The sequence below is a fragment of the Cervus elaphus genome, chromosome X (genome assembly GCF_910594005.1).
Source record: "Cervus elaphus chromosome X, mCerEla1.1, whole genome shotgun sequence".
Lineage (NCBI taxonomy): Eukaryota > Metazoa > Chordata > Mammalia > Artiodactyla > Cervidae > Cervus > Cervus elaphus.
This window is the reverse complement of record NC_057848.1, coordinates 164,069,119-164,141,207: the sequence shown is the minus strand read 5'-3', so window position 1 is coordinate 164,141,207 and position 72,089 is coordinate 164,069,119. Positions and strand designations below refer to the sequence as shown.

Sequence of the window (72,089 nt, the reverse complement as noted above, 5' to 3'; positions counted from 1 at the left end):
AAAATTCTTCTCTGACATATTATTTTTCATGCCTGATAAGCAAACTCTAGGTAATTTTTAAAATTGACATACACAAAATTTTAAAGTACAGCACAGCTCAGTCACTTTTCACAAAAGGAACCAGTGACCACATAACAAAGTAGAGTATTCCTAGAACCTAGAATATCCTCTTTTGTCCCTCTTCCCAAGGGTAAACACTATCTCAGCTCTTAACCACTATATACTTTCCCCCCATTTTTGAACTGTAAATAAATGAAATTATCCACCAGTACTGTTTAGTATGTAGCTTCCTTCACTCAATAATAACCTCGAGAGAGAAAATACCTGCAAATGATGTGACTGCCAAGGCATTAATATCCAAACTATACAAACAGCTTATATAATTCAGTAACAAAAAAGCCAGACAACCCAATCAAAACATAAGCAGAGGACCTAAATAGACATTTCTCCAAAGAAGACATACATACAGATGGCCAACAGACACAAGAAAAGATGCCCAGCATCACTAATTATTAGAACAATGCAAATAAAAACTACGATGAGATATCACCTCATACCAGTCAGAATAGCTATCATCAAAAAGTCTACAAATAATAAATGCTGGACAGTGTGTGGAGAAAAGGGAACTCTCCTACACTGTTGGTGGGAATGTAAATTGATGCAGCCACTATGGAGAACAGCACAGAGTTTCCTTAAAAAACTAGAAATAGAGCTATCATATTATCCAACAACCTCACCCCCAATCCAGAAAAGATGACAACTCTAATTCAAAAAGATACATGCACCCCAATGTTCATAGTAGCACTATTTACCATAGCCAAGACAGGAGGACAACCCAATTACCCATCAACAGTTGACTGGTTTAAGATGTGGTGAGTATACACACAATGGAATGCTATTTGGCCATAAAAAAGAATGAACTATTGTTATGTGCAGTAACATGGATGGACCTGGAGAATATAATACTAACTCAAGTCAGACAAAGAAAAATATTATAAGATATCACTTACATCTGATATCTGAAGAATATTACAAATGAATCTATATATAAAACAAAGAGACTCACAAATATAGAAAATAAACTTACAGTTACTGAAGGGGAAAGGAGGAGGGAAAAATTAGAAGTATGGGATTAACAATATAAACTACCATACATGAAATACATAAGCAACAAGCATTTACTACATAGCACAGGGAATTCAATTTCTTGTAATAACCTACAATGGAAAATTATATACATATATATACACATAACTAAATCACTTTGCCAAACACCTAAAACTAACACAATATTATAAATTAATTATAATTCAATTTTTAAAAGTAGAAAAATGATCATATCCTTGAGAGATTCACCTTTGTTGTTTGTTCTCTGTGCTATACTATATTTTATTGTATCAATATATTACAATTTATGTATCCAGTCTACAATTGAATATTTGTATAGCTGATAGTCTAGGTGCTATTACAAGATTGAGGGTCAGAGGAGAAGGGGGCGACAGAGGATGAGATGGTTGGATGGCATCGTTGACTCAATGGACATGAGTTTGAGCAAACTCTCGGGAGATGGCGAAGGACAGGGAAGCCTGGTGTGCTGCAGTTCACAGGGCACAGAGTCGGACATGACTTAGTGACTGAACAACAACAACTATGAACCTTCTTGTCTTTTGGTAAACTTATGTATGCATTTCTGCCGGGCATAGAGTCAGGAATATAATAGCTGGGTCATAGGGTATTGCATGTTAAACTTTACTGAAGCCTTCCGAACAATTTGCAAAAGTAGTTGTTTCAATTTATAGCCCCTCCTGCAAGGTATGAGAGTCCCAGTTGCTCCATAGTCTTGCCAAAACTTGGCATTATCTGTCATTTCCATTTTTTTTATTTTAAAAATTAATCTATTTATTTTAATTGGAGGCTAATTACTTTACAATATTGTGGTGGTTGTTGCCATACATCGAGAAGAATCAGCCATGGGTCATTTCCATTTAAAGAACTTGCAGGCATATGATAAAATCTTGGTAATTTGCATGTACCTGCTGAAGTCAGTCACTTTGCAAATATCCTCTCCCACACTGACCACGTTTTTTTCAGTATTTTTATGCTGACCTTTGATGAACAAGAGTTCTTAATTTCAATGTAGTACGCTTTCTTTTTAATTAGTGCTTTTTGTGTTAAAAAGCATTTTGCTACCTCCAAAGTCGTGGAGAAATTTTCTTAAGATTTCTTCTATTTTATTGTTTTTACCTTTCACATGTGTGTCTACAATCCACCTGAGATTGGTTTTGCAGATGGCTGAGTTAGGGGATCAAGATACCTATTTCATGTGAACATGCAGTTGACTCAGCATCATTTATTAGAAAGACCATCCTTGCTCCACCACACTCAAACAACTGCTTTTACTTAATTCAAGTGACATGTGGGGGTCTCTCAGTGGACTCTCTATTCTATTTGTCTGCTTGTCTATTCTTACATAATTCCACAGTATCTTAAATACTGTAGGTTTATAATAAGTCATGATATCCAATATCTTCTAATTCCTCTAGGTTTTTTATTCTTCAAAATATTCTTGACTGTTTCTAGCCCTTTTCATTTCCATGTACATTTTAGAATCCACTTATCAACTTTTTAAAACACTGCTAGGAGGGCACTGTATTTATGAATCTATAGATCAATTTGGGGAGAACTAAATTACAATATTGAATCTCCCAATCTATAAACATGATATAGTCCTCCATTTATTTAGGTCTGTTTATCTCAATAATGGTGTTGAAGGAGGAAACAGAATAGGCTCTATCTTGAAAGCAGGACTCCATCTTGGGCCGGACTGTGGACTTTGAGCTATATGCCCAGTATCTATGGAAACCACATACCAACTGGAAAATCAGGCCCCTAGAAGGAAGAGCCCCAGGGCTCTCCATTGCTAAAAGAATACCCTAATTATCTGTGTAACCAAATAGAATCATACATTCTATTATGTTTAATGGGGTATGACCACAGGCCTATTGATAATTGTCCACTGTTAACTACCTAGGCTTAAGGCATATGAATCACGGGTTAACTTTGATTGTCAGGGAATTTGGGGAGGTGGGCTTGTGCAAGGTTAGGGTGTATAAGGTTTTCACAAAAACTGGTCGGGGTCCTTGGCCAAGAGGAGACTCTGCCTTGGGCTCACCAGTGTAATAAACTGCACTCCACTATCTTCATTGTCCTTCTGAGTGAGTTTGTTTCCCAGAACATGTGGCTACAATAGTGTGTTTTTTGCACCTTTTACTAGATTTTATTCTAGGTATTGGGCAGTTTTGATGCTACTGTAAATGGTATTTTAAATTTCATTTTTGCTTATTGCTGGCACATAGAAATAGAACTGATTTTGTATGCAGTAACCTTATTAAATGCATTTATTAAATAATTCTTATAGCTCAAATACAGATGGAGTGTTAGTTTTGTTCTTCTTTTTTACATAGATAAGTGTCATTCAAAAATAATAATAGCTTTATTTTTTCCTTTTCAAACATTTTCTTTCACTTCTTTACTTGCCTTATTGCTCCAGCTAGTACCTCACTACTGAATAGGAATGAGGTATAATGGGCATTCTTGTCTCATTCATGTTCGACTCTTTGTGACCCCATGGACTGTAGCCCACCAGGCTCCTCTGTCCATGGAATTTTCCAGACAAGAATATTGGAGTGGGTTGCCATTTCCTTCTCCAATCTCAGAGGAAGAGCTTTCCAAATTTACTGCTAAGTGCAGTGTTCTACGTTCCTTTTTTTTCTGCAATGATTTTTTAATTCTCACATCTGTAATATTCATTACCTGGGTAGCCTGCTTCATTTAAGACTCAATTCCTCTTTTTTTAAAAATGTAACTTTGAATTTTTTTCCCTGATGAACAGTTAATACTTGATAAATTTCTGGGATGTGATTTCCACTTTGAGTATCAATGTAACTTTTACCAAAATATGTCTATCTCTATTTTCTTGCTTAGGCCTTGCCTTTTTATTATACTTTGAGAAATAAAAGGAAAACAAAAATATATAGACTTGGGTTTCTATTAAAGCTATTAGTGTCATTTATCTACATTTTAAAATTTTTATTAAAGTATAGTTAATTTACATCTTTGTATTAGTTGGGTGTACAATATGTTAATTCAATACTTTTACAGATTATACTCTATTTAAAGTTATAAATATTGGCTATATTCCCTGTGCTGGACATCTTTGTATCTTGCCTATATTTTATAATCCCCTACCCTTACCTTGCCCCTCTCCCCACTGGTCACCACTAGTTTGCTGTCTATATCTACGAGCATATTTCTGTTTTGTTATATTCATTTGTTTATCTTTTAGATTCTACATATAAGTGATAACATATAGTACTCATCTTTCTCTGACTTAATTCACTAAGCATAATACCCTCCAGGTCCATCCATGCTTTTGCAGATGGCAAATTTTCATCCTTTCTTATGGCTGAGTAATATTCTATTACACAGTCTCAATTTAAATTAAATTGAGATCAAGATGACTTTTGAAGGCTAAAGATTCTTTTTTCTTTTATTCAACAAGCAATTCTGGAGCAGTTGAGATGTACCAAGAACAATTCTAGGTTCTGAGACCTTTGAAGGCTGAACATTCACTAATTAACTGACCGACTGATTAGTTCACTTGACAAGCATTTTTGGAGAAACGATGGTGTACCTGAAACTGTGCAAGGCCCTGAAGACACAGAGGAGTTCTCAAGGAGGTCACATTACACAGGAAGAGATGACTCAAATGAGGGTGGTAGCAGCTTGGAGGGAATAAAAGATATACATTGGATAGCTATTTAAGTGCTAGGACTTGGTGTATGATTACTGACAGGGCTGAGCAAGCAGGCAGTTTAGAGACAGGAGTCTGACACTTGGGAGTAAAGTGTCTGGAGTCATGATTTTGCAGGTCACAGCTGGCCCCATCAGTAGGGCTGAGGTGGCCATCTGGGGAAGTATCATCATGAAGAACTAGGGTTGCAGGTCTGACCATCTAATGCATTAATCAAAGTCCAATCTCTTTTTAGTCACATGTTTATATAGCCACAAAACAATTCATATCTTGTCTGTGCAACTTCACCAGGTGTAAGTTACAGCCCTTCTGAGAATCAGATTCACTAGTTTTCCTCCAATGGAAACCAAATATTGAATAAAGAAAAGCAGAATTAGTTTCACATTTCGTCCCTTTTGCATCTTTCTGTTCCTAGTTGAGAACTGGTCTTTCACCATCCTTTCTAGCCTCCTCCTGCGACATACCAACAATTACATAACAGTATGCGCAAGTCAGGAATGAGTGTTACCACACTCAGAAAAGCATTTGCAAACCCAAGATGAGATTAGAATACTTATTACAGCTAATACTTATTTTTCTTTTATTTTTTATTACAGCTAATACTTATTTTTCATTACTAAAACTTCAAGTGGATGCTAATAAAATGCAAAATAAAATTTGGTACAAGGTTTGTGGAATAAATCCTTCATATTAATTTCCAACTCTGTTAAAAAATGTCTTAAATAACTTGACTTACTTTTCCACCTTTGCTACATATAAAATAGTGGCCACATCAGCAAGTTCTTAGCATATTGACTGTTATATTCATTAGGACTCTTGGTTGCAAGTAACAGAAACCCATCTGAAAACCCAAGTTAAAGAAAAAAAGAATGTATTGCCTTAGATTGAGTGAGCTACCCAGCTATCATAGGAAAAAACTGCAGAAACTGAGAATTCAGGAAACATCATCATCAGGACACTTTACCTACTAAGATTTCAACTTGTTTCTGCTTCTCTTTATGAGTTAGCTTCGTACACTGTTATGAAGATCAACCTCTCCATCAGGTGGGGAAGATGTCACCCTAGTCCCAGTTTAGTTGCTTCCTTTCTGCTTAAGTTGCTTTCTCTCCGTGTCCAAGTGGCAAGAAAGAACAGGGAATGGTTCTATCTGGCTTTGACCAACAACTGAGATGAAGGTTTTCTGCCTAATACCTTGGTGGGGAGATGAGATACTACTACACTGGGTCAACCCTGAGTCATGTGTCCAGCCTGTGACCAAAAAGAGCGATCTTCTCCCAGAATAAGGAATATGGCAAATCCTGTGAGGCTAACAGATATAGTCACTGCCACATAATCTACATGACAATGATGCCAAGAATCCTATCTTTTGGATAGCATGGAAACAGATCTGACAATACCTCAGAATCATCATTGTGAATGATAATCCTCATTGGAGAGTATTGTGTACATAGAGTTTGGAGGCTGAATCCTATGTGTCACTGAACATCTCTAGAATTTTGAATGTTCTTTTAAATATCATATTTGTAGTAATTAATCTCTGAAAAATAAAATATGAAAATAATTTTCAGTTACTTTTGAGCCCAAAGTATCCATTTTTAGTATAATATAGGATAATCTAGGCCAATGATTTTTAATTTGATGATTATGCCACTTTTTTCATGCCACTTTTCATCATATACTCATATGGTCTTCTCTGCCTTAGAGTCTTAAAAACAATGTCAACATGACATCTTATAAACAATACTCATAGATTTGAGGAAAGGGGAAGTAAACCAACAGCCATGACTCCTGGGAGAACTTAAAGCTAATAATAAACATTTACTGTACCTCAATTCTCTTTACCATTCTCCCTTCAAACACCTAAAAAACAAATTAATTACAGGGACTAAAGGGTCATTTTTCAAACATGATAAAACCAAAGAACACTGCTTTTCTTCTAGATCCACTGATTGGAATGTGAACACTTAAATGATCAAGAAACTAATAAGTTTCAGAATATGGTTAACAGCAAAATTTATAGCTTATATGAATTCTGTTCCCCAGTCAAGGTTCACCAATTCACAATATATAATTGACAGAAGCAGATTTTATTATTTATAACACTGTCATTTTATTAAAATTAGTCAAGAATATAGTTATTTTACTCAGAAACATCACATGAGCCTTAAGTAAAACAAATTTGAGATAAATAAAACATTCAATGCTTCTGTTGAAATTCTTACGCAAACTTCAATTAGGTTTTAATATTTCAGAGGTCTTGGCATTTGGAGACTCTCATTATTAGGTCAAATTAAGAAAACCTGATTTGATATTTTGGCCCTTGTATAAAACTATTTTCTGTAAATTTCTCTGAAATTCTAACTGTAAGGAGACTCATAATCTGGCAATTGTAGCTGGTATGACTCAATATCCTGAAGACTGAAATGATTCTATGACTGTAAGCTCAGGGTCTTTTTTCATGCAAATGATATTCCCTATGCAAGCCCTAATTTGATATGTCACAGGTGCAGAGAGCAGAGATCACATGACGGCATAAAGACAAGAGACATTTAAAACTTCTTTAGACTTTTGCATGCCTTTTTCAAAGCTTGTAAAACTCAATGGGAAGTTAACAAGTAAACTGAGAAAATAGCAGGACATGGGAACTGCAATCAGAGTGGAAGACAGATTTCCTGGCATGCCACCTTGGCCAAGTCCCTAAAGGTCACTGAGTCTTGGTTTTATTGTTTATAAGTGGAGATAATAGTACCTACCTTAGGGTACATCTCTGGCAGTCCAGAGGTTATGACTCAGTACTTTCATTGCAGGGGGTACAGGTTCGATTCCTGGTCAGGGAACTAAATTCCGGCATGACATGTGGTGTGGCCAGAAAAAAAAATTGTACCTACCTTGGAGGACTGTTTATGGGGCTAAAGAAAATGACACATAAAGAACCTGGCACATAGCCACTTCATGCTGCTAAGTCACGTCAGTAGTGTCCGACTCTGTGCAACCCCATAGACAGCAGCCCACCAAGGTCTCCCGTCCCTGGGATTCTCCAGGCAAGAACACTGGAGTGAGTTGCCACTTCCTTCTCCAATGCATGAAAGTGAAAAGTGAAAGTGAAGTCACTCAGTTGTGTCCGCCTCTTAGCGACCCCATGGACTGCAGCCTACCAGGCTTCTCCATCCATGGGATTTTCCAGGCAAGAGTACTGGAGTGGGTCTCCAGTGCCTTCTCCGATAGCCACTTCATAAGTGGCTGCTATTATTATCTGGTTCTGTTGCAAGGAGTAAGCCTCAGCTTTGAACATTCACTCTTGACTAAGAAGATTGAGAAACAAAAAAAATTTTCTGGACTTATTACTGGGGACAAATCTAATGCCAACAGTGACTTTACTCAAACTTGCCGATTGATATAACCACGTGTGCCATCTTCAAAAGTACCAACCAGACCTAGATAAGGGTAAAGTCCATAGAGAATGTTAAACAGCCATGTTCCACAGCTCTGAAATCATCAGAACCCAACTGTAAGCTGGGTGTTGGCCATGAATGTTCTTGGTCACACCACAGGAAAGCCTGACAAATAGCTGCCTCGGTGAACCCCTCAAAACACTAGGCTTAAGCTGTTCAATAAGAGTTTGAATTCTTGGGTGCACAGATACTGGAAGCCCACCATCAGTGTTTTGTCACAGGGGGTCTCAACTGCAGGTTTAAAAAGCTCCTTGGGTGAGCAGAAATCCAAATTCTTTCTGCAATGCTTTTTGTTGTTACTATATCAGTAATAATTGTCCATGTCAATAAGTATCATTATACAGCATAATTTTAAAAGGTTTCCTAATGCAGACGTGCTGCTGTTATGTTTTTTCATACTTGTGATTTGTTTCAAATTCAAGCTAGACTCATAAATATTAATAGCCTTATTATTTATAAAGTGACCTTGACTTAAGTCTGATTGCCCAAGCACAGTCTTTTGGTTTTCTGGGAAGGAGTGGTTAAGAGCACTGTGGGCTCTGGCCTCTGGCTGAACTCACACCCCAACCTTGGACAGGTCAGTTACCTATGCAGGCCCCAGTTTCTACATCGATTCAATAAGTATAATCAGAATACCATCTCATAAGTTGGTGGGCATAATTCAGTCTGAAGTGTAAAGTACTTAGTACCCTGCCTACCACAGAAGAAACACTCAATAAATCTTGTGCTTGTGTGCTTAATCACTCAGTCATGACCAACTCTTTGTGGCCCCATGGATTGTAGCCCGCCAGGCTCCTCTGTCCACGGCATTTTCCAGACAAGAATACTGGAGTGGGTTGCAATTTTCTCCCCCAGGGGATTTTCCTGACCCACAGATTGAACCCATGTCTCCTGCATTGGCAGGTGGATTCTTTACCACTGAGCCACCTGGGAAGCCCCAATAAACCTTAGCCACTGAGGAAAAAAAAGAAGAAAAAAAACAGCCTTTGACACCCAGGAGCTGGTCAGGACTTCACAACTGGGCCTGGTTGTTCTCCTCCTGGCCTTAAACAATGTCACAGAATAGCAGAAAAGGCCACTTTAGGGACCTTGGTCACTAAGACATCCACTCTGTAATCATGCCTGAACAGACAAAACTCAAATACTGTCCAAACCCAAAATACAAAACAGTCCCTATTCAAGCAAAGAAGTGACAGCTGTGTCTTTGCCAGTTACAGCCTCAGCCCCAGTCGGATCCCCCTCCCAGTTAAGATGTATTCAAATACCCAGTCGTGTGATCCCCTCTTCCAGACGGCATCCAACCCTAGAACGAAGCTCCACTTCCTTAACCACTCCCCAGATCACTCAACATAAGCCCAAGTTCTCTAACAAGGCTCCCCACAGTGCACCTTCTCCCAGACTGAAGCAAAGCGATAAACTGGTTCCACTCAAGCTGAAAAAGTGTATTCCTGGTGGGTTTTGGCTGGCAGTCATTGACAGTGTCACTCTGGAACTCTTCATAATGAAACCACATGCAAAGAGCTGAATTTCACCTTGGAAGGACATCTCTATATCATTCGAAACACCAAGGGTGGGAGCCAAGAAGCAAAGGTCATTCCCTACTTGACCTGAGAAGCAGCAACTGAGGATTAAGAATTAAGACGCGTTGCCACTTTTGTAAGAGAGTCACTACAACTTTTTATCAGAATATTCCTTAACCACACAACACATTCTTAGAATGCAAGTCTGCATATCACTAGAAACAAAAATAATGAAAAAGTTGCAACATCAAAACTATTAAGGCCAAAGGCTGTTCCAGATATGCATTCAAATTTTTCTCCAAACATAAAAGAGCAAATTCCAATTGCAACTGTATCATAAATGGTTGTTAGGTTTACCCTTCATTCACAAAGCCTATTTAACCCTGAATACACTGAAGGACTACTTCGAATTCACCATCAGTTATGTCTTTATGCCCTTTTTTTTTTAAATGCATTCTGGGGGGGGGCACATTTCAGCAATAACATTAAAATGAGTACAAAGATCATGCTAGGTGCCAAAAACTTAACTGTCTGCAACTGCACAAGAGGCGTGATCAGGATAGTTTTGGTTGCACCAGTCTACAGCATAACAAGCCTGGAGTCAGGCAGTGGGGCTGGATACTTTCAGGGAGTCACACGCAAAAACGTATCAAGGACCCAGTTGACTGATATCTCCCTGAGGCTTTGCCTTCATTCTCAGAGCACGGAGGAAGACTGACTGCAGCATTTAACCGACACTCCCGCCCAGATAATAAAACCCAGTGAGTAAAAGGAGAATTTATATCACATTCATCTCTTTTGGAGGGCAGGGGGGAGGGAAGCTTCCCTTCTAGATGCACCCACCCCCGCACTTTCCCTCACCATGAAAACTTCTTATTGGTGGGACTGTAACCCTTGTACATGCCCAAAAGCAGTGGCTGCAAGAGGCGTGGTCCTCGCCCCCACCTGCACATTGGAATCACCTGGGGGCTTTGGAAACCACATTTTTACGCTAGGCAACCATAGGTTTTAAAAGTTCCCCAGCTGTTCCAAATGTATACCCAGAAGCCAGCCCTACGATCCATCTCTGGTGGGAGGATGGTTCTCTGAGGACGTGAAAAGGCAAAGACCTGCACAAAACTGGGGCTCTGCTAGCAGCCACGCACCTGGACCAGCCAAAGGCCACGTGTGAACAATGCATAAATTTGGCACCTGGACATACCTTGCTACAGCCAAGAGAAGGGATCTCTGCAGCTCAAATCTAGATGACCTATTACAAGAAATTTTAAAAAATTCTGTTATAAGAGTTTGATGGTTATCTTAATCTTCTAATGCCCTGCCAAAAACAAAACAAAAAAGAGCAAAACCCAAAACCTGGAAAAGGAGGAAGATACCTTATAAACTTATTGAATTAATTAAACAAGGAGGCCATTCAAAAGAGGTGACTCTAACCCCTTGGAGGCTGATATAAGCAAATCAAAAGAAGAATCTAAGCCTGTAAATGCCTCAAGGTTACCAAATTGAAACCTAAGGATAATTAATACCAAGCAGCCAACTAGACTTGAAACTACATCCCATCACTAATTTCCTTATTTTGGTTATGCCTTTTCTCTATAAAAAGCCCTCCCACCCACTCCCGCAAGAGGGAGGTGACAGAGCTATAATTATGGCTGAATTGCGCTGTTGTACGGCAGAAACCAACACAACATTACAAAGCAATTTCGCTCCAATTAAAGAATAAATTAAAATAAATAAATTTTTTAAAAGCCTCCCACACCCCCCGCACTTCCCATGAGCAGCACACCCCTAACCACTCCGGTTTGGTGCTGCCCAGTTCTAGCTGATTTTGCTTAGAAACTCTACGCATTTTTAATACACCTCAGTTCACCTTTTAACAGCTCTGGTGTCAGCACAGGGAACCAAAGAAGCCCCGGGAGCCCCCAGGAGCAGTGAGCAAACAGGCAGAGGTACCTGTGAAGTCGCTTGATGCGCGGCCCACTCAACACCTCCTGAGGTGACGGGTGAGTCCCTCTCAGAGCCTGGACCTTCAGACTTTGTGTGTTTCTTTTCTCAGATTGGGTCCAGAAACTGCTCAGAATCAGACTGGATCCCACTTAGAAACCGAACTGAGTCCAGGGACAAACTGTGTCCACCTTAAAAACTATGCCAGGACAGACCAGGTCCGACGTAGAAACTGAACGAGGTCAGATAGCGAACTGGGTCCGGCAAAGAACTGGGTCTGAATTAGAAACTGGACCGGGTCCAGGGACAAACTGGTTCCGACTTAGAAACCGAAATGGGTCTGGGGACAGACAGAGTCCAACTTACTAAAAGAAACCGGAAACCTGGTCCAGGACGGCCTGTTTTTGTTTTAATGTTTTCAATTGTGGTTAAAAGTCACATAATATAAAACATACCACTTTAACCGTATTTAACTGTACAGTTCAGTGGCACTATGTACATTCACATTGTCATGCAACTCGCCATCAGGACGGACTGGGTTTGACCTAGAAACTGGACTGGGTCTGGTATGAGGCCTCAGGTTAATAAAACGTTGTCTTGAAATCAACCTTACTGGACTTCCCTGCTGGCCCAGGGCTTAAGAGTCCCAGTTTCCAATGCAGGGGGGCCAGGGTTTTATCCCTTGCAGGGAAATGAAGATCCCGCATGCCTGGTGGCACAGCCAAAAAATGTAAAATTAATAAAAACAATTTTTTTAATGAAGTTAATTTTAGCAAAGATAATCTTGAGTTACAGTGGCCGCAGTGGAGAACTTTTTTTTTTTTTTTAGTTCTACCAGTTTGTTGCTACCAACCCATCTCCCTCCCCCCCTTGTGTACACAGGCTCAGTCATGTAACCCCATGGACTGCAGCCCGCCAGGCTCCTCTGTCCATGGACTTTTCCAGGCAAGAATACTGGAGTGGTTTGCCATTTCCTTCTCCACACAGTGGAGAACTTTTAACCATCCGAGATGACCTTATCCAGTTACGAGGTGCCCTAGAGAAAAGGGTCTCAGTCAGGAACTCACTATGAAGGGTCAAGAGAGTTACTTTTCCTCCTTTACGGTTTCTGGTGACCAGGATGAGACCCACTGGGACGCCCCACTTGCTCAGAATCCTGCAGACGGCATTATGAGCAAACTGGCACAAGCCTGGCAAAGGTAACAGTTCTTACCAAGGTCAGATCTCCCGGAACTGTGGAGCGTGGGTAAGAGAGGAAGGGGAAATTTGATGTTGTCCTTTCCTTTCCAAATTCACTTTGGCAGGAAAACACATTGGCTATGGATTTTTTCCCTCCCAGGGACAGCTGTGAGAGGTAAATGATGTTTTACCTGGTTTTCTCTAGGAACTCAGAGGCATCTCGTGAAATGCAAACTTCAGAGAAGTCATGCTTATCAGGAAAAAAGAAGAAAAAGCAGCAGCAACAGCAGGTATTTGGAAAGTGAGTGAATGAAGAATCTTAAAACTTTTCCCCACTAATATCAGTAAAAAAAATAAGCCATCTGAGCAAGTAACCTTAACTTATTCTGTCTCCCTGATACACAATTTAGATCCAACCATTCTTTTATAAACTAATGAGTTTTGCCTTATTGTATGTATCCCATGGCTAAAAATGTTAAACAAAACCTGTACGATCTCTGCATCTGTCTGTATGTTTATGTATATGATAGATGTGTGATATTTTCCTACCTTTGGATAGTATAGCCAAAATTAATTTGTAGAGAACTCTAATAGGCTGAAAAAACAAACATTTATATAGATCAAGTGTGTGCTAAGAAATATAGAAACCAACCCAAATGTTTTTCAAGTTCACGTGGTCTAGCATAATCTTTGGTAAATGAAAGCTAGTTTAAGTGTGTTGGTTTAATTAAAACAGGCATCTCTTTAGACTAATCAGTATTAAGTTGAACATTTTTATTCTACCAGAGTTAACTAATGTTAAATTATGTAAATGTAAAGTAAAGTTATGTAATCTCTGTTTTGTCAGCAAGAATGGTAACTTAAGATGATGGCTGGCTGTTCAATGTCTCATGAAATTTTCATGGGTAATCTAAACATAATTGTTGCAAACAGGTAAATTGAGATGTAAGTAAAAGTTTTAAAATGTACTTTTCAACAATAATCATACCTTACAATATGTTTACTTAAGATTAGTTTCCAAAGTCGTCTTGGTAACTTAAAACCTTAAAGTTGTATGAGATAAGTTAAATGAGTCATTAAACATCTAGATCATTTCCAAGTAAGATAGATATTTCAGTATTTTAGTAAGATATTTCAGTAAGATAAAATACTGAAATATTAATTATTGAACACAGGTTTATTCACTTTTGGCTTTCTTTGGTAGAGGAACTAAAGATACTCACTTCTAACCAGTAAACATGTTTTGTGCCACACTGAAAAATTACGAAGAGGTAGAATATACTTCTAGCAATTGTGAAAGGTATTTATAAACATGCCAATCTACAGAATGCTAGGATAATAGTCCACACTGCTTACTTCTTAGTTTTCACTAGGAATAAAGGATTCTAAGGGTCAAGAATTTAAATAAATATATGTAATTAAAACTACATAGAAATAATAAAGGTGAGAGGAAACAACTGTACCTGTAACCTGAACCGGATCCTGAATTCCTTTAGTTTCCTCAAATTTCTGCTATGACTCTCCAAACTAGTGTTTCCAGTTTTCGCCCACTCTTTTGATTTGGAATCACTGAGAACAATGACAACCCTTGAACCTCCTTGGAAGGGATGATACCAAGTCCTCACTACCCAGATGGCAGCCAAAGTTCAGGGAACTCAACCTGGGTACACATCCCCTGCTTAAAAAGGGTTTTTCCAGACCCTTGGAACTGCACACCAGCTGGAGATGTTAAATTTACTAGGGAGGTTCCTCCCCAGAAGCAGATGGCATCTTGAGGGAGACAGCTCTCCGAAGATCATGGATCAAGATCTTCATCCCCAACATGAAATCTTTATCCCTTTGCCTTCCTGCTACTTTCATTTCCCCTCTGTTAACTCTAGGAAGACAATGCCCCTTAACTTTGAGCACTATCGATATATCTGGGGCTAAGGCCATAGTGACACAATAAAGTCCCAAGACTATCTCGCTAAGGTGGTTTAGATGCTATAATTGCCATAGATTACTTGTTGGCTGAACAAGGAGGAGTCTGTGCCATAGCAAATATCTCCTGCTGTACCTGGATCAACACCTCTGGTATTAGAGCAAATGCAATAAATTAACCAAGCCACCTGGCTAAAACAGGTTGATGCTCCTTCCGGTACATTCTTTGATATATTTGATACCAATTGGTTTGATTCATGGGGGCCCTGGTTAAAGTGTATACTTCAGGCTCTTGGTGTTACCCTCCTAGAGTCAGCACTGCAGAGCCCCTGATGAGCTGTGTTCTCTCAATGGTCTTAAATGCATGTTCACGGCCATCAGCAGTGTATCTGGTGGTCTCACTGCACTTAGAGAAACAGAAACAAGATGAAAAACGAGATGAACATCAAAAACAGATCTTTCACGGATCTGACATCAAAACCTGTGAGTTTCACAATGAGACAAGAACAACTTAACTGTTAGTGACTGAGTGGCACTAATACCAAATTGTCAATCTCTCCTGCATGAGAGGATAACCAAAAGGGTTAATAAGTTTAATCAATTTAACAGAGAGGCCATTAGACTGAGGTGGCCCTAATGCCTTGGCAGCCTAGGTAAGTAAACCAAAATCTAAGCCTGTAAGTAAGTTCCTCACTGTTATGAAATCAAGATGCTAAGGACAACCAATCAGAAACAGCCAACTGGTTTATGCTGTAGCCAATCAGCACTCTCGTTACTTCTGCCTTTTCTCCGTGAAAGCCTCTCGGGGAGCTCCTGACAGTGTAGCTCTCCTAACCACACCTGGTTTGGTGCTGCCAGATTCCAATAGGTTTCTGCTCTTAAAATGTTTAATTGTCTTTAGTTTATCATTTAACAAGAGAACTTCCAGTCTGGAGCTTTTTCTGACACTCCCCTCCTCCTAGAGAGAGGTAAGCCCTTGTATCTGTCCACTTCCAGGGCAACTTTACCAGAGTACCCACGAGGCTTGTATTTGCTTGCATGCTGCTCTGCTCCTCCGGAAATGTATCCTCTTTGAGGCCAGGGGTCATATCTGTATCTTAACTTTGTGGGTCTGGTATCCAGCACCCAGGAGGCTCAATAAATATTTGTTGAATGAATTGGGGACAAGGAGAAGTGTTCAAGAAGTGCCTGATATTAATAGCAAGCATTGACCCATCACTTCTTATGCACTACACAAAGACATATACACTGAATAGACTGATTTATTCCTAAAACAACCCTGAGGTAGAAGCCACTATTATTGTCACTTTATGAAAACTGCATCCCAGAGAGACTAATCAGTTGTCCAAGGTTACACACAAATTAGGAACTGACAAGTGTGGGACCAGATCCCAGAGCCCACCACGTTCTTTGACTTTAACCCAAGAGGAAGACCTCTCTAGGGGTCCTAATCTGGATGAGGGCTGCCAGGGGGTGCTCCCATTAGTGGGATTTGTAACTTTTAGGATCCTGAAGCCTTGTGCATTCTTGGACTTTTTTAGGAAGACAGGGAAAAAGGCATTGCTCAAGGACATAAGGGGTAGAAATGGAAACAAATAAAAGAAAGCATCCAAGTTTTGCTCTGAAAACTTAGAGCCTGGAGAGGAAATCTCCATTTACCAGCAAGAAAACGAAAAACATTAGTACTAAATTATGGCTTAAGTATGACATGCAATTATTTGTGCCCAGAGGTCCCCCTGCCATTTATGGGGAACACCATCGTCAAGATCTCATCCCAGATAAACCACAACCTGAAGAGGAATCATAGCTCCAGTTCTGGCTTCTCCACTGTATTATCCCAACAACTGTTGTTGTTGTTTAGTTGCTAAGCTGTGTGTGACTCTTTGCGACCCCGTGGACTGTAGCCCTCCGGGCTCCTCTGTCCATGGGATTCTCCAGGCAGGAATACTGGAGTGGGTTGCCATTTCCTTCTCTATTTCATAAGTCTGTAATCTAGTCAATCAATTAATTATGTGCCAAGAGTATGCATTGGCAGGCCTGGCTTCCCCGATGGCTTAGCGGTAAAGCATCTGCCTGAAATGTAGGGTGCAGGTTCCATCCCTGGGTCAGGAAGATCCCCTGGAGGAAATGGCAACCCACTCCAGTATTCTTGCCAGGAAAATCCCATGGACAGAAAAGCCTGGCAGGCTACAGTCCACAGGGTCGCAGTCAGACCCAACTGAACACCCAAGCAGGAGTATGTACCGATGAGCTGGATGAGATTCCCTGCAGCCCTGCCTTCCCAAACTTCAGGAGTGGAGCATTTTAAAGACATTGACCAAGTAAACAGTCCTTCCACTGCAGGGCAGTAAATGCAAGAAATGGGTAAGTAGAGGGCTGAGAGGGAATCCCTGGATGGGTGTATCATCGTCTAGGGAAGCCGGAGGGGTTTGCTCTTGCCTGTGTCCAAACTCAAACGTGAAGGCTGTGCACCAGGAACCCAGTGAAGGAGGAGGCAAGTGTGCGTTTCTGGAAGCAAGAACAGAGCCCAGAGTGTGGAGGACTGGTAGTTCACCACCACCTCAGAGTCAGTTTACAGATGAGTCTGCTACACTGCCTAAAGGCTTTCCACTCCTCAAAAGAAAACAAACCCAGCACCATCTTCCCTGTTTGTAGAGGTCTGCCCTTCAAGAAGCACCCTTCTCTTCCCAGCATCCGCCATGCGTCCTGAGCCTCCCCTCTCTGTCGGTACTTGCTAGTATCGGCCTTAGAACAACTCTCAGCTGTAGGGAGTTATCAATGTGTTGGAGAAGACAGACCTCCAGGGAGCATCTCTGCCAGTTGTGGGTGTTGGAAAACCACAGGGGGAAGCTGAGACGGGAGATGTTAACGACCCTGGTAAAGACCCATCAGCCTTGCCGCCCACTGCTCGCCCGCTGTCACCGGCGTGCTCCAGAGCTGCCACCTGCTCGTCCTGGCCCCGCTCTAACCCCGGTGCTTGCATCTCGCTTCCACCACGCTTCACACCCCCCCCTCCCCGACCCCGAATCAAGGCAACTGCCCCTCTAGACCCGACTCCGGCCCGACGTCCTGCCCGCGGTAGCCACCGCGTTCTGCTAACGTGGCCAAGGCGGCGCAGCCAGGGAGCTTCCCCGCCGCCAGTGCCCACCCCAGGTTCTCCGGTCCCCGGAGCCGGGAGGGAGCGTCCGGCACGTTGACCTCGTGGGCGCAGCCCGCTGCGGCCGCCTTTCCCAGGAGGGCTGGAGGGGCCGCGGGCTGCCGGACTCGCAGCCACCCGGGAGCCCGGCGGCGACTCGCAGGGACGCGCTCGATCATCGGGAGCGCGCGCGCTTGGCCGCTCCGAGGTCCAGCGGTGGCGCGGGGCGGGCAGAGGCGGGGCCGAGGGCGGGCCGGCCACAGCCTCCGCCAGTCCCCGCTCCCTCCCCGCCACCCCCGCCGCCGCGCGCCACCTCCCAGCCCCCAGCCCCCTCCCCCACCGCGCGCGCTCCGCCCGCCCCGGAGCCTCGCCCTCCGCCACGATGAGCAAATGAGCGCGAGCGAGGGCATGAAATTTAAATTCCATTCAGGGGAGAAAGTGCTGTGCTTCGAGCCTGACCCCACCAAGGCGCGAGTGCTGTACGATGCCAAGGTGCCGCCGCGGAGGGGCAGGGAGGAGGCGCGGGCCGGGAACCCCGGGACGGGAGGCGAACGCGGATGCGGGTGCTGACGGCGCCGCGGAGCGGGGGAAGTGGCGGGGCTCGGCGCTCCTTGCTCGCGGCTCCTCGGCCTGCGCGGCCCCGCACGGGCGGCAGGGGGCGCTCGCGGGGCGCCGCGATGGGGAGTCGGGGCTGGGACGCTTCCGCTTCCGCCCTGGGCCGGGGGCCGCGCCGGCGCTGTAGGAAACCTAGCGCTGGCGGTGTCGCGCTGCAGGAGCCGCGGCGTCGGTTGGTGCACCTGAGGGCGGCGGGGGCTGCGCGTCCAGGAGGCCGCTTGCTCAAGGCCTCTGGAGGTTAACTCTCCCCGTCCTGTGCGGTCTAGGGCCGCTTGGGCTCCCGCGCGACGCCTTAATCGAGCGGCCCCGGTCCTAATCCATAGGTAGCACCGCAGTGCTGGCTGTCAACTGGCGACGCCGTTGCCCTGGGCCGGTTGTGGCGTGGGCTCGGCCCCTCCCGTAGGCCCGGACCCACTCTCCGAGAGCCAGGTTGAGCGGGTGTCCTCCAGGGCCTTGCAGCATTTAGGTTTTCAGTCGGCCGTGTCTCGTCCCCTGCCTGTCCGCCTAAGTTTCGGAGGTTGGGAGAAAATGGAGCTACATCAGCAGCTCCTCTGGTCTAGGTGGCGTGAGAGAGTGGGTCTCGCAGGTGGGAGGTGGGGGCTGGCCCCAGCGCCCCTCCGGGCTTTACGTTTTACTTTGGGGCTCCACCCCCGCTGCCCCTGCCTCGGGGTTTGTGTTTGCCGTGCCTCCTCCCTCCCAGCCTTGAGTCTCCCCAAGGGTGACACGCCCCTTCATTTGCCCCCGAATTTCCCCCTGGGGACACCGCTAGGCGGGATGGCAGAATCTGTGAGCCCAACTGGCCCTGGGATCCTGCTGAGCCCAGGAGACTACAACTCCCAGAGGTCTATCGGCAGAGGCTCGCTTGTCAGGCCGGGACTCTCTCAGTTAGTGACAACTCGGCTGACTAATGGCTTCAGAAGCTACACCCGTTCTCACACTCAGAGACCAATCAGGGGGTGGTTGGAGGGATGTTTCCTATTTTGAGGCATCCACTCAGGGGAAAAAATGGAATTGAAAGGAAAAATGTTTCAGTCCAGCTCTCCGTCTAAAAAAGGAGAGAATTCTTTCCTTTCTTTTACAAAAAAGCCCATGATCTAGTTTTCCTAATCCAGCTTCTGATATTCTGTATGTTCTATTGTTTGTGGACGATATTTTCTGATTTCAGATCGTCGATGTTATTGTTGGGAAAGACGAAAAAGGCAGAAAGATCCCAGAATATCTGATCCATTTTAATGGTTGGAACAGAAGGTGAGTGTACTTGTTAAACCGGACTGAAAATTGATCATCTGTGCACAAGAACATTGCAAACTTCTTTGTTAAGTTTTAGAAACACTCCTAGGAAAGTTTCATTTCCTGTTATTGCTTTTTTGTCAAACCTTGCCTACTCTGAAAAATGATTACTTCTGAGTCGACTGTATTTGGAGTCTCTATGGGTGCTTTTGGAGACTCCCATTGCTTCTGTGTCTGAATGAGTTGTGGTTTCTCTCTTTGTGATTTAAAATATTTAAATAGTTTTCTGAAAGGTAAGTAATTTTGAGACACATCTGTTCCTGTGTGGTGCTTTTAACATTTGTTTCATGTCAAACTAAAATACTGAATTTTACACTCTTTTCCTCTTTTGTTCCTTTAGCTGGGATAGATGGGCAGCAGAGGATCATGTCCTTCGTGACACTGATGAAAATCGGAGATTACAGCGGAAATTGGCCAAAAAAGCTGTAGCTCGCCTGTAAGAATACCAAAAACATGAATTTTGCTCAGTGTGTTATTCTTTTAAGGTTTAGAATTTTTGTCAGAGAAAAGTTTAAAAATCTGACAAACGTGGCTTATCAAGTCATGTAACATATTTAAAGTGTAGTAGCAAATAGTGTTTTTATTGTATTCGAAATAACTGCTGTGCTTTCAGAGAGATTATCATGTAGTATTCTGAAATGGAGGTTACCACTTATGTTTTAAAATATAATTATATCTTCGATACTTAAGAATTATTGTTACTGCATTTTTTTTTGTTTTGTTAACCTCAAGACCCATATCAGTCAACATTTCAGTGGTATTTATCCATTTCAGGAGAAGCACAGGAAGAAAGAGGAAGCGCTGCAGGTTGCCTGGTGTGGACTCTGTCTTAAAAAGCCTCCCTGCTGACGAAAAAGATGAAAACGATGAAAACTGTGAGTGGCTTGACTTATTGTCTCTGGTTAAAAGGAGTTTTACCTAGTTCTTTTATACTGCAGGATTGAGGGGAAAGATTCACTGAAATTGTAGACAAGGGAACATTGTAAGCTCATTTCATAAAACATTTGCCCATTTGTTTTTGATAATTAAAGTAGCAGTCAGAAAGTTCCTAATTAGACCTGGTGGGTCTTGCACATGACCCCTGCCTTCTCAGTGTCTTCAGTAACCCCTTAGAGCGCCATTCTCTGTTTTCTTCTTGGTACCTCGCTCCACTTGTGAATGTGACAGGGAACGATGAGATCCTAGGTGACTAAACACTTGCAGATCATTTACTTGTGTGGTTTTTGCACCCCTTGAGGTTGGTATTATATTTTTTCAAAATAAATTTCTATTCTGAAAGGTCCGATATTTGTGTTCGGCGTTTAAACTTTATGCTGGACAGTAGTTTATTATTACTAGCAGTAGGACACCCATGCCACCCTAAAGAATTGTGAATGTGAGGGTTAAGGAAGTGAGTAATGCAGGTTTGCCTGCTGTTTTTTGTTTTACCTAGCAATAAGCAGTTCCTCTGACAGTGAAGAAAAGGATGGAGAAATAAGTGAAGAGGGTGATATTGAAGAAAAGACTGAAGTGGTATACAGTTCTTATTGTAAAAACTCTTTGGCGTACATTTTGGTGGTAAAATTTTCTAGTTGTGAAATGTTTTGTAAAAATCCATCTTTTTAACCAAATACGATAAAATTGTACTTCATATACAAGGGGAAAAAACCCTTTTTATTGTAAAACTTTACTGTGGCTTTTTATACCCATGAAATGTTTCCACAAATCATTTCACCTCTTTCTTTCCAATGATATTGTGAACTTTTTATAATGCTGATTGATTTTTAAATGCTGTGTATCAAGAGTTTAGCATCTTCTGTTTGCCTGAATACAAAGTTAGCATGAACCCCACTGGTAAAGTTAAATTAGGAAGAAAAGAAATAAATATTTGCAATGTCATTAGTGCCCTAAAACAAGTTAACTTTTGACCTTTAATATATTTCTCATTAGAACACGTGACATCATTATTGGTGTAAATGTCAAGGATTAACTGGTTTGTTTCATTGTAGGCTGTGCTTATGTTAGTCCTTCTTTGGGTGTAGACTCTCGGTTTTAGGTGGTTAAAATGGAATTGTGATATTGCAGAAGGAAGGACCAGAGCTGCACGCAAAAAAGGAAATGGAAGAAAGAACAATAACTATAGAAATCCCTGAAGTTCTGAAGAAGAAGCTTGAGGATGATTGTTACTATATCAACCGGAGGAAACGGGTAAACAAGGAGAATACATAAAACATGGGTTTGTAATAGAGCCATATTCTGCAATCACAGGAAGTTGAGAACCTTGGAGGAATGAAACTCAGGTTCTGTACTGAGTTGGGTTTTAAAGTTCTCCTGATGGAAGTGTACACAGTCTTTTCCAGCCCTGGCTGCCTGTTAGAACCTTCTAGAGAGTTTTGCAGAGTCCTGATGCCTGGGCTTCAAGCTTAAGGTGAAAACTGATCTGTGACGTTTAGGGTGGCAGCTGTGGATATATTAGAGGTTCCCCAAATGGTTCTAATGGGTCCCTAAGCTGAGAATCATTGCTTGCATTTATTTTTAAAATTAGTTATTAATTAGCTTTAAATTACCATTATAATCTACATGAGGATATGATCAGTAGAAGAAAAGTCAGAGAGTTTCAAAGCACATTTACCTAAAGAATTATCTTCATACACAATTGACTTTATTTTTGAGTTTCAAACATGACATACACAAGACCACTGTTTCTTGGAATATATGGTTTATCCAATGGAATGTATACATCAAATATTTATGTTTTTGTTAACAGTTAGTGAAACTTCCATGCCAGACCAACATCATAACAATTTTGGAATCGTACGTGAAGCATTTTGCTATCAATGCAGCCTTTTCAGCCAATGAGAGGCCTCGTCACCATCATGCTATGCCACATGCCAACATGAATGTGCATTATATCCCAGCAGAAAAGAAGTAAGTAGGGGAGGGAGGGTTGGCATTTCATGGTTCACTCTGGCTATTAGAGAAGAAATTTCCGTTTAGAACAGGTAACACTGTCTCTGTTTGAGTTACTATGAATTCACATACTGTTATACTTAATTCATACAGTAACCAGTTAAGTTTCAAAATACTGTCCTTTTTTTGGAATGTTCAGTAACTCTTTAGGATTGTGATATATGAATCCATTGAGGACATGCACTGCCTCAACACTAGAAGAAGTTTTCAATGATGTAATTTAGGGAGCAAACTCTTTTTTTTTTTTTTTTTGCTTTGAGAAGTACCAGAATGGGGAATGAGAATTTTGTTGAAACTTGTTTACAAACAGGTCTTTACCCTAATCTGAGTAATTATCCCCATAGCTTGCCTTGGGAACGTGACCCAGCAGGAGTGGAGTCAGACAAGTAGATTGTTCCAGTTTAAACAGGTGTGTTAGTTCATCATGACCGCCCCCTTCAGCTGCGGGTGACTGGGGTGTGTCTACTTTCCCTAGCACAGACTGCTTGGACTCCTTTTGTGAAACTGAGCATATTCACTTGTGTTCAAGTGTAAGTTAAAATCACTTGCTTACTGCACTCTATATTCTAGGTCTGTGCTCCCATTTAATTCTTTATTGTTAGCACCTACAGACTTTGTGTTTTGCACACTTAGGTGTAATATATAGTGTTTAAAACTCTTCCTGATTAGAAATGTGCACCTTCATTGTGACATTTTGAAAAGTTCTGTTATTTTATTGCATCTCTAATCTCTTTAATCCTTTCAGCGTTGACCTTTGTAAGGAGATGGTGGATGGATTAAGAATAACCTTTGATTACACTCTCCCATTGGTTTTGCTCTATCCATATGAACAAGTTCAGTATAAAAAGGTGACTTCGTCCAAATTTTTTCTTCCGATTAAGGAAAGTACCACAAACACTAATAGGTAAGTTAGCTTGCAGTTCAACCGTCAGCTATCAGAAATCAAATAGCTAGATCTGTTTTTAAAGATTTCTGTTGGATGCTATGAGGCCAACATGTTTGGAGGAGGGAGTAGATTGCAAACCACTGACGGTCCTGGTGGTTTTCTTTTTTCTTGGGTAAGCTTGAGTCATCATTCACTTTCAAATGTCTCTGTAAGTTTTTACCAAGTGAAGATTTCAATATAGAGAAATTGGCTTTAGTGTAGCCAGTGCCCTTCTTTCCAAAGACAGTGGGGTGAAGAGAGAATGGCCTGAGAAGGTTGGGTGTGGGTTTGATTTTGTGACTTGGTGAGGTGTCATCTGAGTCTCTTGCTTTTCCTGTGAACAATGGAAAGAACATTTGCTCCTGTAGGTGGTTATTAAATGAGGAAGTGCGTGAAGGGCCAGCTGCCTTAGGCCTTCAAGTAAAGGTTAGTCTCTTTCCCACTCTGCTGTGTCACCACTGTCTTCCCTCGGTGACCAAGCATTTCCAAATCTCCATTCTTGGGGTTCAACAAAAGTCCCCCCGCACCTGAGTCCATGCCTATCTGTGTAAGCTACTTCCTTATCTGCCTCAGGCCCATCTTCCCAGGAGAGTGGTCTGTTTTCATGATTTCCACCCCTGCATCTCCTCTTGCCTGTTTCCCATCTATCTTGGTCTCCCGCCTCCCTCTGCTCCCCAAAGTCACTAACAGCTTCCCACTTGCCGCACCAAGCATTGCCCTCCTTTCCCCTCACCCCCTTGCTCCCCTTCCTCCTCAGGTCCTGTCTGGTAACTCTCTGTCTGCCTTATGACTATCTCTTCTTTGGCTACCTTCTTTCCCTGTTGGTTCCACCCCATTTGGGTGGCCTGTGTGACTCAGTGGGGACCTATGTTGATGTCCCCACGCCCTCCTCCAAACCTCAAGGTTCCCAGTGTCTAGAGTGGACCGCATGTTTCCACAAAATGTGGCCAAAGTTTGTGGCATTCTAGCCCTATCAGTAATTACACTGTGACGAGATGATGTTGTATTCTTAGTCTCGCCACCATGGTTTCTCAGCCTTGGCTTGACTGATGTTTTTAACTGCATCACCGTTGGTGGCAGAGGCCGAACTATGTGCTGTAGGACGGCGGGCAGCATCCCTGGCCTCCACCCACTGGATGCCAATGGCACTTTGCCAGTTTTAACCATCAAAACTGACTCCAGAAGGTGTCCGTGTTCCCTCCAGAGTGGAATCACCCCTGAGTTGTGAACCACTGATATAAAACAAGGACAAAGGGTATCACAGCCTTTAATGCCAGTGTGCCTTGAAGAGTTAAAGGGTGAAAATGGTATAATAACGTTTAGGTACCTTTTAAGAAAGTATTTGTTTTGGCACGTCTGGAAGTGAAAGTTTCTAAGCCTCCTGGAGTGGAGGCTGTGTTCTCTGTCTGAAGGACATTGAGGAACCCCTCCAGGCTTTGCAGAGATTCTGTGGGCCGGGCACGTGTGACACATTCCCCTTCCTTCTGTAGGAACCAGGAGGAGCTCTCTCCAAGCCCACCTTTGCTGAATCCATCCACACCACAGTCCACAGAGAGTCAGCCAAACTCAGGCGAACCAACCACCCCCAAAAGGCGCAAAGGCGAGCCGGAAGCCTTGCAGTCTCTGAGGCGGTCCACGCGCCACTCTGCCAACTGCGACAGGCTGTCTGAGAGCAGCGCCTCGCCCCAGCCCAAGCGCCGGCAGCAGGACACATCTGCCAGCATGCCCAAGCTGTTCCTGCACCTGGAAAAGAGTAGGTTTACTGCCTGCAGGAAGGGCACGCTGGGGAGAGCTGATGCTGACTCTGTGCTTGGTCTGGGTCAGGCACTGTGCTCTTGAACCCAGTCCAGCAGGAGATGGGACCCCCACCACCCCCACCCCCGCGCCTTCAGCTCTACAATCAGGATTCCTGGTACTGACCAGTTTAACGCTGGCTCACCTGTCTGTTGGCAGTCCCTCCCTCCAGCCCTGAACTAGTTAACATCCTGTACCTATGGATCTGCCTCTTCTGGGCATGAATTCATCAGTGGAATCATAAAATGTGTGGCCTTTTGTCCATGGCTCCTTTCACTTAACATACAACGTTTTCAAGTTTCATTATGTTGTACGTAGTTTATCTCAGTGAAGTGTGAAAATGAAAGTGTTAGTCGCCCAGTTGTGTCCAACTCTTTGCGACCCCCTGGACTGTAGCCCGCCAGGCTCCTCTGTCCATGGGAATTCCCGGGCAAGAAAACTGGAGTGGGTTGCCATTCACTTCTCCAAGGCATTGTCCCAACTCAGGGATCTAACCCAGGTCTCCTGCATTGCAGGTGAATTCTGTCTGAGCCTCTAGGGATATCTCCGAACTTGATTCCTCTTCTTTCCTTTTTTCCATCAAATAACATCCCAGGTATTGTCCTTGACAGGGAAGTCTTATTGGTAAAAATTAATAACTTCTCTGCTGTTTGTAAAGGTCTTCCAGCAATGTTTAATTCAGTAGCTGTATGATTAATTAGTGGATAATTAATAATTAGCAACTAATTAAAGTCTTTTCCTTTTAAAGAGACACCTGTTCATAGCAGATCGTCCTCACCTGTTCCTCTGACCCCTAGCAAGGAAGGGAGTGCAGTGTTTGCTGGTTTTGAAGGCAGAAGAACTAATGAAATAAATGAGGTAAAGCATTAGTATTTGTTGTTCACCCCCATTGAACCCTTCCTTTTGTGTTTTCTTAAAAAGTCTTACAAGAGGAAATCCCATTTTCATAGAAGAAACATTATGTTACTCTTGCTGGGAATATTAACAGAATTGTTTGTATGATATGTAACACTGTATTTGTGGTTCCTAAAATGAGGATTATAGCCCTGCACTTCCATTCCTCTTTTATTTCAAAGAAGTCCAAGTATCGAAATAGGAATATTGTTATTTTATAGAACATTTGTCAGTACAGTTTTTCTGCAAAAGGCCAGAGAGTAAATATTTCAAACCTTGTGGGCTACATAGTCACTGTCAAGACTCCCCAGCTTCAAAGCAGTCCCAGACACTGTATAAATGAATGAGTGTACTGTGTTCCAATAAAACCATGTTTATGGACACTGGCATTTGGATATCAGATAGTTTTTCGTTTATGTGATATTATTCTACTTTTGGTCTTTTCTCAACCATTTAAAAATATAAAGCCCATCTTTAACAGTAGTATTAATAGCCATCCGTTTGAGGGTATGCTGTATGCTAGCATTGTGCCCGGTGCTTGATCTAAATTACCTTAGGTTCTTGAGAATAACCTTGCCACCAGAGTTCCCTTTTACGGATAGGAAAGCTTCAGTTTGAAACTATTTTGAAGGCCAGTTAACTGAGATACATAGTATTTCAGGAGTTCAGGAGATGTCTTAGTCCACTGGGGTATTGTATGAATCTTGCCTAGCAAGTGGGCTTTCCTTGTTTCTGTGCATAGGGGAGGATGGCTTTACAAGACAGAATGTTTGGTGACAGGGGTCAGCAAACTTTTCTTATAAAGGGTCAGATTGTAAATATTTTCAGGGTTGTGCATTAGCTTGTGAAAGTGGTGTGAATAGTTCACAAATGAGTGTGCTGGGTGGCCCCAAAAGTCATTCACGTGTGCTCAGTCTCAGCTCAGTCACTCAGTCGTGTCCGACTCTTTGTGACCCCGTGGACTACAGCGTGCCAGGCTTCCCTGTCCATCACCAACTCCTGGAGCTTACTCTAACTCATGTCCATTGAGTCAGTGATGCCATCCAACCATCTCACCCTCTGTCATTCCCTTCTCCTGCCGCCTTCAATTTTTGTAGTATCAGGGTCTTTTCCAATGAGTCAGTTCTTGGCATCAGGTGGCCAAAGTATTGGAGCTTCAGCATCAGTCCCTCCAATGAATATTCATGTATGCTAGTAATCAAATTTCATGTGATTTTTATATGTCTTGAAGTAGTATTCATTTAATTAAAAAAAACATTTAAAAACAGTTGTTTTTAGCATGAGGGGGGTTGCTTTGGCTCAAGGGTTATAAGTTGACTGACCTCTGCTAGAAAACCCAGTTCGTGTTCCAGTGATGTTGAGGGAAGGTTAGGAAATTCCTAGTGTAAGCAGTCCCTAATTTTCCTTTTTTCCAGCCTAGAAAGCCCTGCAGGTGTTTTTATTCAAGAAGAATCCTGTTTCTTACAGCGGTCCCCAACCTCCGGGATCTTAGGCCGGATGAGCTGAGCTGGAGCTGATGTAATAATAGAAATACAGCCCACAATAGATCTAATGCACTTGAATCATCCCCAAACTGTCCCCCGCCACGGGTCCGTGGAAAAATTGTTTTCCACAAAACTGGTGCCTGGTGCCAAAAAGTTGGGGATCCCTGGAAGACATCTGAATATTGAGGCACAGCTATTCCCACTCTGGTCACTGGTGCAATGCCGCCATCTAGTGGTGATAGTTATAGCTACAAGCTCTAGAGAAAAAGTGGTTGGAGTTGGACAGGCTCTCATGATGAGACCTTGAGTGCATTCCGTCTGCATAAAGCCTCCGTGGCAGCATGTTTTCCCCAGGGCCCTGCATCCTGATCACCTGAGACTCACTCTCCCAACGCCGTTTGCTGCCCAGCCGCACCAGGGAGGGTCTGGACTGGCGTAGTCCTGGTTGCGATCACAGGCGGTTCCTGTGCACACCCTAGTTGAGACTTCCTCCACTGGAAACCTGTTATTTCCCCCCGTAATGCATCTTTGAGAGAGCTGATTGACTACACTGAGCAGCAGAATCGAGGGAGGGAAGTAGCCAGGCTCGCTGACTAACCACAGGATCTGCTTTTGCACATGAGTGTGCCCTTCACGCCTCCAGTGACGGTGGATGCCCCCATGTTCACTTTGAGTGTCACTGTCAGAACAGTTCCTGCACTGTAGCTGTGTGCACCGCGGAGTCAGGTGCTAGGGGTGGTAGAAAGGGGCGGGAACTTACTCCTGCCCTGGGGCTTGTATACCACACAGGCGTGGGGCTGGTGAGGCCTGGGCCTTCGGCATGGAGACGGATGGAACCATGGTGGTGCTTGTTAATTTCTAAAATTTCATTTGATTAAATTGACTACATCAGCCTTTCTGGGCTCATTTTGGCATCCTTCTGCTTTGTTTTATAGAGGGCTTCCTTTGACCAGACTATTTCCAGATTAAACTTGGCAGATCCAAAAAGCAAAGCAGCAACTAGGTAGAATAGACCTATAATTTGCTGAAATATGTCTCTGGAAGCTCATCAGAGAGTTTTGAAATTCAACTGTTACTTTAACAAAAGCCCCAAATTCACCCACACTTCTGGAATTCAAAGTGAAGGAAAAGCAGTCAGTTGCCAGGGCTGAAGTCTTATTTTCACTTGATTCAGTGGGTGAAATTAGTTTCCAGAGTGACTGTAACATAGCAGAAACTTCGAGAATCTTGACACAGTGGTAGCATTTCTCAAAACATCTTTTATTGCTTCATGTCTAAAACAGCAGAATTTCCAGTAAAGCAGAAGGGGCTGAATGACAAAACAGTTACAGCTAATTTACAGGTAGAAGCTATTGAAAATTAGAAAATCGAATATTTCCCCAATTTTAAGTCCTCCTTGTTTATTTTTATGAGTTTGTGTTTATTTGATACAGTGGCATATTTTTTTCATCTGCACACAGTCTGTCATAATTTTAGGTGATTAGAACTGTCTCCATGTTGCCAAGGAAGAGAAGATGGCTTTAGAACCTCCACATTGCTTTCTTTTCATTGTTCTGTTCCCTCTTTGGTTTCTTCCCGTTTTCTGGTCCAGCTGTGAGGCAGCTCCAGAGGTGCCAAATGGATGGGAAGCTCCAGGGTAGAAATGAGACCCTTGACGAGCTTTGTCTTTCTGCCGGCCTAGGAATGTCCAAGTGTGTGTATTTCTGCTGGAGTTCCAAATGTACAGGTCTGTGGGTAATGGGGTGTGAAGATATAACAGCAAAACATTCACTGTGCTTTTCCCAGGTCCTCTCCTGGAAACTTGTACCCGATAGTTACCCTCCAGGTGACCAACCACCTCCTCCCTCTTACATTTATGGGGCACAACACTTGCTGCGTTTGTTTGGTAAGAAATCCTGGTCTCTGCTTTCTTCTTACCTTTTTTATTTTCCACTTTAATTTTAACACCTGTAGGCTTAGGTACATCTTGTGGCAATTTGGGGGTCTAAGAAAAGTAATTGAATGTTGATCTCTTAAAAACAATCTTAAATTTCATATAAATTGTGTTTGTAATATTTGTACTTACTACTCTGGGTTCAGTAAGAGTTTTGGTTTTGTTTGGCAGCATAGATGTTAATTTCAGTTTGAATAACGTCACAGGGACCCAGAGGATCCCTGAGTGTGTCCTACTGATCGCCAGATTGTGCCAATTGTAAATGATTTTGCTTTTCTTTTTAATGCAGTGAAACTTCCAGAAATCCTTGGAAAGATGTCCTTTTCTGAGAAGAATCTGAAGGCTTTACTGAAGCACTTTGATCTCTTTCTGAGGTATTGTTATTACTTTGTCAAAACTTACTCTGCCACCGTGTATATGGCTTTTCTGAACTTGTCTCCAGCAGACGTATAAGCTAGCTCTGGTATTTTGAATGGTAACAGTGTTACCTAACTGTGGTTGGTTCTAATAGTAATTGTAATATGGGGAGTTGGAGCTATTTCATTTTTTCATAGTTTATCTGGTTTCTAAGCAAAGGGTTTGGAGGTAAAATTTTTTTGTGTCACCGGAAGAATCCAGTTGGATAGCCATGTGAGTAGAAAATTAATTTTCTAAAGAAGTGATTGAGATTGATAACTATTTAATTTTATGTATTTTATTCAGGAGTACCTTAAGCATGTGACTTTTCTTTGTTCCATGTACATACATTTGTAGGTCTGGTTTTGATGTCTACTTTGGAGTTAAGAGAAATGGTGAATAGTCTGTGCTGACAGTTTGTGAAATTGGAGAAAGGTAGCGTTTCCTTCACCTGACAGGGCCATTTGGTTACATGGTTGGGTCATTCGCCCTGAGGCTGTGCCCTCCGCTTACCTGGGGCCGTAGACCCCAGCCTCCTTTACGCCTGTGGCCCAGTTCTCACACCTAGATGTCTATTGACTGGTTTCTCCTGGTGTTCCAGGCTGGTTGCCACTCTGCCTCACCCAGTGTGTCCCATCTACCTGACCTTGTTTCTTCTTTCTCTTCAAGAGGATACTTTTTCCTTGTATTTAGGTCCCAACCTGCAAGAGCTAGTCAAGTAGGATTTACTGGAGTGGAGAACACTCCAGCCAGAGAAATGAGTCTTAGAGTTTGTAAAAGATACTTCTGTCTGGGTATTTTGAATAATGCATCAAATGAGTGGAATTCAACTTTAAAACATTTTATTAGAAACAAGTTTCAAAAATGCCCTAATCTCCTTCAGCCTTCCCCTCAAACAAACCTACAGCTCTGTTTTGTAGAAACATTTTGTTACACCAAAATGAAATAATGCCAAATGAGACAGCCACTAGTTAGCACAGGTGAGCCTTCTAATTCTGATATATGCCCAAAACAAAATAAAAATTAGGGTTTTGGGAAGTTACTTACAAAGATTTACAAATAAAATAGTACAGCTGACCCTTGAACAACATGGGTTTGAACTGCACAAATCCATTTATACGTGGATTTTTTAAAATAGTAAATACTTAGCACTACATGATCCATGTGGCAGCTTGCATCTGCGAATTTGGAAGAATAGTGAATACGGAGGGCCCAACTAATAAAATCCTTATACAAGGATTTTCAACTCTGTAGAAGGTTGGCACCCCAACCCCCATACTGTTCGGCTGTAATGGGTTATGAAAATGTATCCAAACATGTCAACTATAGAATCAGTGGATCAAGAGTTGCTATAAAAATAGTACAAAGAAGAAAGAGTTACCTCAAATGAATTTGACTTGGTATTTACTGAAGAAGGTATTGCAGAGGTTTATCCTTGCCTTTTTAGGAATTAGGACAGTTGGGAGGAGGCCAGGGAAACAAACAGGAAGCTAGTTACTTAGCATACTAGTTAATGTGGCCCATGTGAGCCTGTTTTAGCCCTTCATGGTGAAATATTTGATACTTCAGAGTCAAGATAGTGTCTGTGTTGCAGATTCTTCAGTGCCTGGCTATATTTCAATATCAATCCATAGTTAGGCATAAATCAGTCTTAAGTTTTTAGTACTAAGCTGGAACTTGCAGCATCTTTTGGCAACGGCAAAGTAGAACTCAAAATGCTCTTTACTGATTAAACCATTCAGTTCTGTTTTAACTTAGCCTGTGTAAGTACTGTGCATTTCTCAGGTGACATTTATTGAGTTAATAATTTATTTTTTATAGTTTGTTTTTTAGAACAGGAAAATGTAGAAATACTCGGAGGCCTTTTTGAATGGAAGTGTTTAGATAATCAAGACTGCTACCTAGTGGAGTTTAGAAGCTATAGAAATAGAAATTTGTACACTTGCTAGTGAAAGGATTCCAATGAAATAGTCATTAACATAGAAGCTGGGTATGTGCAATGAACATAATCAGTATATAGAAATCAAGATTATATATTTTTTTCTACCTAATACAAAAAGAGTGAACTGTTGCAGATGTGGAAATTCCTGTTTTGCTTCCTGGTATTTAGTCTTTACTGTGGTGATCATAGGGGCTATTTTTTTTTCCAGGTTTTTAGCAGAGTACCATGATGACTTCTTCCCAGAGTCTGCCTATGTTGCTGCCTGTGAGGCGCACTACAGCACGAAGAATCCCAGGGCGATTTATTAAGGTTTCGATGGTCCTAGAAGAACAGCTTCTCTATCTAGTTCTCGGTTCCCAGTAAAGAACTAGGGAGTCAGTGGGCCTTCTTTATGCAGAAAGCAAATGTGACACCCACCCTGGGGGGCTTTGGCAGAGGTGGGCCCATTCGTTTGAGTTGCTTACCTATTGTAGTTATTTCTGTTAAGGGTTACTTCCTCGGTGCCTTGATGGCCTACAACATCTAACCCTTGCCACCGTACACATGGTTTGTGTTGGCAGGAAAACAGCGGCTGTGTTAACAATTAATTGTTCATGAACATGTGCTTAGATTGGGCTGTTTCAGTAGACGGAGGTACTTGTTAGCAGTAACCACGTCTTTTAGTTATTTGTTAGCATTGAACAAAATTGTTTTGCAAACTGTTTTCATTCTTGTGATAAGGTTGAGCAACTCTGTCCCACAAATTCTAGTTTTGCTTGGAAACTGCAAAGTAGTCCCCGAATATTTTAGAGGGAGTCGATATTGATGGCAAAAGAAAATTTGCAGCTATACATTTGCTTGTTACAGTTCCTTTTCTATAAAACCTTATTTTTGGTGATTTAAATAAAGCATTGCCTGAATGTTTGAGATTTTTATAGCTACACTTGGTTGTGTAATATTATGGTTCCTTTTCTGTAAAATGTTATTTTTGGCCATTTCAAATAAATCATTTCCCATCTTACTGGAAAGAACCAGGAGAGAGTTTTTACTCTGGTCTTGTCCTTTTCTCTTTATTTGTTGTGGAAAACAGTAACGTAACTTTGATTCCTAAATTTTGTGTTTTATTTTGCTTTCCCTTTGTGCCTTTTTTGTTAAGGACTTTGTTTTCCTTCCCTTTCTTTGATTTTCCTACCTTGGCTGCCTAACTGGAAGGTGCTTCCTGGAATTTGGTACAGCCCGTCACTGTCTTTTTGTCTGACTCTGGGCTGGTTTGGGGCCAACATGTTTATTGTCTTCCATCATTACATAAAATCTAGCAAGGTGATGTTAAGGGGCTTGATATCCATTGGGAAAAGGGGTTTCAATAGATTAAGATTAAAAGCAGTAACTTGGGGAAGTCATATTTACAACCCAATGAAATTAGACTCTTCAACACACCAGTTAAATCTTTTTTTTTTTCCTTTCTTTCTTTGTTAGTAATTGGAGAGACACTTTTTAAGCTTCTGCTTCTCTTATGCTTAAACCAGATTCCTCCAGATGTTCATTTGGGACAAAGCCTTAGTGCATTTTTAAGCTGATTGAATTATGTTGTGTCTACTTACTTAGTTTCAATAAAAACAATGCTATTTTCTGTGTCTCTCTTTCCTGGAATACATCTTCTAAACTCAAAGTGAATTTGTAAATGACCATTTCTTTGCTTCAGCTTTCCCTCTGATTGGTGTAAATAGTGGGACCAGTAAGCAGAATTTATGTCCCCAGTGAATATCTTCAACACATGGGATGACGTGCTTACCCAGCTCTACTCCTTTGGCATGTAGACTGGCACATCCAATAGGGGCCCGGCCCAGATCACCTTGCTGTGGTCAGAAATGTTGCCAATGTACCTCTGGCATTGAAAGCATATGTATTATATCTGTCCTCGCACACCAACAAATACAATTACAATAAATGAGTGAATAAGCAAGAGTTCATGTGTTGAACAGTCCGATTGTGGTCTCAGGGGATGGTGGATATTTCTGAGGACCAAAGGAAAAGCAATGAAGGGTCTGCTTCCGAAAAAGAGGATTGGGGCATGTTTGCTGGGGGACTTAAAGTGTAAACTTTTCTTTCATCACCATAAGTGACCGTGGCCAAAATGTCAACCATTCACTTATAGCTTGAGGAGATAGATGTGTGCTTTTGACCTTTTTGTGGAGGTAGATTGCCAGGCTGGGACTGACCTCCAGTTAGGCAGGGAGAGAGCGAGGATCCCCCAAGAGTTGGTAACACCAGGTTCGTATGTTCTTTCACTCATCAAAAGGGGTCTAGCAGGAGGCAGACGCAAATGACCACATATGATTCCATTTGTGACGTGTCCAGAGGAGGCAATCTATAGAAACAGTAGACTAGTGGTTGTCAGAGGATGGGGAAAAGAGGGAATTGGAACTGACTGCTAGTAGGGCTGAAGTCTCTTCAGGGTGATGGAAATTTCTGGAATTAAGACAGTCGTGATCATTGTCCCACTCTGTGAGTTTACTGAAAAACACTGAATTTTATATTTTTTAATGGTGAGTGTTATGGCATGTGAATTACATCTCAGTTAAAGCGTAGAGATCTAGGGACTGGCTATGCCTAAAACTCAAGAAAAATATTCCACGGAAATCCATTTTTGAGAGCCAAATGGCTGGCTATTTGATCTAATCACTCACATGTCTTCTTTCATGCATCATTGCCCAAGGCGGGCGAAGCTCCTTTCCTTACTCCACTGACTTTACACTTCACCAGAAGGTCAGGAGACCCAGGGCCATGCCTTCATACAATGTCCTTTATAGGAAAATGGGAAGTTGGCAGATCTTCAAACTTCTCTGACTCCCAAATTCTTCTGCATGGCAGGGCATGAGGGATAATGATATATGGATATTCTGATATAAACCAAAAAGGTTAACAAACAGTTTAGTGACAGCAAAAGTAACATGGATTAAGAATAATGCAGACCATAGCCAGGTCATCTTTACAAGTCTTCCTGTTCTGGAATTTCTTTGCAACATCAATCTTTATCCTTCTAAGAGGTCATAAAAAAGCATAAGTGGTAAAGTGCTTGACTGTTTTTTTCTATTGATTTGTACTTCTCTCATTCAGATTTACAACTTTCAGTGGAATGATTTAATAAGTCATTTTGGAGCTCTGCTTTGGCACAAGGTAAATTACACCAGCCTGCAGGTTCTATTTACTGTTCAATCTTCACTGTCGTAAAGGTGACTTTTGAGACAATTTCAGGTCGTCAGCCTCTATTAGTTACCCATTATTATCCAGAAAATAATTTTGAGTGAGACGATTTGTGAGCTGTATAGAAACACACCTATTAGAGTCAGAGGATGAAGGCTGCTTAAATGTGTTTGGGTAGTACATAAACTGTGAAAACAAAAATGCTCTGTTAGGGGGAAAGCCTAGTAAGGTTTTCTTTTCTTATATGATAATCCATTTTACCTTTTATATTCTATAGTTCATAAAACTTAACCAGTCATAGCATTAAAACCCTGATTTAATTTGGTGGTCTAGAAGAAGCCATAGTATGGTAGACAGAATGAAGAATGTTTCTAAATCTTTACATATACACCATCTCCATGTCCCTAACCCCTGAAATGTAAATTTGCAGTTTCTCTTATTACGAGATAGGATCTAACATTTAATACTATAAATCAACTGTACTTCAATTTTAAAAAGATCAATTTTCCTTCCCCCTTGAATTTGGTCTGGGGTGTGTGTGTAAGACTGACTTTGAGTAGATCTCAACGAAAGAGCTGTTTTCCTGCATAGAAAACACCAACTAGACTGGCTTGGGGACTTGCTTTGGCCAAGAAAATGTGCCAGAATTGAGTCACTTCCCTTCTCTTAGATGTGGACAAGCCTGGGCTAACCTGCTGGATGATAAGAGACATGCTGCCTAGGTATTCTCATCACTCAGCCAACAGCTAGCCAATTGCTCAACATGTGAGTGAAACCATTTTAGACCAACCAACCAACCCCCAGCCTATACCAGCCCACCACAGATGCGTAGACAAGTCAGTCAAAATCTGCCAAGCCCATCCTAGGTTAACAGAACCACTCAGTTGACCCATATATTACAAACTGAAAATAAATGCTTATTGTTTTAAGTCACTGTTTGGGGGTGGTCAGTTATCCAGCAATGTGCCTATATATTTTGCACTCTCTCTATGGAACAGCTCAAAGTCCATTGCCTTGGCTGAAATGGCTGAAATTCTGGCACGTTCAGAAGCCATCAGCTAACCAAAGGAACGTGTACCTGCTCTTGCTTCTAACCAGGTACCAAGTGAGAGAATGGACAAAGACAGCAACGCACCCCAAGATCCCAGATCTTGTAGCTAGCACAACCTGGGTTTTATTTTGTAAAAAATTTAAAGTTTGCAAGAAAACTTGAAAGGAGAAAATCATAAAATACACTTTCACCATAAAATTAACTTTATTGTGTAAGATTTGTTTCCAGACACTGTTTGAAAAAGAAGTAAAACATTTTGGATTTGGCTAAATTTGTTTTTTACCATTACCTGGATCTCAATCCTTGACCCTTCTGAGTTTGGTGTAGTGTGGACAGATATTGTATACATGGAACTTCCTGCTGTTACACTCTTCATCATATTTTAACATATAGATTCATATTTACATATATACATAGACATACATGTATAAATATACATTTATACCTATACAAAACTGCATCAATTTGTGTTCTCACACAGACACACATTGAGTCCTTTTAATTGCTGTGTAAGAATCTGTCATGTGAAGAAATATAGATCAATGGAACAGAATAGAAAGCCCAGAGATAAATCCACGCACCTATGGACACCTTATCTTCGACAAAGGAGGCAAGAATATACAATGGAAAAAAGACAACCTCTTTAACAAGTGGTGCTGGGAAAACTGGTCAACCACTTGTAAAAGAATGAAACTAGAACACTTTCTAACACCATACACAAAAATAAACTCAAAATGGATTAAAGATCTAAATGTAAGACCAGAGACTATAAAACTCCTAGAGGAGAACATAGGCAAAACACTCTCTGACATAAATCACAGCAGGATCCTCTATGACCCACCTCCCAGAATATTGGAAATAAAAGCAAAAATAAACAAATGGGACCTAATGAAACTTAAAAGCTTTTGCACAACAAAGGAAACTATAAGCAAGGTGAAAAGACAGCCCTCTGATTGGGAGAAAATAATAGCAAACGAAGCAACAGACAAAGGATTAATCTCAAAAATATACAAGCAACTCCTGCAGCTCAAGTCCAGAAAAATAAATGACCCAATCAAAAAATGGGCCAAAGAACTAAACAGACATTTCTCCAAAGAAGACATACAGATGGCTAACAAACACATGAAAAGATGCTCAACATCACTCATTATCAGAGAAATGCAAATCAAAACCACAATGAGGTACCATTACACGCCAGTCAGGATGGCTGCTATCCAAAAGTCTACAAGCAATAAATGCTGGAGAGGGTGTGGAGAAAAGGGAACCCTCTTACACTGTTGGTGGGAATGCAAACTAGTACAGTCGCTATGGAGAACAGTGTGGAGATTTCTTAAAAAACTGGAATTAGAACTGCCATATGACCCAGCAATCCCACTTCTGGGCATACACACTGAGGAAACCAGATCTGAAAGAGACACGTGCACCCCAATGTTCATCGCAGCACTGTTTATAATAGCCAGGACATGGAAGCAACCTAGATGCCCATCAGAAGATGAATGGATAAGGAAGCTATGGTACATATACAGCATGGAATATTACTCAGCTGTTAAAAAGAATCCATTTGAATCAGTTCTAATGAGATGGATGAAACTGGAGCCCATCATACAGAGTGAAGTAAGCCAGAAAGATAAAGACCAATACAGTATACTAACACATATATATGGAATTTAGAAAGATGGTAATGATAACCCTATATGCAAAACAGAAAAAGAGACACAGATGTACAGAACAGACTTTTGGACTCTGTGGGAGAAGGCGAGGGTGGGATGTTTTGAGAGAACAGCATCGAAACATGTATATTATCAAGGGTGAAACAGATCACCAGCCCAGGCTGGATGCATGAGACAAGTGCTCGGGCCTGGTGCACTGGGAAGACCCAGAGGGATGGGGTGGAGAGGGAGGTGGGAGGGGGGATCGGGATGGGGAATACATGTAACTCCATGGCTGATTCATGTCAATGTATGACAAAAACCACTACAATATTGTAAAGTAATTAGCCTCCAACTAATAAAAATAAATGGAAAAAAAAATCTGTCATGTGGATATGCCATTCCTTTCCCACTGTTGGACATTCAGATTGTTTCCAAGTCCCCGTTAACTAACAACGCTGCAAAGAACTAGCCCTTGTGCATAGTCCTTGTATTCAAATGCCAGTCCTTCTCTAGGTCATACAACCAGAATTGTGGGATGCTCAGACACGTGGGGTTTTTTTCCCCCCACATTTTCTAGAGTCTAAAGTTACCCCATTAGACACAGACTTGGCTTTACTAGAGTTCCTGGGTGTTAAATTTCAAGGAGACTGTCCTGTGAGACATTTAAAACACAGGGAGCTAAAGAAAAGAAAATGGATGGAAATTAGAAGTCTCTTTGAAACTTTCTCCACATTACCTCATCTGACATCGAGCCCTCCCCCACAACAGTGTTTTTAGATGGTACTGGGGATTGTTCTTTGATGGGCTTATAGAAATTAGAAATAAAAACTTCACAGTGGTAAAAAGCAGAGTAGGAGGTGATGGTCTGCTACTTTGCTCACTCATTGGTTTCCAGAGCAAGTATTATGGAAAGGAGTTGATTGGTCACCTGAAAAATATTTCAAATATTGTGCTGAATTGGGCAAATGAACCACATTAGATAATTTCGAGGGGCCATGGGTTCGTTAGTCCATAGGGCAAGCCAGTTCTTTGGTTTTCTCAATTGAGAGGGAGGACAAATTTTAAAACCTGTTTTTTACCATTCTGAGACATGATATGGTAAATATACCATGGTACTGAAGAACTGATGCTTTGAACTGTTGTATTGGGGAAGACTCTCGAGAGTCCCTTGGACTGCAAGGAGATCCAACCAGTCCATCCTAAAGGAAATCAGTCCTGAATATTCATTGGAAGGATTGATGCTGAAGCTGAAACTTCAATACTTTGGCCACCTGATGCGAAGAACTCACTCATTGGAAACGACCCTGATGCTGGGAACAATTGAAGGCAGGAGGAGAAGCGAAAGAGAGAGGATGAGATGGTTGAATGGCATCACTGACTCAATAGACATGAGTTTGAATAAACTCTGGGAGTTGGTGATGGACAGGGAGGCCTGGCATGCTGCAGTCCATGGGGTCGCAAAGAGTTGGACATTATTGAAGGTCTGAACTGAACTGAATCATGGTACAATCAAGGTTAGGTCAAACAATATTCTCTCTGTAGCCAGGAGAAAATCAACAATAATCCTTGTTGCTTACAGAGTAAGTAGCTAAATGTTCTTAGATTTTACACATCCCCTGTCAAAAGTGCATCAGTCCACAAGAAGCCTATCCTCCCAATAAATACTCTCCCCACAAATTGTGTGTATCCTTTGTCCTTTGGGTTCAGTCCAGACTGGCAGATCATGACAGGATGATGTAAGCACCACCCTAGGGCTTTCAGTGTGTAACCATATCTGAGAGCCGCCTGAGGTTTTTTTGATTTATGCCAGGTTACATTATAGACACTCTAATACAGCTGCTAGTTTAAAACTCTTATAACTGGCAATAAGAATTGCTGGTTTGTACTAGAAGTAACAGAAGTAATACTCCTTCATGCATTTTGTATAGAAAAATGAGGAAAACTAAACTAGTGGAAAGCTACATCTATGTCCTTAAAACTTCCAAGCCATCACTTCTCGGCCTTTTGGCTAAGATCAAGTGTAAAACTTCCAAGTCAGAACGATCACAAAATCATGATTAAAATCATAATGAAGTAGTAAACTGCTTGCACCCAGAAATCACTCTAAAAGAAACATCTATATATCTATTTTTGCTCACTCATGTCTGATTCTCTGTGACCACCATGGACTGTAGTTCCCCCCACCCCCAGGCTCCTTTGTCCATGAAACTGTCCAGGCAAGAAGAGTGGGGATCCAGGGGATCTTCCCAACCCAGGGATTGAACTGGCATGTCCTGCATTGCAGGCAGATTCTTACCCTGTGCATCACCAGGGAAGCTTGTTCTGCCCTTGAAGATGTTTGGAATCAAGGCTCTGGTTTGGTAAATATCCAGCACATCTTGTACCCTTAAGGAAATTTTTATAAAAGGGTTTCAAGTGTTGCCAGTTTTTCAGTGATTATCTGGCAATTTCAAATGCACCGCTTTCTGCTGTCCTCTGTTTTGCTGAAAATGGGGCTTGGCAAACCACCTTTTTCCCTGTGCTGGCTTTGCTTCCTGTTTCCGCCAGTAGAGGGCACTAGAGAGGAAAGACGGAGGTGGGCGGGGCTTCGTCCTGCTGCTTTTCCCGTCTCGTACGTGAGGGCGCCTCGCCCTGGCAGCCGCAGCGGGTTGCAGCCTCCGCCTTCTTTCGACACTTTCCAGAAGCATCCTTGTTGGAGGTCCACCCTCCTTCAGAAGCCCCTTCTCAAACCCCTGGTCCCAGCAGCAGCCGAATAGCAGCGCTCTCTGCTCCACAGGTATCAACACGTTATACACGTTTGGAAAGTTCTTGAAACATTTGCCAAATTGCTTTCCAGACGCATTGTGATTTACACTCTCACTGGTTACGAGTGAAAATGCTTCTAGAAAGCCGGCTCCCGTGCATGTGTTAGCCTTAATTAACTTATCTTTGTCTTTTACCCGCAAGGACTTAAATATGTATTATCTGTTGCTTTACAGGTAAAGTTTACGAAACCCAATCCACATTTTCAAAGTGTGCCTGCCTGTTTGTTTACATTTTCAGAGTTATTCTTCAGTAGTTGTCGTTAGGCCCATTTACTTTTATTTGGTTTTTTGCTTTTTGACGGCACTTCGTGGCATGTGGGATCTTAGTTCCCCCACCCGGCATGGAAGGTATGCCCGATGCAGTGGCAATGGGAGTTTCAATCGTTGGACCACCAGGGAAGTCTTCTGTTAGGCTCATTTTAACACTCATAATTTATTTCGGAGGCATTTTCCTCTTTTTAAAACTGATTTTATTTGTCAAAGTGACCACTTTTATGGGGGGGGGGTGGTTTCCCACAAGAAATTTGCAGTTAGATTGATCAATAAGGCTCTGTTTTTCTTTTTATGCTTAATTTTCTTCATCCTACTTAGACTCAAAAATCATTTTCTAAAAATGCTAAGGTTATTATTATTTTTATTTTTTAAATTGGAGTAAAATTGCTTTACAGTGTTTTTTCTGCTGTACAAGGAAGTGAATCACCTATATATATATATGCATGTATCCCCTCCCTCTGAAACCTCCCTCCCACCATCACCGCCATCCCACCCCTCTAGGTCATCAGAGCTCAGAGCTGAGCCCCCTGTGCTAATTATAGAGCAGTGGTATCACACGTGGTAGTGGATGCCTGTCAATGCCGCTCTGTCCCGCCCACCCCTTCCCCTACTGTGTCCACATGGCCCGTTCTCTAGTCTGTGTCTCTATTCTTGCCCTGCAGATAGGTTCATCTATATAAGCTTATTATTTTGTATTATTAAACCAACCTACCCCTATTTTTTTAATCATGTGATACTAACATTTTTCAGCCCCCCAAATAAAAACCAAGGTAAAAACTGAAAGGCAGAGACATATCAAAGCACAATTTCAAAGTAGGGGGAAAGATATCATCCATTCTCCCACCACTATAGCAGGTGCCACAGTCATTTTGTATTTTTTTCTTCCAGCCTCCTCTTTGAGGCAAGGGTATTTCAAAGGTTAGTTGACGTCCTTCTGTTCTCTAAGTCATGTCTGACTCTTTGTGACCCCAGGGACTGTAGCCCACCCCCCTGCCTCCCAGCTCCTCTGTCCATGGGATTTCCAAGGCAAGAATACTAGAATGGGATACTATTTCCTTCTCCAGGGGATCTTCCTGACCCAGGGATGGAATCAGAGTCTCCTGCATTGGCAGGTGGATTCTTGACCACCGAGCCACCAGGGAAGCCCCTGTTCTATGACATTTAAATTATATTTGCTTAAACGCCATTTTCCACGCTCCCTGGGAAATCTAATCCCCTGCTCCACGTTTCTCTGACCCCAGGTGGACTGTTCTCCTCATGTCTGTATCAGTTTCTTCTCCATAGCCTTCCTCTTCTCCATTGTTTTCTCTTTTTTTCTGGGAGGAGTTATCAACTTTGATCCTTTTATCACTAGTCAATTACAAGTTGCCTTTCATCAGCTGACTTATTCAACAGCTGTGGTTTTGGTTTCTGTGAAGTGTTTGTTTCTCCTGACCTGTTTTCTGTTTAATAAGACAAGTAGAATGGGAAAAAAAAAGTTTTCTTCAAACATGAGATTCTAAAACCCCTGACATAAGATGATGGATTAAAAAAAAATCTTAGCGTTAGGGTATGATTATATTTTATGTCTTATTGCTGTTGCCAGGTTATTTCACTCTTGCTTAGAGAATTCTCCATGTCTTACTTGTAGTTTAGGAGAGACATTTTTCATCCAACCTGCTCACACTGCCATCTGAACAGAATGTTTCTTGCTTTGAAGATATATTTTTTAAAAAAACATGATGGAGTTGGCTTGTTTTAGAAATCTTTCAAAGTAGCTAAGTTTTGAAATACCAAATGGGACATCAGAACAGTAAGTTGAGTGCTCTGATTGCTGTGTGATGACAAAGCTTGGTGGTTTCAAACAACAATATTCCTTCTCACCACTCTGTCCGTTACCTAGACTGTCACACGGTCCCCCATGGTGCTGGCTGGCGCTTCTCCTGTGACTGCCTTGAGCTGGGAGCTCAGGTGGGGCTGAAACCACCAAGCTTCCCTCAAGCCTGGGGTGCCTGGTTGGTCTGGGGGCTGGTGGCTCCTCTCCAGCAGGGGAGACACTTTGACATGGTGGCTCATGGAGCCGAGAACAAAGCAGAAACCACCGGGCATCTTCCACCACATTCTGCTGTCAAAGCCAGTCACAGGGCTACTCCAGATTCAGAGGGAGAAAAAACAAACGCCGTGTCTTGGTGGAGAAAGCAGAATGCAACACAGGTGAGGACGGCATGACGGCCCCATTTGCAGACTTTCTGTCAAAACTTAACGTAAATCCCATGAATTACGTTCAGTTAAATGACACCCTAGATACTGAAATGTTACCTAGCTGGTATTTGTGTGTGTGTGTGTGTGTGCCTTGGGGACAGTGAGGATAAATAATGAACTTTCTAGTGCATCAGTCAGTGAAGGGCCAGATAGTAAATAATGCAGACTTTCTGGGCCATACAATTGCTGCTGCAGCTGCTCAACCTCCACCATTAGATAATGAAAGCCCACAGACGATATAGACATGAGTGGATAGCCCTGGGTTCGAGTACAACCATCTTTACAAAAAGCAGGTGGTGGGTAGGATTTGTCCTGCAGGCTGTTTTGCTGCCCCTGGTCTAGAGAAATTCTGTAGTGCTTTTCCTGCTTTCTAAAGGACTTTAGGTCCTTTATTTATTATCTAGGAAGGAGATTTCAGATTCTGATAATACCCACATAAACTATCTGAAACTAACTAAAGTTAATATAATAATGAACAAGTAGTGAGTTTGTACTTGTTATTTTTATACTGTTAGCATCACCCCCATGCTAATAGCATCAAGCACCATTTGTAGAATCTGTTTATGACTTGAGAGTGATACATGCTTTTTCCTTACTTGATTACCATTGCCTTTTAGATTCTATAAAATCACTTAATGTCTTCAGGGAAGGGGTATTTGATAATGTGAAATCCTGTTTGGTAAGCAGAAGGCAAACAGAGGGATAGTTGCAATTTTCAAAATACACTCAGTAGCTTTCTATCCTTTGACTCCAAATAGTTGAGTTCTTGGGCTCTCAAATAATGAAGCTAAAGGAAAGTCCCAAAACCCTCTTGCCCACTTTTTTGTAGTTACTGATTTTTTTTTTGACTTCTGCACTTTTCTGTAATCCCTCAATATCTCATATTTCATTCATGATACATTTCTGCTGTATGAGGTCATGGTTGGGTTTTTTTCACATCCACACATGCCCATATGTGGGTAGGAATTGTGGAGAGTTTTTCATTAGTATGCACACCATTTTTTTTTTTTGGTTTGTTTTTTGGGAGGGGGTTTTGGGGGAGTTTTGCATGCCATTTAAAAGTACAGGGGATTTCAGGGAAAGGAATTTCATTCCTCAGGACCAAAGATACTTCTTTTCATCTATTTTTATGTGTCTGCATTATATAAATCAGATATACCATTCTTCTCATTGCTGCAATGTGACCTACATTAAAGCCACAGCGAAGTATTTCCTTTTGAAATTAAAATAGGGAAGCAAAACACTATGCAATCTATTAAAAAGTAAATATTTTAACTGTTTTTCAAGCGGATCATATTGCCCTTTACAGCCATTTCATTCTAGGTCATGGTAGTTTCTTCTCTACCTTTGTCGAGACACCAGAACAGAAAAGCTTGTGCTGCCTTCTGGGCTTCCTTCTCAGCCTGTAAGAGCTCCGGCGGTCCTGTCCTCACCGTTTGTGTGTGCCCCCGGGATCAGACTGTCACACCCTCCCCCGGAGGTGTGTGCCTATTGTATGCATGAAGGGGGTCGAGAAAACCCACACTTCACTGGAGAGCAGCTGTGACTGTCTGTTTTGTAAGTGTGATGGAATTCCTTCAGCTTCTCCCACGGATCCCTCATCGTTTGATTAGAATAGCATTAGGCATGCTATGGCTTTGCATAGACAACACGAGAGGTGCTGTAGGTGGAAAATTTCAGCAAGGCTAGGATAGCAGTTGTTGCCTCCTCCTCCTGCCACAGAAAGTGCCTTCTCAGTTCCTGCAGCCACCATGAATCTCTCCAGGAACTGTCTCATAAATGAAAGAAAAATATATAGAATTCATTCCTCACACCTTTTGTCTGGAAGTGGGTTTTGCCTTCCTCTTTGGCTCTTTCGGATTGGTGTTTCCTATGTATTATCTTCTCGTTTCCTGATTTTTTTTTCCTTCAATTCCAGAGCACTCAGCCTGAAGGCGGGCTCTGCTCTGCCCCTCTGATTGTGGAGATCAGGCTTCTAGAACCCAGCCCAGAGCCTGGATCTCTGCGAGGGGCTGTTTCTCTTTTCTACTTCCTTAAGGAAAATCAGTCCATGGTGATGCACAGACCTTATTCTATTTCATCCACCAGCCAGCTGACTGGCACTTTTTTTTAGCCATATGAAGTTACCATGCATTGGGTTAGTTTCTCTAAGCTTCCTTTTGAAACCATCTCCTTTGATTCTTGTCCTATTTCCTTTTCAACCATCTGTTGAAGTATCTTCTTCAGAGAGACTGAAATTGAGACATTAAATATGCTTGTGAAGCTGATGGCTGATACTGGCGATTCAAGGCTTGAGAGAGGAATCAAGGATCCACTATGAAACAGAAAAGCCCTCTTCCTATATTTTCTAAAAGGCACAGAATAGTTTGAAAGAGCCAGTAACGAGTTTTTTGAAGACTTAGAAATGACAGTTATTTCATTTCAATTTCCTAGATTACTGTGGAAATTGCCACCTCATAAGGATGTGGACCTTGACGGGAAAATGAACACGTTACAATTGGCTGTCGACTTTTTAGCCTAATTGCCTTCATAGACACATCTAGAGGCATTCCGTGGACACCTCCCAGTCTATCTTGTTGAGAAATTATTCTTCCAGTAGACTGTTCAATACTTCCAAACTGATGATTTCATCTTTAGCATCTCATTGTAAACAGTAATCTTAAGGGTATTCTTTTCCTAAGGATAGTTTCCTGTTTCCCCCATTTCCTCTATCTAAATGAACCAAATCAAATCTTTTCCAGGGACACACCACAGAATTAGTGTGCTATCAGGATATGCAAGAAGAGCAATATAATGCATACTGTTTTCAGTGTTGATGACTGAATTGTGTATTTTGATCAAGTCAGCCAAAGAGCATCTGAGCAGATTTTAATCATCTTAAAATAGGGTTTAAAAAAAATGAAACAGTAAAGAATAGCATTATTTAAGGCAGCATTACAGAAATAATACATAGTCATTTGTGGCAATCACATAGGTTTTGCTGGAGATTTGCTAAATCATGGCTTGGCCTCCCGTCAGCTTGAGTAACGTCACATGCTTTCAGGGCACATGGCTCCTATTGGCCTTCATGATGGACAGGTTGACAAAGAACTGATGCCTGGGCCCCTCTGATGTGGCACCATTTTTCATAGTTGGTTGTTCTGTAGCTAATTTGTCAACATGGAGTCTGCTCTGCATCGCATTAAATTAAATGGTCTAACTGGGCATTCATTGCTACACGATTCTGTAATACTCATTTTGCATTGGTATAACAAGGACATTCTTTCCACATAGGACTCCAACATAAATACATGTTTTCGCGGTACCTCTTGGACAAAGGAAGAAGAGAAAATTTGTCCAATGATATATATTTTATGTTTTATAACAAAAGGATGGTGTAATGATTTTTCAGCTCAAATGAAAATTGCAAAATAAGTATTTCTAAAAAATTTGGCTTAGATCTAGAAAAGTCATGTATAAAATGTTTATTTTTAAGTGTTTTATTATGGGAAATGTTGAACATATACAAAAGTTGACCCTGTAGAGTACTGAGCCCCCAGGTATGATCATCGGTTTCAACCATTATCAATTCATAGCCAATGTTTTTTATCCATACTTTTACCAGCTTCTTGTACTGCTGTCAGAGTTTTTGAAGTAAATTCCAGCTATCACACCATGTAAAAATACCATGACAAATGGAAGCATTTAAAAATATTGGACAAAATAAAGTATAAACAGGTACTAGGTAATTGCAACTATTATGTCAACAGAAAGCAAGAAATGGAGTGAGGTCCTACATTTAAATGTCAACCTGATGGCAGAAAACCAGACTTTTCCAAAGTAACAAATTAGGTATAATTTGAGAGCCAGTCAAATTGAAATGTTCTAGTTGGTTAATAAGTATTTTATCTGTATACATGTTTACATATGTATAGAAAAAACATAAATCACTGAAATTTTAACCTCATTTGCTTTTTTGGTGTTTCTTGTTTTATGAATTTCTTGGAATGAGATTTATTGCTTCAGGAATAATTGTGGAAGTATTAAAAATGATTTTGATGGCATGCAAGCTATTGTACAAAGTGCCAGACAGAGGCAAAAAAATCATAGTAGATTATATCTTGTTCTCAATCTGTCATTACTTTGGGTCGGCTAGATCTGTACTCATAGAAAGCCAGCATGGCAGGCATTTTTGCTTTCTGCTCCCTCCTTTGTTCCCCCTTCCTCACATTTCCTGTGAGGGCCACCCCACTTCCTTACTGCCAGTCCCCCGTGGCTTGTGGCTTGTATGTGAGATGAGTGAGTTCCTCTCCAGCTCCAAGGTTGGGCAAAGGACACAGACTGGCCAGTCAGCTCCTCACGGATTCTTGGCCATCATGGTGCTTGGTTGAGGAGGAACATGTGAACAAGGCAAGCCAGTCCAGTAAGACCTTGAGTGGAGTAGACACAGGGAAGATGTAAGTGTGGGCAATTACTCAACAATTTAAACACAGAGGTACCATGGGACTCAGCAGTTCTACTTCTAGGTATCTACCCAAAAGAAAAACATATGTCCATACAAAAACTTGTGCACAAATGTTCATAGCAGCATTATTCATAATAGCCCCAAAGTGTAAACAGTGCAAATGTCCATCAATTGAAAAAGAGATGAACAGATGTGGTCTATCCATACAATGGAGTATTATTTAGCCATGAAAATTATCAAGATGCTCATACATGCTACAATGTGGCTGAACGTTGAAAACATCATACTGTGTGAAAGAAGCCAGTCACAAAAGAATGTATAGATTATATGATTTCATCTATAAGAAATATCCAGAATAGGTAAGTCCGTAGAGACAGAAAATAGATTTAATAGTTGCCTAGGGTAAGGAGGGGGACATGGGTGAGGGGGTTGGGCTCTGGGAAGGGAATGCTAATGGATATGGGATTTCTTTGTGGGGGTGATGGAATTGATCTAGAATTAGATAGTGGTCATAGTTGCATAACTTTGTGAATATACTAAAAATTGCAGAATTGTGTGCTTTAAATGGGTGCACTTTATGATATGTGAATTATGTCTCAGTCTAAGTAATGCTATGGAAATAAGAATATTGAATCACACCAAAAGAAAGTAACTGGATCTACTTTGACACTAAAAGCTTGAAGAGTTAGGGCAGGAATATTAATCATGAAGGTAAGATAGTGATATCTTTTGACAACATCTGTTATAAAATTAAAGCAAAGAAGATAAGAGCATTTATTTGGTGTCTTCTACCCAAGTCAAACTTCAGATTATTTGACTCAATCATTTTTAAATTAATTAATGAATTTTATTTTTGACTGCCCTGGGTCTTCATTGCTTTGTTCAATTGTGGAGAGCAGGGTCTACTCTCTAGTTGTGGTGCCCAGGCTTCTCATTGGAGTGGCTTCTCTTGTTGCAGAGCACAGGTGTGTGGGCTTCAGTTGTTTTGGCCTGCGGGCTCACTAGTTGTGGTTTGCAGGCTTAGCTGCTCTGTGGCATGTGGAATCTTCCCAGATCAGGGATCGAACTTGTGTACCTTGCATTGGCAGGTGGGTTCTTACCCACTGGACCACCAGGGAAGTCTTAGTTTTTTAGGCTCCTCCAGTTCCTACTAATGTAGATGGGAGCAGAGGCTTCATCAGATTCAACTTCAGATTGTTTGATCAGACTACTTCATGGCTGCTGCTGTTACTTCAGTGGGCCCTCATATCTGGTCTTGTCGCTCTTGTGATGTCAGTAGCCATGCATGATTGTGATGTCCTTCTGTCCTGTATCAGAGTTGGTGTACATGACCCCTACAATATGAGAGAACTCATGGTATGCCACTTGTGATGCAAGATCTTAAAAGATAAGGTGGCTTCTGCCTCTCTTTCTTGGGCCCCTTGCTCTGAGCAAAGCCAGTAGCCACGTCAGGAGGACCAGGTGGCAAGGAACTGAGGCCTCCTGACCACAGCCCCACAAGTGTGCTTGGAAGTCAAGGCTTCGTGTGGTGTCTTGATGGCGGCTCCTGGAAGATGCTGACCAGAACCTCTGGCTGAGTCACTCCTGAAGTCCTTTTTTTTTTTTTTAAATTTTTGGCTATGCTGGGTCTTCATTCTCTAGACGACATGCACAGTCTTCTTATGTTGTGGCACGTGGGTTACGGCACATGAGCTCAGTAGTTGCGGCTCCCAGGTTCTAGAGCTCAGGTTCAATAGTTGTGGCACAAGGCCTTAGCTGCCCCTCAGCATCTGGGATCTTCCCAGACCAGGGATTGAACCTGTGTCTCCTGAATTGGCAGGAGGATTCCTTACCACTGAGCCACCAGGGAAGCCCCACCCCTGAATTCTTGACCCCTAGAAACCATGTTGTTTTCAGGCACTATGTCCTGGGGTAATTTGTTACTCAGCAAAGGTAACTAGTTTGGTGTTATTCTAATCTAATCCTTTCATTCAATCTTCGTTTATTACCTAGAATACTTCTATAAAATGAAACTTTCCTTCAATGACTATTTAATTACTCTGCTTTATTGTTGGTGGGCTTTCCAGGTGACTCAGTGGGAAAGAACTGGCCTGCCAATGCAGGAGACTTGGATTTCATCCCTGAGTTGGGAAGATCCCCTGGAGGAGGAAATGGCAACCCACTCCAGTATTCTTGCCTGGAGAATTCCACAGACAGAGGAGCCTGGTGGGCTACGGTCCATGGGGTCGCAAGAGTCGGACACAACTTAGCAACTACACCACCACCACCACTGTTGGTATAGGAAATAATAGTTATTCTTTTAGTTTAAAAGTATAACCATACCACATATATGCTTTTGTACATACGCGTATAATTATACATGTTCACATATGTGTATACATATATGTAGATGGATAAATAGATTGATAGGTAGAGAATTTTCTTATATTTTTACAGGTTGTCCTAAACATTGTATGATCCTGGTAGTGTAATAGTCCACTGAGTTTATGTAACCATTCCACTTTATTGGAAACTTGATTTGTTTCCAGTGTGACTGCTAATAGCCTGTCAATTGAAAATATGTTTTTAAGATTGTGTTGTTAGATCAGATTCTTAGAAATACAATTGCCGAATCCCAAATCAATGGCATTTTAAAGATCTGATCCATTTTTCTAAATGACTTGCCAAAAAGAAAATAGAATTTCTACTGGCTCCAGCAAAATCTGTGTGGCCATTTCACTGTGTTCTTGTCAGGGATCTGTGTCGTTTATCCATTCAGTATCCCTACAGCAAATGCCTGCCACATGCCAGGCACCGTTCATAAAACAAACAAAGGAACACAAATTCAATTTCTTAATTTTGGTCCAATAGTACCTCACATATCTTGTTTGAAATTCTTAATATCTGCTAGCAAAATATCACGATACCTCTTCGTTTTTCATCCTCTGAGTCAGGCAGGAGTTTATTGTGTCCACTCACCACTGTCATCATTACCCACTACATTTCTCACCCTGATGTCTTCATCCTTCCCCTGTTCCACTTCTCTTCTCTCCTGTAGGCTGTGAAGCCAGATAACCACCCTTGTTAGGACAGTGAATTAAATGAGGTGACTTTGATTCATGTACTGCCACGTACCAGTCTCACAAATGAAAGTATAAATCCTTTTTTAGGCCATCTTTTATTTAGCTTGATTTATTCTTTCTCACAAAAATAGCTTTCCCTGAGAGTCCTGGAGGGAAAGCAACCTTGTCAAGATGCAACAAGACATTTTCTAAGAAAGACTCTTTCGTAACAGAGACTAGTATCCTCTAACCTAAAGAAACACAAACTGGTTTCTCTCTCAGCAACATTTAGGATGAGAAAATGAAAGCAGAGATTAGCTTTCCTTTAAAACAAGTATCTCATAGATTACACCTTTGAAGGAATGGGTGGTTAATTCCAGACCACATCACCAAGTAGATTGCTTTCTTTTAAGGGGCTGCCATGTGCTTGGTTTCCCACTCATTTTATTTTATTTTAAATGGAGAGGATCTTTTAAGAAGTCTCTGTTGAAGTTGTTACAGTATTGCTGTTGTTGTTTTTGTTCCAGTTTTTGAGCAGAAAGGTATGTGGGGATCTTAGCTCCCCGACCAGGAATTGAACCTGAACCTCCTACATTGGAAGGCAAAGTCTTAACTACTGGACTGCCAGAGAAGCCCCCATGTTTATTTTAGATAGTAACTATCCCCTCCTCCATTCTAAGGGAAAGGAAGTAAATTGACAAAGTCTGAGAAGTAGAAAGAGGAAAATATCCATTGCCTACAGCCCCACCACTCTGACAAGAGATCAGCAGCAAAATCTCAGCCTATATCTGTTGTTCCTTTGGCTGCCTCCAGGCCATTCATCAAGATGTGGGATTAACTGAATGTTACATAGTATGGGATAAGGAATACGTCCTATAGGGAAAGGGCAGATTTATCAAGCCAGGGTTGACAAGAGGTGTGAGCACCCCATCCTCCCAATAGAAAGGAGTCTGGCTTTTTGCTGTGTATGCATCAGAGGTCCACGTCCTAGGAGAATCACCTTGCCTCTTATGAGTTTTCCTTCTTAGAAGAGAGCCTGAGAGCAACCATGTCAAAGGTGGAATAATCCAAAGGTTGGTACTCAGAAGTCTAGATTTGGGTGTCCAGTGTTTGCAGGACTTGTCCAGAAATGTCAACTATACAAGACCCAAGGCCTTCAGAGTCCCTGGGGACTTATGGCCCCTTCTGTCTGAGGAAGGGAGTCACTGGACCTAGAGGGAGCTATGTTCAGGTGAGGCCCCTTTCAGTGGAGAAAGAGTGTAAGAGGCATGCTTCTTACACAAAGCATGAGTGCAGCCGGATTTTAGTCCAGGTGATCCAGCTGGGGGTGGGGGTGGGGTCCCGGGCCACTCTTTTATCCTAATTTCCTCTTAACTGGTTGTGTGTGTGTATGTAGGGCACTAGTGGTAAAGAACCTGCCTGCCAATGCATGAGATGTAAGAGAGGTGGGTTCGATCCCTGGGTCATGAAGATCCCCTGGAGGAGGGCATGGCAACCCACTCCAGTATTCTTGCCTGGGAAATCCCATGCACAGAGGAGCCTGGTAGGCTACAGTCCATGGGGGCGCAAAGAGTTGGACACGACTGAGTGACTTAGCATGCACGCACACGTGTGTATGTACATGTCTATTATCGCTCTCTCTCTACACACATACTCACACACACACACACACACACACACACACACACACACATTCTACACAGTTTCCCAAATGAATTCTAGCTATTAATACTTTCATACACAGAACTCTTCATTCTACCTCCATGGCTTTAAAGTGGCCCATCGGTCCTGCTTTATTTTTAGCAGGTTCTTGATTTGAAGTAGTTCTACTAATGGCATATTCTTATTTTTTCAATGAAAACAGCAAACACTCACCTCGAAGTTTAAAAGTTTTCGTGTGTTTCTGAAAGGTGCACCTTTCCGGGAATGGATCGTTCCTGTGAATCAAGTCGTACATTCTGCTCATTTCTACTTCTCTTGTCAGGTCTGGCTGCTTCTCAGCTCTGGGGCATAAAAATGAGAGAGGGTAAAGTCCTGGTGAGGGCTCCAGCATTTACATCAGCTTATGTCAACACTGGGAGTTTTTCCACGGAAAAGCAGGGGGTAATTATAAAACCATTCTCTGATTTCTGTTTAATCCCTCACAGAGGGAACAAAGCAGGGCTGAATTATCTGGCAGGAGATTGTAGAAATTTAGAGGCAAGGTCAAGGAGCAAATCTTGGCTAAGTGCCCTGTGCAATGTCTGCCTGTGTGATCTGGCTGGAGGCTTGTGCCAAAAGGATGCAGGAGGGGGAGGAGGGCTGGTGTTGTCTTGCCTGTGGACCAGAGCCTCGAGCAGTCGTGCTCACTTCAGCCTCCCAGCAATGCCTGGGGGGACCTGAGTCCCCGCTGAGCTGACCAGAGACTGAGACACAGAGACAAATAACAGGCCACCAAGAAGGCAAACGCAGGGATCTGAACCCAGATCTGTCTTCCAGAGGCCATGTATCTCCCACGACCAGGGCAGATGATGCCTTCATGGGCCCCATCTTCCACCAATATGTAGTAAAAATCATATTTTGCTACAGTTTTCCCAGAGGCCGCTAGTGGTAAAGAACCTGCCTGCCAGTACCAGAGACATAAGAGATGTGGGTTCAATTCCTCGTCGGGAAGATCCCCTGGAGAAGGAAATGGCAGTCCACTCCAGTATTCTTGCCTGGAGAATCCCCATGGACAGAGGAGCCTGTCAGGCTGCGATCCATGGGATCGCACAGAGTTGGACATGACAGAAGCAACCTAGCACACACACACACACACACTCTTTTGGCTTAAAGACAAATCTAATCCAGGCTGGAGTCATTTTTGTACGGTATTATTATACTACTTTTTTCTTCTGATTTGAAAAGAAATGAAAATGCAAATAATGTGTGTGGGCCTCTAGACATACTGTGAACTCTGGACCCCAGGTTTATTGTGTCCAATGGAGAAGGTGGCCTGGTTCCTCTAACACGATTCTTCCTTCAGTGTCTTTGTTTTCTAGAAGAAGGGAAGTTAAGGGAAGCCAGAGCTCTGGGGTCAAGAGAAGGGGGATTTGTCACAGAAAGAGAGAGTATCTGGCACTGAGCCGGGATTGAAAGTCACTGTGATCCATTGTTTTTCAGATTCTTTCATTTTTGCTGGAACCCTTTGTTGTAAAAAGATATGTATGATATGTAGCATCACTACAGCAGGCCCTCTGTTTATCTGGTTCTGCATCCACAGATTCAATCAGCCATGGGTCGAAAATATTCTGGGGAAAAAAAAATGTCCAAAGAGTTCCCAAAAGGAAAACTTAAATTTGCCATGCACTGGTAGCTATTTACATTACATTGTATTTATACCTGTTTATGTAGCATTTGGGGCTTCCTAGGCAGCACAGTGGTAAAGAATTCACCTGCTAATGCAGGAGGTGCAAGAGATTTGGACTTGATCCCTGGGTCAGAAAGATCCCCTGGAGAAGGAAATGGCAACCCACTCCAGTATTCTTGCCTGGTAAATCCCATGGACAGAGGAGCCTGGTGGGCTACTGTCCATGGGGTTGCAAAGAGTCGGACACGACTGAGCAACTGAGCACATAGCATTTACGTTATGTAGGTATTATACATAGTCTAGAGCTGATTTTAAGTAGGTATACAGGGAGATGTGTGTAGGCTTAAGCAAATACCACACAATTTTATATAAGAGTCTTGAGCACCCTTGATTTTGGTGTCTGAGGAGGGTCTTGGAACCAGGCTCCTGTTGAATATGGAGGGACAACTGTATATAAAATTGGTCAAAGTGGACGAGTGCTGGCACTCTCATTCCCAAACTCCCTGCCATTCTGAAGGGCTCTTAAGGGACCCTTACTGACCCTGAACGTGCTTTGAAACAAGTTGAACCTCACCTCTTTCCCAGGGGAGTTCCAGTGAAACTCAGAGAAGGTGAGCTGCTCATGGCTTCTCAGGGGTTCAATAGCGTTTGGACCCAGGCCTGGGAATCTAGATTCTAGGCCTGGGGTATTTCACTAGCTTCCTCCTTCTGATTTCATTAGCCTGCCTGGTACACAGCCTAATCCAGTTTTGACTTCTCTAAACATGATTCAGCTAGAAGGTAAGAGAATATAAGGATTGATTAATGCTAAAAATGAGTGAAAGAACAAATGGGGAAGACATTCCAACACCAGGAGAGGATTGGGGTTTTTTGGCAGAGTGTCCTTTGGGCTTGAAGTTCAGGCCATCAGGTCCTTATCCTCCCTGTGATGGGTTCAGTTGACCTGTGAAATTGGTTCCTGGATACCTTGAGAATAAATAAGAGGCTGGAGAGGAATATACTTCATCTGGGGGAGGGTAGAAGATTCTAGAAAGTTTGTACAGACTTCCACAGATCCCTCTGTCTCACTATTCTGTCAGTGCCATTTCTGCTCTGGATTTCATTCTCTTCTACATCTAGAAGCTTCTCAAGAGAAAGTGAGGTGTGAGTTTCAGAAAAAGTAGGTTCAAATCCTAGCTCTGCTGAGTAACCCTGAGCGCTGTATGTAATCCCTGGACATTTCTTTTGTTCCTTCTTTACAGTTGAAAACAATGATGCTGAATATCTCATGTTATTGCTTTGAAGACCGTTTGTGATAATATCTGAAATAGCCCAGAGTAGTCTCTCTCTTAGATACATGTCTCAGGGAAATTCTCACACAGATATAGAAGGAACATTCCCTAAGGTGTTCGTCATGACATTTGTACTAGTGAAGTGTTACAAATGCCACCACTGGTGGGAGTGGGGGAGGCTATTAGTTAACTGTGGTGAAAACATACTCTGGAATATTTCTTAGCATGCCTGTCTCTTTTCTTAGAGGAAGAGCATACTGGATTCACACACAGCAGTGTGGGTAGATCTTGAGAACAGTGCTGTGTGTAAAAAAGTCAGAAAGAGAATGCTGTGAGTTTAGAGCCCAATGCCAAGCACGTAACATCAAATACATGTACACAGCACCATGACAGTTCCAAGACACCATCAAAAGACCAAAAAGTGGGTGGGGGCCCAATTCCTAGGAATCTGCACCCCTTCTCCCAAACAGTTGGAATAATCCTCCCACTCATTACCATCCCATAAAAGCTAACCATGTCTCATTTTGAGGCTGCTGCACTCGCCCTCTGTGATGGCCCACACTCTGGAGTGTGTTTCACTCTGAATAAATCCACTTCTTACCTAAAAAAAAACATATATGTACACAAACACACCACTAAGTGCTATCCAAGGTCATATACAAATAAAAGATACACATCAAGTACATTAGAGTGGTCGAGCGGGGGAATGGGTATAGAAAATAAAGAAAATCAGGCCTTGTAGAGTCCAGTGATGAGAATGTGCCATAAACCAGGAACTCTGATGGATTCAACCCTCTGCATCTGAGATGCTAAAGTAAAATGGTCTGTTAATAAATAAATGACTATTAAGCCATTACCAGGTCACATAGTCGGCTTGGTTATACCTAAGTCCGGAGCAGAATTTCTCATTCTTAGCACGAGTGACATTTTGGGCTGAATCATTCTTTGTCATGGGGATGCTGGCTTATGTGCATTGCAGGACATTGAGCAGCATTCCTGGCCTCCAACAACTAGATGCCAATAGCATCCCATCCCAAGTTGTGTCAAAATATCTCCAGACATTGCCCAAGACCCTAGAGGTATAAAGTCGGCCCTGCTGGAGAACCGCTGACTTACAGAGTAGTGATCAAGAAACTGAGGCTGTGCTACTAGAAGAATGGTCTCGCTGATGTGTGCTGGCTGAAGTTAGAGGTAAAAAAAATCTGTATTTAGTATGAGAAAGTTATGTTCAGTCAGAGAAGCAAAGAAAGAAATAGGAAGAACAAATTACCAACAACAGTTGGACCTCTGTATCACTAATAGAGTTCCCTTCTGAAGGCACTTGCCATGGGAAGGCACAAGCATATTCCATTTGTAATGAGGTTAGGGAAAAGCGCTTCATTGTTAAGATGTGGGTATGCATATGTGTGTGTGTGTATACACACACATACATACATACATATATGGTGGTAGTTTAGTTGCTAAGTCATGTCCGACTCTTGTGACCCAGTGGACTGTACCCCACCAGGCTCCTCTGTCCATGGGATTTCCCAGGCAAGAATACTGTAGTGGGTTGCCATTTCCTCTTTCAGGGGATCTTCTCGACCCAGGGATCGAACCTGCGTCTTCACATTTCAGGCGGATTCTTTACAGCTGAACCACCAGGATGTATATACACACTCACATATACGATTCTCCCTTCACTTAGTCATAAGATGATAGTATCTTGAATATCCTTACTTCTTCCCCATTGGGTCTGAGTATGGTGAATTATTATACTTTTCTTTTTGAGTCATCTTCTAAACAGGCAGTCCATAATTTGACAGAGTAAAAGGTTATTAATTCTTCAGGAGAAACTTGGAAACTTTCTATCATATAGCAGGTGTTCAGTAAATACTGACTAGACAATATCTCCTGTGATATTGTCTGCTCTGTGGTACACATTTTAATGCATCCTTGTGTACCTTGTATTCTGTCACTTGTAATTTATGTCCCCTTGGAAAAGTAGCTCTTCAGTGTAAATATATTATTAACATCCCTTGAAAACATCTGTTTTGTAAACATCCCATCAATTCTGTTTCCACGATGTGGTGATGATCAATTTGGAATATATTGGAAGAGGTAAAGAAAAGGGGAATGAGGATGTTACAGCTTTCTAAAACTCTGGCTGGTGTTAATTGAAAATGAAGGCACTTTTATTCCCCTTGTCATTTTGATGTATCTCCGAATTTTTGTAAACGGATTTTCTTTTAAGCTTCAGAGATTACAAGCTATGCAGTATTCCACCTCAGCTGCTGTAATTGATTAGCCACATCTTCCATTTTAACAGTGCAGTGGCCAGGGTGAAGAATAATAGATGATAGTTCCAGGCTTCTAAATTGAACTTCAGTCTTGAATTTCAGCCTAGGACAAAAGAGTTTCCTGAGAGGGTATAAGTTTCTCTTTGACCTCAGTGTTTTCAAGTGTGATGCATACTTAATTTTGCAGAAACTGTTCTTTTCATTTCAGTCTATAAAGATGTGCTTCTTGGGTTTTGCTATATATAAACTAAGGCTAGTTCCTACATTCAGCTAGGTAGAAGACCAAAACAAAACCTCTTTTAGGCAGTAAATTTGCTCAGAGTTAATACATGAATTTGAAAGAAAGTACTTTTGTCAGATAACAGAAAAGGTCATCATTTTCTCAATCCAGCCCTTTATTTATGAAAATGTATTAGTATTAGTATCCCATAAATGTGGGTATGTTAATGTAGCATTAAAGCATTTTAAAGAAAATTCCCATTCAGATATATACCTCAAAACACCAAACTGAGAAAAGGATTTCAATATATCAAAATTCCAGTTTGAGCTGCCTGCCCAAAGTTTTACATAGTTCAGTTCAGTCTCTCAGTCATGTCCGACTCTGCGACCCCATGGACTGCAGCACGCCAGGCTTCCCTGTCCATCACCAGCTCTTGGAGTCTACTCAAACTCACGTCCATTGAGTCAGTGATGCCATCCAACCATCTCATCCTCTGTTGTCCCCTTCTCCTCCCGCCTTCAATCTTTCCCAGTATCAGGGTCTTTTCCAATGACTCAGTTCTTTGCTTCTGGTGGCCAAAGTATTGGAGTGAATGGTATGAAAAGGCAAGAAGTTTTACATAAAGTAGGAATTTTTTCAGTTACATTTACAAAATAGGAAAATTGCTAAATTGGGGATAGTGTAAACTTGCTATTCTTGGAGTTCTTTGAACTGTTCTCAAATAGAAGCTTTCCCATCAACATATTACTAGTTGTAATCATTCTTCAGCCTCCATTCAGAGTGATCAGTGGTAGTGGAGTGATGGCCCCATACCTGGATCTGGGGTTGGCCCTGTACCTGGGCCAGGGTTTGGAATTTGCAGGGCGAAACATGGAATGCTGAGAGGCAGGTGGCCTATTAAGGTCCAAGCCAATAGGGAAGCAGCTGAGGGTCAAACTCCTTGAGGGTCAAATTCCTCAAACAGCAGGCAGGGCCAGAGGGTTACAGGTGGACCAGGCAGATGTCAAGACTTCACAGTTCAGAGCCAAGTAGGGATTAAATCAGAGGTTTGGGACAAAGAAGAATGGAGGAACCATTGTCAAAATAGCCCCTTGCATGCTTTCAAATTGTCCCCCAGCCCAAGTTCATAGACATCCACCATAGTTGTAGGGAGCTGCTCCTTCTGCTGTTTAGTTGCTTCAGTCATGTCTGACTCTTTGTGGCCCTGTGGACTGCACCCTGCCAGGATCCTCTGTCCATGGGATTCTCCAGGGAAGAATCCTGGAGTGGGTAGCCATTCCCTTCTCCAGGAGATCTTCCCGACCCAGGGATCGAACCCATGTTTCCTGCTTGGCAGGTGGATTCTTTACCACTGAGCCACCTGGGAAACCCAATTGTAGGGAGAGTGGACTGGAAATAGGAGTCTTTTTTATGTATTAGAGAGCACCCATGTGCTGCTGGAAGACGAGGAGTTCTACTTGGATTGCCTGAGGTGGGGGGGAGGGTCACTGGAGAGGCTTAGGGGGCCACAAAGCCAACATTTTCAGAGAGGATGACAGCCACCTGGACACAGCCCCACAGCAGACTCCTGAGATCCACACAGCTGTCATGATAGAACACAGACATAAGATGACGTGACATACCGGAGCCAGTGGGACTACACTGATGAGGACAGGTGAGCTGCAAAGAAGGAATGCTGTTAGCTCTTCCTTAGGTGACCTTGTGCCTGTATGCTGTCCATGCTGTCATGGCCCACTTTAGCAAAGAGCAGAGGATTCAATTATTATTGTTACATTCTGCCTCTTTTATAGAAGCTAAACATTAGTAGAACCATGATAGAGCAGTTGCTGTAGTATCTTTGGATGTTGCTCTATTTGGAGCCTTTGAAAACAATCTAACTTACTTTTGAAAATTGTGATTGTCCTATGTAGATTCTGGAAATTTTCTTATGAACGGGGAAAGCAGGGAAGCAACAATGTATATTACCCATGAAGAAGAAATTTCTAATAATGTATAGGCAGTAAAAGGCAAAGGTCTTCAGTGCACAGTTCAGGGAGTTTTTACAGAGGACTACATCCATGTATTCCTTCCCAGGTGGTACAGTGTTAAAGAACCTGTCTGCCAATACAGGAGATGCAAGAGATACAGGTTGGATCCCTTGGAGAAGGAAGTGACAACCTACTCCAGTGTTCTTGCCTGGGAAGTCCCATGAACAGAGAAGCCTGGCGGGCTATAGTCCATGGGGTCACAAACATGACTGAGCACACACACACAGACACAGCAGTTCCTTTTAGCATCTGGATTCATGTACTTTGTCATGGATTGTGTATTGCAAATCTTTTCCTAGTCTGTGGTTTGCCTTTTCATTTTCTTGATGGTGTCTTCTGGTGAGCAGAAATTTTTCATTTTGATCAAGGGTGGTTAATCACTTTTTCTTTAGTGGTTAATGCCTTTTGAGTCCTGTTTAAGGATATCCTTGCTTACTTCAAGGTCAAAGAGATATTCTCCTGTGATTTCACCAAGAAATATTAAGGTTTTTGCTCTTACATTTAGTTCTATGATCCAGTGACAGTATTTCTCATTTTCTGCATATGTACAAATCTGTCAGGGACATGAAAACCAATTTATATGACAAAACATCTCTTTGTGAAAATAATGGCATGCAAAACATATGTCCTAAAAATAAGTTATTCATAGCAGCCTATTAAGTTGCAATCGTGTATTAGTAAGCAAGTGATTTAGAAAATCAGCTGCCTTTCATTCTGTTGGGAGAGCTTGCTAATTAATGTAAAACTCGCTTTGTAATAATATGGGAAAGATTATCTAGCTGAATTCAGTTTTGCTAACAAAAGAATGTGCAGGTTTTTCCATACTTTTCTTTTACACAGATGCATTTCGCAATTTGAAATAATTTCTTATCAATGGCATATTGTCTCTAGAAATCTCTTTTCTCAGCTTCTGTGCAGAACAACTCATCAGCCCTTTTCTTTTATGAGTGTCTCATGGTGAGCCCTCCAAGAGGTGCTGAGGATAGTCTGTATCAGCAGTAAGACCAGCTGCTACAACCTTACTCTCTATTTCCAAGCAGAGACTCCAGAAACATTCACTTTGCAAATGGAAATTCCTCCTTCCCTTCTTCCATTCATCAAAATTTGAAACATGTCAGATGTACATGAAGTAGGGTACATAATTAGAGGAGCCCCAAGGTTACTTTTTGATCATTAAATGTAGTTTGTGTATTAATTTTTGCCTGCAGGTAATATGGGAATAATTAACTGTATCAGTCTCTCTTTAATGCTAGAGGAACAGAAGCAATAGGATATATCTGTGTGTATGTGCATTATACATACATTTCTATATAACATATATTAGAGAGATTTATTTTAAGGAATTAGCCCATGTGACTGTGGGGCTGCCAAGTCTGAAATCTGGAGGGGCAGGTCTAAATGTGTAGGGTAGCCCAGCAAGCTAGAAACTTGGGCAAGACTTCTCTGTTAGAGTCTTAAAGCAGAATTCCTCCTCTGGGAAACCTGTTATTGCTTTTAAGAGCTTCACCTGATTGAATAAAGCCCACCCACATTATTGGAACTCATTATTGGAACACATTATTGGACTCATTGGAAAAGACCCTGATGCTGGGAAAGATTGAAGGCAGGAAAAGGGGAAGACAGAGGATGAGGTGGTTGGATGGCATCACTGACTCAATGGACATGAGTTTGAGCGAGCTCCGGGAATTGGTTTTGGACAGGGAAGCCTGGCGTGCTGCAGTCCGTGGGATCGCAAAGAGTCAGACACGACTGAGTGACTTAACTGAACTGACCCACATTATGGAGAATAATTACCTTTACTTAAAGACAACTGATTATAGATGTTAATCACATCTACAGAATACCTTCACTAGACTAGTATTTGATCAAGCAACCAACCATAGCCTAAGCAAACTGACACATCAGATTTAACCATCATGATAATATTTAGCAGATTCTTGACTAGTAAGTCATTTGAAACCAAAATATTTTATAATAAAGCCCAATTTTTGAAAAGCAATACAATCATTAATTCTTGAGTCAGGCTTTTGTGACTCGGGAGGCCTGGGAGACTACATCTTTTTGACAGAGAAGAGGCAGACAGAGGACATAGGGGGAGAGATCTGTCCTGGAAAGGCCTCATAGAGTCCTCCTCAGTTACATCACTCTGGCCCTGGACACAGTCATGTCTCCTGTGGGCCATTGAACTACCTTCCTGCTGTTTCTCTTTTTGCCCTAACAATCCATTCTCCAGTTGCATATTATTTTAATAACTATCGGACTCTGACTTTACTAGATACTAAGGATACAAAAAGACTGTAGGGTTCACTCAAGCCTCTAGAGCTGAAGGAAGAAGTGTTCAGTATCTTCATGAGGCAAATATAGTCAAAACCTCATCGTTTAGATTTGGGGAAGGGATTCCAGGCTTTTATTGGCAGACTCAAGAATCAGATTACATGGAGTAGAGCTGTGAGACCACCCCATGTGGAGAGCATTAGTGTGGCAGCTATAAAGAGCCTTCAGTGTGTCCCTTGAGAGTTATGTGTGAGCATCTGTTCATGAGGACTGAGGGAAGGGCCTCTCTTCAGGGAACTCGAAGACAAGCCTAAACATCACCTGGAGAGGTAACCCAACATTCTTGGGGGATGCCGTAACTGCTTGAATGAAAATATTAAGATGCTCAATGCTTAAGGAAGCAGTTGTGTTTTCTTAGTGGATAGACATCCTTTAATCCAAGGAAAAGTTAGAATGTAGAAAAAAAATTTTAAGAGAATGAAAACTATAGCATTAATATTTTTGTGGTTAAAAATAACTGACACATATTTGCTATTTGAAGTGTTTTTTTTTTTCCTTTCTTTTTTTGCAGGGATGGGGGCATGCCATGTGACATGTGGGATCGTAGCTCCCTGACCAGGTAGCGAACCCTTGCCTCCTGCAATGAAAGCATGGAATCTTAATCACTGGACCCCTGGGGAAGTCCCTAAGATGTTTTCAATATTTAAGAGAATTTCCCCTATTAAAATAACCAGTCAGCTTTGCGATACCAATTCAAAATCTATATTTGTTATTGATTTAATCTTGTGATTTTTTTTTTTTTAATCTTGTGATTTTTAGCTTGAAATCTTATGAAGTTTATAATCAATACTGAAATAGAGCAGGACCCTATGGAGCCCTTCCTGGTACAGATTCTTTCCATGTCCTGACCCCCACCCCACGCCCCACCTCTGTTTCTTATTTGCAGGAAAGAGGCTTCAGCCTCCTTGACCTTTCCTGAGTTCCAAAGGGCAGATTGGAACAGTTGCTAATCAGGGAAGGGAGGGAATGCAGAAACAAAGGAGGAACAGTCAAGAAACAGTAGTGTAGCAAAAGAGGAAATCACAGAATAGAAGCACAAGGAGGACTCAGTACATGAGAAATTCTGCATTGCTGGCTTGAGAGGGGGAGCCATGTGGAAAGGACCTAAGACCAGCCTCTAGGAGATGATATCAACCCCTTCCAACAGCCAGCAAAGAAGCTGAATTCTGCTACCTGTAAGAATGGGTTTGAAAGCATGTATTTTCCCCAGAGCTTCCTGACAAGGACCCAATCCAGTCAAGAATTGGATTCTGGCCTTGTAAGACCCTGAGCAGAGAACCCAATCAAGTTTACCCAGACCATGACTTACAGAACTGTGAGTTAATAAATGGGTGTTATGAAAGAAAGAAAAAAGAAAGGAAGGAAGAATAGAGCAGCTTTGGGGCAGAGTTCTGCATCCTTTTCAAGGAATATACGTTAACAATATCTCTGATTTCTGTGGGAACTCACACAGGTGGAGGATGGTAACTTCTGACTGAGCTCAAGATTCCTGGACCACTGCCCTGTTAACTCACCCCCAACCAACCAGAGGAAGGTCACATGCCCTGCAGCCCTTACCCCAAATTTTGCCTATAAAAACCTCTCCCTGAAAATCATCTGCAAGTTCGAGGTTTTTGAGCACGAGCCACCGGTTCTCCTTGCATGGCCTTGCAGTAAACCTTTCTCTGCACCAAACTCCCACATTTTGATTTGTTTGGCCTGAATGTGCATTGCTGGGCACACCAACTTGGGTTCAGTAACAGTATTAGAAAATTCAGGAAAGCTTGAGTTGATCAGCATATTTACAAATTTAATTCATTAGATTATTAAACATGACTTAAGTACTTGTGAAGATTTGTTACTCAAACAATTGAAGCATGTAAAAAAGACATAGAATGTAGTAAAAATGTAGGTGCTCCTTAATATACTAAAGAGAGTCTAATCAACTGCATTGGTGATGGGAACAAGCATTAATTAATGATCCCCCGTGAGTGATTATTAAACTTTGGTAGATTTATAAGTACAATAATATGATTAGTAGATTGAGTGGAAGAGCTGAGAAGAATTAATTTTTGAGTTGGAAACTTTAATAAATTGTTTTTAAATATCAAAGGTAAGTTAAAACATTTTTGTGGGTAAAAGCTGATATGCTGTGCTTTGCTTAGTCACTCAGTCATGTTGAATTCTTTGTGACTCCATGGATGGTAGTCCGCCAGGCTCCTCTGTCCATGCAGATTCTCCAGGCAAGAATACTGGAGTGGGTTGCTATGCCCTCCTCCAGGGGATATTCCCAACCCAGGGATCGAACCCAAGTCTCCTGCATTGCAGGTGGATTCTTTACTGTCTGAGCCACCAGGAAAGTCCAAGAATACTACAGTGGGTAGCCTATCTCTTCTCCAGGGGTATCTTCCCTACCCAGGAATCAAACCATGGTCTTCTGCATTGCAGGAGGATTCTTTACCAGCTGAGCTACGAGAGAAGCCGAAAAACTGATGTAAAAATAAGCAAAAAACATTTATTGATATTTAATAATTAACTTTACTACTTTCAAGTAGTCAGGAGCTATGCAAGGATTGTAGGTCCTCCCTTAACATAGGTATGGGAACAAGAAGGCTCACGTAAATGGTCCCTCAGACAGCAGGGTCAATTGGAAGGACAAATAACTGCAGCAATTGAGGGTGCAGATTGCTAGAAGTTTGGGTACTGCTTCTAGTCAGCAAATATTCAGAAATATTGAGGTTGAGTCATGGGGCATCTTGCCATACTGTCAAGAGGTGTTTTTTCTAATGATGTGAAAATAATAGCTTGTTTAACTCACCCAATAACCTTTAAAGTAGGCCTTGTTATTCTCCTTGTTGTCCAAATGAGGAAGGAGAGGTTCAGGATGTTTATATGACTTGCTGAACAACACAGCAAGCAAAGAATGAAACGAGATTCACCCTCAGAGCTCCAGAGAATGAGATCTTAAGTGTCTACCTTAGTATTTCTCATTGTCTAGAGTATGAAGCCAAATTCCAGAAGTAGCTGATCAATTACTGAGCAACTGGAAGCCCTACCTGGGCAAAATTTTGGGGACATTGAAGTCCAGTCAGCCTAGCTCTCATCCTAACCCTTTTGTGTCCTGTCAACCTAAATAAACCTAGGAGGCAATAATCAGGCAAAAAATGTTGCTTGGGGATCAAAGAATGCAATTTGGGGCACACAGATTTGGGTAGCAACCCAAATAGTGTCCCACTACAGAGTAAATGGATGTGAGAGTTGAACCATAAAGAAAGCTGAGCACTAAAGAATTGATATTTTTGAACTGTGGTGTTGGAGAAGACTCTTGAGAGTCCCTTGGACTGCAAGGAGATCAAACTGGTCAATCCTAAAGAATATCAGTCCTGAATATTCATTGGAAGGACTGATGCTGAAACTGAAACTCCAATACTTTGGCCACCTAATGCAAAGAACAGACTAATTGGAAAAGACCCTGCTGCTGGGAAAGATTGAAGGCAGGAGGAGAAGGGGACGACAGAGGGTAAGATGTTTGGATGGCATCACTGACTTGATAGACATGAGTTTGGGCAAGCTCTGGCAGTTGGTGATGGACAGGGAGGCCTGGCATGCTGCAGTCCATGGGGTCATAAAGAGTCAGACATGACTGAGCGACTGAACTGAACTGAGGGAGTAAAAGTCATGAGCTTTTAAAGGCAAAGAAGGAAGGTTTGTATTACAAAGAATTTTGTAATTTTGGAGTTGGAGACAGAAGCTAGTCTTGGCTAAACCTAATTGAATATGAAGGCTGTTACTAGAGGGAGGTGAAAGTTCCTTACTGTGACAGGTTGCAGAGTCCTTGGAGTATTTGTGGTTTGACCCAGTTCAAAAGTTCATGGCTCTACCCCATGAGAATGTGCTTATGGTCCACATCCTTAATGGCCTCCCAGCTCCATTTTAAAATCCCTTGACGTAGTGACTCCATTTTATTTCATATTTCACAGTCCTTTCTCCTAATTCTCTTGGAATCTATCATCCTCTCCCTGCATGAGAAGTTTAACTCTGTGATCTTAGACTTCCCACTGATTGGGTTAGTAAACATTTCCATTTTCAGCTATATCAGTGTTTATTTCAGTTGTCGCTTTCTCTGTTGTCCTTTCTCTCCAGATGTGGCTTTTGCCTCAATACTAAAACAATTCCAGCCTTCAGGAAATGGGTGGATAGATATTTGTAGAGTGAAAATGTTACTAAAAATCTCAGATAATCCCCTGTTTCCTGCCAGAAGCTTCTCTAGCCTATTCTGAAGGCTTATAGCTGGACCTGTTGGCAGTTGTCAAAAAAGGAATAGTTTGCGTTGCTTGTCATTGGCTTTTTACAGGAAATGAAGTTTGTTTTAGATCTACTAGTAAGCCCATTCTGGTCTTTGTCTTTTCTCTCTTGCCTTATGTGATGTTTTAAAATATGTCCACAAATTCTTTAGCTTGTTCTTCAGAAAGTAAAACCTAATTACTTTCCCCTGAAGTGTGGCACTGACTAAATGTCTAGCTTCTAATAATTCATGTAAGATAGAAAGGTAATACATGACTTCTGAGATGATGTCGTAAAAGGCATTGTGACTTATTCCTTGCTCACTCTTGGATCACACACTGGGAAAGCCAGCTGTTATTTAATCAGGGCACCCATGCAGCCCTGTGAACAGGTCTATGAACAGGAACTGAGGCCTCCTGCCAATTGTCAGCATCAACTTGTCCATCATCAGAGCCATTTTAGAAGCAGATTCTTCATCCCCAGTCAAATTTTCAGATGACTGTAGCCTAGCCAATACCATGACTGCAGTCTCATGAGAGACTCTGAATCAGAACCAGTCCCCTAAGTTGCTTCCAAGATTTGTATCCACAGAAACTACAAGCTAATACTTGTTTGTTGTCCTAAACTGCTGGTTTTTAGGATAATTTGTTATGTAGTGACAGATACCTAATATACTTTTCTTGTTTGAATCCCTATCAGCACTTCACTTACTCCTAAATAACTCCTTCTCACACTGACTTCCTCAAGGCTCCTAAGAACATATCTGTTTTTTTCTATCATGTTTGAATATCTCATATTTAAGATAATATTTATATCACAAACTCCCTTACATTATGCCTTGGATTGATTTTTATATGATCAGTGTTATATTTCTTCTGGTATTAGAGGTTTAAATAATGAAGCCTGTTGTTGGAAATCTTTCTCATTCTTCACAGAAAGATTTCTGTAATTTTGGGGTAGCTTAAATATATTATGTCTATTCTACATTATCCTTCTGGACATTAAGAGCTTAATAGACATGACTTCATTCTGATAAAGCCCCTTAGACATGCTGGAGTCTCATCCTCCTACTTTGTGGCCTGTGGTTAAGAAAGATGAGCAGATACGTTGTATGCTATATGGTCGTATTTTAGATCAGTAGTGCTCAACCTTGCCTACGTATTAGAATCACCTGAAGAGCTTCATAAAGATACAAAGCAGTATTTCTGTGGGGATGAGGACAGGAATCTGTATATGTTAATAAAAGACTTCAGTGTCTCTTTTAGGCAGCCAAGGTTGGGGACAACTCCTTCAGATCATACCCAGTGTAGAATACAGACTATCAGTCCCAGCTCTAAAGAAAGCATGGTTCTGGTGGTTTTGATACTGTTTAGCCATACAGTGTTAGGAAAATAAGAAAAACTTTACCTCTCTGGACATCCATTTTCTAGGGTAGAGCAATGGTTCTAAACGTTGGCTCTGGTGCTGGGGAGCTTTAAAACCACTGATTTCCGAGTCTCACCCCCAGGGATTTCTAAAGCAAGTGTTTGGAGGGATGCTTTGAGTCAAGATTGAGAACTAGTACACAGATCATTGCTAAGGTCCTTCCCAGCTCTGTTTTTATTTTTAGTGTCTGTAATTTGGGTTGACATGATCCATAATATTAAAATATTTTACACTCATGGGGAGGAGTTCTCAAGCTACATAGTTGACTCGATATATATGGAACATTATTCATGAGTAATAATTTGGAGTTATTCAATAAGTAGAAGAGTTGGAGCTGGAAAGGGTTAACCTTGGAACCCTTTCAGAAGAGTTACGTTTTTAGTAAAGTTTAGGAAGTTAGGAAGAACTGTGGAACAACTAAGATGCATAGCTCTTCTGACACCAATTTTCATGGTTGATCCATGAACATAGACTAAAGGCCAATTTACTCAATTTTTCCAAAACTAGACATGGTGACTTTTATTACTGTTCCCCTAACGACCTTATTGTCTTGCCACTGCACCATGGCAACAAATAAAGTACACATCATCTTTTATTTTTATTCCTTAAATAATGTGATGGAGGAAATGTACTTTCATTTCTAGAAGCAGGAATGGAAACAATTCTGTGGTTGCTTCACAAAGTGCTTGTTGCTGGTTTGGAATCAGTGATTTCAGTAGGGAATGCTTGCAGGAGATGTAAGAAACTCAGAGTATTCTTGCCTAGAGAATCCCCGTGGACAGAGGATCCTGGCAGGCTACAGTCCATAGTGTTGCAAAGTTGGACACAACTGAAGCAACTTAGCATGCATATCACTGTGTGTGTGTGTGTGTGTGTGTATGTGTGTGTGTGTGTGTGTGTGTGTGTGTAGGCTTCCCAGGTAGCTCAGCTGGTAAAAAATCTGCCTGCAATGCAGGAGACCCCAGTTCAATTCTTGGGTTGGGAAGTTCCCCTGGAGAAGGGATAGGCTACCCACTTCAGTGTTCTTGGGCTTTCCTGGTGGCTCAAACAGTAAGAAAACTGCCTGCAGTGTGGGAGACATAGATTCAGTCCCTGGGATGGGAAGATCCCCTGGAGGAGGGCATGGCAGCCCATTCCAGTATTCTTGCCTGGAGAATCCGCATGGACAGAGGAGCCTGGTGGGCTACAGTCCATGGGGTCCAAAGAGTCGGACACGACTGAGTGAGTAACCACAACATATATGTGTGTGTGTATGTGTGTGTGTGTGTGTATTCTTTTTCATGTTCTTTTCCATTAAGGTTTATCACAGGACATTGAATATAGTTGCCTGAGCTAAACAGTAGCACCTTGTTGTTGATCCATTCTATATATAAAAGTTTGCATCTGCTAAATCCAAAGTCCCAATCCATTCCTCCATCCCTCTCTTGCTTGGCAACCACTAATCTGTTCTCTATGTCTGTGAGTCTGTTTTGTAGATAGGTTCATTTGTGTCGTATTTTATATTCCATGAGTAAGTGATATCATATGGTATTTGTCTTTCTCTTTCTGACTTACTTCACTTAATAGGCTAAGCTCTAGGTCCATCCATGTTACTACAAATGACATTATTTTGCCCTTTTCATGGCTGAGTAGTATTTCACTGTGTATATACAGCTCATCTTCTGTATCCATTCATCTGTCAATGGACAGTTAGGTTGTTTCCATGTCTTGGCTATTGTGAATAGCACTGCCATGAATATTGGGGTACATGTATCTTTTTAAATTATGGTTTTCTCCAGATATATGCCCAGGAGTGGGATTGCTGGGTCATATGGTAGCTCTTTTAAATCTTTTAAGGAACCTCCATACTGTTCTCCATAGTGGCTGCACCAATTTACATTCCTACCAACAGTGTAGGAGGGTTCCCTTCTCTCCACACTCACGGGCTGACTTTAAGCCAGCTGGAGAGGCCAGCATGGTAAGGAACTGAGGAGAGCCTGTAGGCAACTGCCTATGAGGTCCTGAGGCTCTCAGTCTAACGACGCTTGAAGAAGTGACTCCTCCCAACAAGCACCTGAGTGAACTCAGAAGTGGATCCTCCCTCCTCAGTCCTTCAGATGAGCCTTACCCTTGAGTGCAGCCGTGCGAGAGACCCTGAAGCAGAGAGCTCAGTTAAGCTGTGCCCAGATCCTTCATCGACAGGAACTATGGGATAACAAATGTGTGGTGTTTCAAGACATGAAGTTTTAGGGTCATTTGTTAGAGAGCAATAGATAACTAATAACAGTGCTGATGGCGAATGTGGCTGGAGAAGTTGCAGGCTATGCTCCTTTTTGAGACTAGGAGCTCAGTGAAAGCGATGGTAACAGTTGAGTTCAAACAAGGTTCACCCCTCCGGAGGTGACTTCAAGGATCTGATCCCTCATAGGGTTTGTCATTCAGCAATCAGGCTTCATTCCTCCTGTCATGAATGCTCTTCTTGAAAAGTCTGTAACTAGAGAAGTGAATCCACTGGTAAAAGGAGAATGGAAAGAAGGAAATGGAGTGCAGGCTTGTAAGCATGTGCTCAGCATTTGACCCAAACATTAGTCATAAGTGTAAGGTCAGTGGTTTTCCCATTTTTCTAAGGACAACACAGGCTCCTGGCAGTTATGTCCCTTGTTTGGACCCCAACCTTCACTTTCTTAGATATGTTTTTTTTTTCTCCATCACATCAAGCTGTGTTTATAATTATCATTGGGATCTGAATGAGTCATTCTCACCTATAATTACTGCTGCAAAAATATGAAAAATAACCTCCCTAACACACACCAAATTTTTGCTGAGTTGTAATCATCACCCTCATTGTCATCATCGTGTCTATCATTTCTATGGAGAGAGCAGGAAGCACTGCAGCATGTTTTTTGACTGTTAGTTCCAACTTCAGTTAGAAATAGGTTTCATTTCCTTTGCCAGTGCCAATGGATTGGTAGTGATTGCTGGAAGTCAACAGGAGGAAGAATCCTGGGGCCAAAGTTTAGGCTTGGTCAGAAGACAGTTGTGATCCATTAGACATTAGTTGGGAGCAAAATAGACAGGATTTTTTTTTCTTCTTTTTCTTCTTGGCCACACCACATAATATGCAGGGAACTTAGTTCCCTGACCTGGGATCGAACCCATGCTCCCTGCAATGGAAGTGTGGAGTTTTAACCACTGAACCGCCAGGGAATTCTCTCCATTGCTTTTTCTAATAAACCTCCATCCTCACATTTCTAAATAGGATGACTAATTCATCCTGGTTTGTCTAGAACTTTCCTGGTTTTAGCCCTGAAAGTCGTGTATCTAGGCAACCTCCTCAGTCCCAAGCAAACCAGAACTGTTGGTCACCAGTGACATATCTTTCTGAAAGCCAGGTAGACTGGGAATTGGAGGCATTGTAGTGCCTTGCTACTCAAATGTGATCCAGGGACCAGCACATCAGTATCCGCTGGGGCATATTTACAAGGCATACTCTCAGGCCTTAGCCCAGACCTACTGAAGCAGAATCTGTGCTTCTACAAGATCCCCAGGACACATGCACATCAAACTGTGAATGTCTGCCCTGGGGCATTTGGCCCTGCTCAAGGACCACTGCTTACCCATCAATGGCTTCCAGCCCTTTTCAGCTGAAACACCCAAGGCTCCCCAGGTGGTTCAGTGGTAAAGAATCTTCCTGCCAACACAGGAGATGTGGATTCGACCCCTGGATTGGGAAGATCCCCTGGAGGAGGAAACAGCAACCCACTGCAGCGTTCTTGCCTGAAGAATGCCATGGACTGAGAAGACTCACAGGCTACAGTCCATAGGCTCACAAAGAGTCAGACACGACTGAGCATGCATGCACACTGCCCTCTTTGACTGTCTGGGTGGTATTCACTCACTATCCTGCCAGCCTACTTTAAGTTTTCTTTTTATATATTTTCTTCATCAGTTGAAAACCATATGTGATAGACAGAATAATGGCCTCTCAAAGATGCCCATGTCTGAATCCCCTGAACCCAGTAATTTGTTAGGTTACATGAAAACCTGGAAATTAACATTGCAGATGAAACAAAGATTACTTATTGCTGGCC

General features: G+C 41.9%; 1 protein-coding gene across 4 annotated transcripts; it reads left to right on the top strand.

The window, feature by feature from the left end:
* Window positions 1–18,257: 18,257 nt before the first annotated feature.
* On the top strand, window positions 18,258–33,193 carry MSL3 (MSL complex subunit 3). Of its 4 annotated transcripts, XM_043896498.1 has the most exons (13): window positions 18,258–18,453; window positions 19,742–19,824; window positions 20,207–20,302; window positions 20,641–20,741; window positions 21,299–21,378; window positions 21,931–22,053; window positions 22,613–22,773; window positions 23,561–23,719; window positions 25,231–25,493; window positions 26,283–26,392; window positions 29,698–29,797; window positions 30,135–30,219; window positions 32,392–33,193. In XM_043896498.1, exons 1-13 carry the CDS (start codon window positions 18,352–18,354, stop codon window positions 32,489–32,491), a joined length of 1,563 nt encoding a protein of 520 aa, XP_043752433.1. In that variant the 5' UTR covers window positions 18,258–18,351; the 3' UTR covers window positions 32,492–33,193. The 4 variants fall into 4 exon arrangements, with proteins under 4 accessions (XP_043752433.1, XP_043752436.1, XP_043752437.1 ...); XM_043896501.1 differs by lacking the exons at window positions 18,258–18,453; window positions 21,299–21,378 and adding an exon at window positions 18,676–18,813; XM_043896502.1 differs by lacking the exons at window positions 18,258–18,453; window positions 21,299–21,378 and adding an exon at window positions 18,679–18,748.
* Window positions 33,194–72,089: the final 38,896 nt, after the last annotated feature.

Coding starts and splice junctions, on each gene's coding strand:
- MSL3 (XM_043896498.1), top strand. CDS start 18,352: ATGAGCGCGAGCGAGGGCATGAAATTTAAATTCCATTCAGGGGAGAAA. Junction 20,303..20,640: donor AAAAAAGCTGTAGCTCGCCT/GTAAGAATACCA, acceptor TATCCATTTCAG/GAGAAGCACAGGAAGAAAGA. Junction 29,798..30,134: donor ACACTTGCTGCGTTTGTTTG/GTAAGAAATCCT, acceptor TTTTTAATGCAG/TGAAACTTCCAGAAATCCTT.